The sequence below is a fragment of the Symphalangus syndactylus genome, chromosome 2, assembly GCF_028878055.3.
Source record: "Symphalangus syndactylus isolate Jambi chromosome 2, NHGRI_mSymSyn1-v2.1_pri, whole genome shotgun sequence".
Classification (NCBI taxonomy): Eukaryota; Metazoa; Chordata; class Mammalia; order Primates; family Hylobatidae; genus Symphalangus; species Symphalangus syndactylus.
Window position 1 is genome coordinate 4,764,285 of NC_072424.2, and position 72,089 is coordinate 4,836,373.

Genomic DNA, 72,089 nt, shown 5'->3' on the forward strand with positions numbered 1-72,089 from the left:
AAGTTTAAAATTTTGATATAATCTCCTCCTCCTCAAGTAGCTTAGCTGGTTAATTCAGAAGGACTAAATGCATCTATTTCTATTTTTCTCCCCGTTTGAAAATAGACAACTCACCTGTACTAATTTTCTATGATAAGACGTGGAGACTAGGTTATGTATCTTTGCAGAGAAGCACGCTCAGAACTGAAAGAACAAAGTTGAAAGTATGTTGTTTCAGTAGGGAACAGTGTGAAATAATTAATAACCCACATTAGTTCTGTGTGTTGGAATGTTGTTGTGGGGGTAGGAAAATTACTTATTTTGCGGTTAAATTATACAAGTCTACTTCCTAATGCTTCTGCTACAGTAACTTCTTTTTGTCTTACCACCTCGAATCCATGTGTTTTGTGATGTGCCATTATCTTGCTTTAAGCTCTTCAGTTTCTTCCAGTGGCTGGTAGAAAACAGTGAAAATTCCTTAGTGTGACATTTATGAGCCTTGCCTGGTTCCAGCTGTCACTCATCATGCCCCACCTCACGGCCTGTGCCCCAGCCAATCAAACTGCCTGTAATTTTCTCAGATGACAGTCTGGGTCAGACCTGCAAGGCTGCTCGTTCAGTGCTCTCTGTTGTAGCTTCCTTTGGTCCCTGACTTCTTTTACTCTCCCACCTCCCAGAAAACTGGGTCCAAGAACTCTGCTTCTCTCTTTAATCTTAGCTCAATACTGAATCTTATGTGAATCTTCTTTATAATCGCCTCCTCTTATGTAGAAGTGACTGTTTTATCCCATGTGTGCTAATTTCTAGACCTTCATAAGTTCTATCTTTGAAGCTATAGTATACTCCTGCATTTAATTACTTACTTATCTTTTTCTATGGCTGGACTACATGTAAATATATCTTTTTTTTTTTTTTCTAAATCCTCTCTTCCTAGGACAATGTCTGGCACATGTTTGGTGTTTAAGAAATGAGGCTTGCTGAATTAATGCACATATGCCAAAATCCATTTTGATAGGGAGTCTTCCTAGTAAGTGTTCTAGACATGTTCTAAGACAGATGCATAAGTATTATCTCAGCATGGATTATCCCTATATGATTCAGAACAGATTACTCATATATGATTCTCTTTTTTGTTTTGTTTTTAATTGAGACTGGAAGCATGATGAGAAGCTGAATGTGATCAGTCTGAGGATGTGCTCGGCTAGATTTCTCCAGGGTAGATTTTCTCCTCTATGCCATAAAATAACCAGAAGACTGTTTAAGAGCCACCAGGAACTCCAGTTTTTCTTTCAGAAGTCTGTTAAGACATAATGTTTGATGTGCTTGCTTTCCAAGGCATACATTAGTTGAGTGCAATTATATAAAGGAATGTTGAATCCACAAGCCATATTGCACCGAGTATGTTTTGCAGAAATGTACCTTGATATGCCACATAATTCCCATACACATTTGCGGGCCTGCACTCATTATCGATTGAAAACAATCTGATCAAAAAGTGACAGTCTCGATTGCGATTTTCACTTGTTCTTACAAATTATTTCCAAGGGCCACGGTGTTGGCTCATTTTAAACTCCTGTGTCTCCTTCATCCTCTACAACAGACTTAGCCCCACCTTTTCATGGAAAAGCACAAGACTCTCAAATCATTGTATTGTCCTAACAGTTTTCAAAGAATTACTTCCTTCGAAGTTATTTTCCTCTTTTTTTAACTTACGTTTCTAAAGCTAGAGTCAGGATAGTTGATTCTGGTGCTGAAAAAAAATCAGTTAATAACCATTTTTATAAACTTCTACACATTTCTTTGGTGTAGGGTTGTTGTCGTGGAATATTGTGCATTTGGAGGTTAGAAAGAAACTGGTTCACTTTTATTTATTTATTTATTTTTGAGGCAGGATTTCACTCTGTCGCCCAGGCTGGAGTGCACTGGTGCGATCCCGGCTCACTGCAAACACCGCCTCCCGGGTTCAAGTGATTCTCCTGCCTCAGCCTCCCAAGTAGCTGGGATTACAGGCACGTGCCACCACGCCCAGTTAATTTTTGTATTTTTAGTAGAAATGGGGTTTCACCATGTTGGCCAGGCTGGTCTCAAACTCCTGACCTCAGGTGATCTGCCTGCCTCGGCCTCCCAAAGTGCTGGTATTACAGGTGTGAGCCAACACGCCTGGCTGGTTCACATTTTAAATATGCTACTTTTTAACCAAATGATTTGGGGCAAGTTTCTCCTGTTTTTCTTTTTTTTTTTTGAAATAGAGTTTCATTCTTGTTGCCCAGGCTGGAGTTCCATGGCGTGATTTCAGCTCACCACAACCTCTGCCTCCCAGGTTCAAGCGATTCCCCTCCCTCAGCTTCCCTAGTAGCTGGGATTACATTCATGTGCCACCATGCCCATCTAATTTCATGTTTTTAGTAGAGACGGGGTTTCTCCATGTTGGTCAGGCTGGTCTCAAACTCCTGACGTCAGGTGATCCACCCGCCTCGGCCTCCCAAAGTGCTGGGATTACAGGCATGAGCCACCGTGCCCGGCCATTTCTCCCCTTTTTCACATGTTTTCTCAGCTATAAAATATTATTTATCCCTGTAGATCTCTATTCACCTCGAAAGTCAAGATAAAACTTTCCATTTGCTTCCCAGTATATATTTGGACTTTTTGCCATAGTTAACTTACCCATGCCTGTTTTTCAGTGTGTTCATTTGTATTACTTTGGAAAAGCAATTATCTTGCCATCCTCTTTGTTGCCTTCAGATTTCTACTCCGTATTTTTCATTGAGATTTTCTTCTGCCCTCAGGTAGTACATGCTCATCCATCTCCATTGTATATCAATAGGCCTTTGAAAATAATCCCAGCTGTAAATCCTGACGATTAAATAATTCAGAATTATTTGCTCATCTGCATCATCCTGATATATATTCCTATGTTTCCCACACTGTGTTCAGTGGTAGAAACACATGCTAAATTATGCATGTACATTTTCTTTTTTCTTTTTTTTTTTTGAGACAGAGTATCACTCTGTTGCCCAGGCTGGAGTGCACTGGCACGATCTTGGCTCACTGCAACCTCTGCCTCCTGGCTTCAAGCGATTCTGCTGCCTCAGCCTCCCAAGTAGCTGGGATTACAGGTGTCCACCATCATGCCTGGCCAATTTTGTATTTTTACTAGAGACGGGGTTTCACCTGTGGGCTGGGCTGGTCTCGAACTCCTGACCTCGTGATCTGCCCTCCTCGGACTCCCAAAGTGCTGGGATTCGCATGTTCATTTTCCAATCACTATTTATGCATTCTTCAATCATACTGCTTTTCTCAGCATATACATACATAAAATGTTTTCTGTGCATCAAGCCTTATTCTAGGCACTGGGGATAGACTAAAAACAAACAAAAAGGATAATCTGTTCCCCTGCCCCCTTTGAGACTCACGGTCAAACAGAAGAAAAATATATGAAACAAAAGAATAAAGTAAATAATTTTGTCATTGAATAAACACAAAGATAGGGTGATATTATAGAACAAAATCCTTAACTACTTTTGGACAACGAGTAAGAGTTTTTAAAGAAATGCCATTTAAACAGATACTTTAAAAATAAAGAAAGATTCACCGAATGACAGGGATCAAGGAGGAAGTACGAATAAGTAAAATTAACCTAGAGAGGAACTTAAGGAAGAAACGTAGATCAGAATGTGCAGAGCTTTGAAAGAGTCATTTTAAGAATGTTCTTACCTTATCTGAAGGGTACTGGGAACATACTGAAAAGTTTCAGCAGATTGGTAACTTGACCTCATTTGTATTTTTAAAGAAATCATTCTAGTTTCTGTTTGTGGAGCAAGAAGAAAGAAAGATTGTTTGGGAAAGAACAGGAAGTGGGGGAAGATCATGAGTAGAATTCTACAAGTAGGTTTTGCAAATATATGTCTAGAGCTAGAAGAAATATCTGGTACAGATATAAATTTGGGTCCCTTCAGTCTATCATTATTAAAGGAAAGAATGGGAGTAGGTGAGATTGCATTGAGTGTATATTGCATGAAGAGTGGGGAAAAGAAATTATGAGGAACTTCAACACTTTAAAATTAAGTAGAAAATTAGGACCTGGTAATGAACAATCAAGATGCAAGAATTATAGAGGTGTAAGGAACATCCTCAGAATGAGGTTACATTGTATGATGGGTGCTGTGATCACAGCCCTCTTTAAGGGTGGCCTCAACTGCCTGCAACCAGTGACTGATCAACAGACGGATATGAAGGCACAGTCTACCCGTTCCAACTAGAACTTGGCCTTTATACAACTCTGAAGTGTTATTTTACCAGTGTCCCCATAGGCTGAAGCTGCATCCAGCCCACTTTCTCTCCTTGTCCTACCATGCTTCTCTCTACTTTCCTAGGTATTGATCCCAAGAGAATTCCATAAAAGACATCCTTCTTGTTAGTATCCATCTGACATTCTCCTTCCCTGGGAACACAACTGGTAGCACATGGAAAACTGCGTGTATGTGTGTGTGTGTATGTGTGTGTGTATGTATGTGTGTGTATGTGTATGTGTGTGTGTATGTATGTGTCTATGTGTGTGTGTATGTGTGTATGTGTATGTGTGTACGTGTGTGTATGTGTGTTTATGTATGTGTGTGTATGTGTGTGTATGTATGTGTGTGTGTATGTGTGTGTATGTGTGTGTATGTGTGTGTGTATGTGTGTGTTTAAAGAGTGTGCCAGATTGTGTCTAGTAATCTTGCACAGTCAATAAACAATGTCTGCAATAGGAACAAAGTAAGTAGTGATTCGCCCTTTTGTTTCAGTAGTGAATGTAGCTAAATTGGTCAAGTCATGCCAGCAGCAATGGAATTGGACCGTGTAGAGGAATAAGAGAGGGAGACTGAGGATGGGTAATGTTGACAATTTAACTGAAGAGCTTAGGAGCAAACACAAAATCAGGACAGTGGTAGCACATGTAAAATTTGTTTGAGGTGGAAGAAATGACATTGACTTTGGAATGTTCCTCCACAGGTGGGGGAGGGGCCATAGGAAAGACTGGCGTTAGGTTGACTAGAGGAGGACGCAGCACAGTTTCCTGTCTTGGCTTTTGTTTGTTTCAGGAAAGAAAGAGACAAAGATTAAGGACAGCAGAGGGAAATACAGAGTTGTGTTTGTGGTGAAAGATTAAAATAGTCATTCTGAAGGGTGATGGGTTGAATTGAGAAAATATACGTGGTCTCTTTTATTTTAGGCAGCGTCAGGAGTTCAGTTGAGAGTAATGACAATGAATTTATACGGCACAAATGTAGGCAATCACATATTCTACTTGTTTTCTTGTTTAATATAAATGGCCATGCATTTTGGGTTGGTTGGTAAATGGTGTTTGTGATGAAAACATCTGTTTCCCTTTTTTTTACTCTCTTAAGAAAAAAACCGTTTAAAGAAAATTTAAATTACCTTGCATTTGAAAAGAACACATGAATAAGCTTACATAAACATTTTCTCTGTTGGGGAATACTTCCTAATGAATCACATCCTTTGACTATAGGGTAAAAGGAAAGAACATTATCTGACTAATAAGAAGGAGCTCTTTGTGAATCTATAATAATAAGCATAGATATTTGTCAGTCTAAACTTACCTTGTTGAGCCTCTATAATTAGAATATGACTGATGAAGAGAAGAAATAGTTGTATATAATGTAATGAAAGGCTTTGTAAAGTTTATTTGCATAGGGGATATAGGTGGAAGGCTGGCTCAACTTAATCACTATTATCTGCGGAACTGATGGCATTCCACTTCGGAGAATAAACGACATGACATCCTGTGGTTCCTTTGAATTCTGGACATTACAAGAAAGGGGACATATTATTGCTGTGTTAAATAATATCTGACTTGTAATTAAAAATGAACGTAGGGTTTAATGACTTTTGTCTTTTTTGTGCAGAGAAAACTTCTAAAGCTCATTTTTAACATTTGCTATTCAATTTATAGATTTATAAGCCTAGTTCTTCTCTAGGTCTCTTTCATTACTGAGATTATTTTATTTTTAAAATGGGAAATTGTGGCAATTATTTTAAGGGCTTATGAATTTTTTTAATCTTGTTTACAAATGTAAAACATTTTCAAATATTTTTAAATTTATAAACCTTTATAACTTTTTTTGAGTGCTTCAAATTTATGACAGTAAATTTTTTCTGCATATCTAAATAACTTTTATAAATCTAATTAATAAAAATAATGACCCTAAAATGCATGTAGTTGCTCCAAAATAATATATAAATACTAAAATATCAATTTAAAATACCATGTCAAAATCAAGCACATAATTACATATTTTAAATTTGAAATTATGAAACTATCATTCCAATTTACTAGGAATTCCAAATGTAATATATTTTATTTCACTTAAGTTCTTTAGTGTCTGCATCTACAAACAAAATTTCCCTGATAATTTTATTTTTGTAAGAACAATCAATATGGTGAATCCAAATGCTTTGCCAAATGTTCCAATACTGTTTATATCAGTAAGAAATTTAAAATCAAATATCTGTTTCAAGTACTCAACTGCACATTAGATATTGTACCTTTAAAACTCACTCTCTGCTGGGCATGGGGGCTCATGGCTGTAATCCCAGCACTTTGGAAGGCCAAGGAGGGCAGATCACCTGAGGTCAGGAGTTCAAGCCCAGCCTGGCCAACATGGAGAAACCTTGTCTCTACTAAAAATACAAAAATTAGCCGGGCGTGGTGGGGTGCATCTGTAGTGACAGTTACTCAGGAGGCTGAGGCAGGAGAATTGCTTGAACTGGGAGGGGAGGTTGCAGTGAGCTGAGATCCCACCACTGCCCTCCAGCCTGGGCGACAGAGTGAGACTGTCTCTCAAAAAACAAAACGAAGCTTTCTCTCATAAGCGAAGTTCTCTTAAACATTACACGTATGTAGATTTCCAACACAGATTGGATCCTTTCCAATGCCAAACTATCTTTACTAGGATTTCAAATTTTTAAAGTATTTCTATGCTTAATTGGAAACCCTGCTGAGGCTAAGGAGACGTGTACACATCATGAGAGCAATGACTATCTGGTAACTGAAGATACTCACAATACCAAACACTTAATTCTAAATCTTATGCTGTGGGAGATCATGTCATCCTGCGCGACTATGATTTATTATGACCGGAAATCTTTGCCAGGATTTTGACAGATATTTTTAGATTCTGTTTTTTTTTTCTGAGCTACTAATAAAAACTTATGTAGAGCTTTTATGTTGGTGACCCTCAGACCTCAAGGAGGAAGTTATACCACCCATTCCCTGGAGTTCCTTGGAACAGATTTTCTAATTCTCCTGTCTAATCACAGAACTCTGCCCTCCCACCTACATTGGTCCTTTGTCTGTATGTCGAATGCATTATTTTAGCTCTTAAGAAACATATGTGTATTTTCCAACTAAACCTTAAAACTTCGTGGGAATACCAATGAATGCCTCTTCCATCTAACTTTAAAGAACTTTGAACTTCATAGAATTTTCTATTTTTTCATGTTCTTAATACCACAAAACACAGGTATTAATATCATACGTTATATGGCATTTGCATATCTCTTATAGCTTTATCTGACATGGGTTTGAAAATTATAAGGTCATTCTATTGGCATTTATTTAATTATTGCTTATGACATTTTATGTTGATTGAGCCCTACTTTTTTGGCTTTTGGAAATAAAGACTGCTGTGATTTTGTCTGTAATGGCGCAAACACGTTGTCATTCATTGACATATGAATGTACTTCAAGTTTAAAAGATGTCCTGTTTCTCTTGATCATCAGAAATCTCAGAGCTGACAGCACCAGGCATGTGTGTTTGTGTGTGTGTGACAGAGAGTGAGAGAAGGAGAGAGAGAGAGAGAGATTAAAAAAACACCCCAGAACATAGTAAAGTGACAGAAACAAATTAAAGATGAATTAAATTTCATCCAAACTTTAAATATGGTCATTTTGCATCTTTGAGAAAGTTGGGTAGCTTATTCCAGGACGATCATATTGGAGAAAGGATGGAATACCTGATTAGTATATTAACATAATTTTGAAGACATGAAATGAATAAAGTACTTGTTTCTAATGCGTGATATGCAGGTGTATGTAAGAACTTTGTTAATAGTTGTCTTTTTGAAACAGTAATAGGTGTTTCCAGGTGTGCACAGGTATGTGCGAATATCAGAGATTAAAATAGAAACGGAACCAAAAAGCTGTGCCATCATTGAAAATATATTTGTTTAAAGACTACGTGACACTTAGGAGGCATTTTAATGCAGTATTTTATGTATGCAATTATTTACATATGTTTAAGTGTTTTTTATTTGACTTCCATAAAGTTTAGATTTGTTGCAATCTTATTTTTACCCTTGAGGGAAGAGAGAGACCCTCTCATATTGTTTTATATTGTTTTATACTCAGTACTTGTTTTAAGAAAAAAACTAGGAAGTGAAATCAAAGACAGGCAGCTCAGCGCCAGACCCAAAACCAGGCCTGGGCCTGCCTGGCCTAAACCTAGTAGCTAAAAATCAACTCATGACTTAGAACCCGATGTTACCCATAGATTTCAGGCATTGTATGGAAGAACATTGTGAAACTCTCTGCCCTGTTCCGTTTCACTCTGACCACCGGTGCATGCAGCCCCTGCCACGTACCCCTTGCTTGCTCAAATCAATCACGACCCTTTCTTGTGAAATGCTTAGTGTTGTGAGCCCTTAAAAGGGACAGAAATTGTGCACTTGGGGAGCTCGGGTTTTGAGGCAGTAGCTTGTTGATGCTCCCCACTGAATAAAGCCCTTCCTTCTACAACTCGGCGTCTGAGGGGTTTTGTCTGCGGCTCATCCTGCTACACCCTTAGTAGTATCTGAATCTTGGAAAGGAAGGGGAGGGAATATCCAAATATCTTAAACGGGGTTCTCGGACTTCTAATAAACAGTTAAAATCTTACACACAAGGTATTTAAAGCATACAGATGATTCTACATTTGTTCTAACAGATCATAGTGCCATGAATATTTGTCCATTAACGAACATCCCTTACGTGTAAGAACATTTTGCCACTGCGCTTTTAGTTATCCCCTTTTCACCTACTGTCCCCTGGAATAGTCTCTCCCTTTCGTTTCTCAGGGGTCTTCTTGAGCCTGAAGCTTTTATTGGGCCTCACTTTTTGCTGCTTTGTTCCTTCGCCAGTTCTGGGCCTTTTTGCTGCATCGACTACGGGTTGAAAAAAGGAGAAAGCGCAACCCCAAGCTACTGACCTATGAGTAACAAGGTCACCGAATTCCCCTTAGTCCTGCTGGGGTCTGATCCTCTACTCTGTGAAGACCACGGCTGGGGAAGACCTAACCTTCACTCCAGCTCGCTTGGATTTGTCAGTCTTTGATGATGGAATCCTGAAATGCAGACCTTATACCCTAACCAATTCTTCCTCGACCAAAAAAAAAAACAACCAAAAACCAAACCAAACCAAACAAAAAACACGGCCACCTCTTTATGACCAACCATAGTTTTGGTTTAACCCTTCAAGACGCACTTATCTACTTAATCCACAATTATATTGTAGTATCACGCTAAGCATGGAGTTATTATCAAGGATCAAATGGCCTCTGGCCTTTTGGAATCCACATGATCTTGGAACTCTGTGAAGATTGTCTTCGGATCACTTTGCCCTGCTGTGGTTCACCTCACCCCATGTATTTTGACTTTTCTATCTCCTTCCCTATTGTTGTGTAAAGTTACATCACGATGTTGAGTGGTGTGTTTTACACCCCAATGTCCCATAAACAAATAGTTTTAATACCCTTTTGTTGGTCTAATTTGTAAGTGACCATTTTATACGCCACAGTAAGTACCTGTAAAGTTGGAGAAAAAGAAAAGAGAATTGTGTTGTTCTTGTGCTAAGAAAGGGCAGCATTAAACTCCTCTGTAACCTCTTTTCTGTATTTCCGTTTTAACAAGGGTAGAGTTATCACAAAGTGGGTGAATGTAAGCATTCTTCCCTCAAACATCTGTGTTCTTCAGCCTGTCCCACTTCACCCTTTCCAAAGAAGGGCAGGTTTTTAAATAGAAGAGAAGCAATGTTGAATAAAGAGTATATCAGAATGCTCCATAATTCATATAACCTCCAGACAAGTTCTCAAGTTTATTGGTCAGAAAACACATGGTGACATTCACTACTTTTTTGTTATTATTGTAAAGATTTCTGTGAGAGTGTGGGGCTCAGTCAAACTTTGTAGGGAGAAATAAGCCACAGTCACAGAGATTCATTCATTCATTCATTCATTCAACACGTAGCTTTGTTTCTATTATGCCCCACTGTCCTAGGCTCTGGGGATTAGACAGTGACCAAAACTGACAGGTATTTAGCCTCATGGAGCTTAAAGCATATTGAAGGGAACAGACAAAACTCACATAGGAATGTGCGATGTGCATAAATAAAATACTTTCGGTAAGTGCCATGACTAAAATACACCGAGGGCTGACATACAGTTGCATGTTGCGTAAGAGAGACTTGCGTTAGGTAAGGTGTCTAGGTTAGCTGTCTCTGAGGAAATTGCATTTCAGCTGAGACCTAAAAGATTACAATGAGGTCGGAGAGTGTCCTAGGCAGAGATAAATAGAATGTGTAAATGACTTTACGTTGAAAAATTCCTAAGCTGTTTGAAAAACTGATAGCGGCCAAGTTGCAGGTGAAATGGATGAGAGCAAGTCAAGCTATTACCATTTTATTACAAACCACACATAGGGTCTTTAAATGTTCCAGAATTTTGATTTTTTTTATTACCTGGGAGAGAATGTAATTTTATTTTCATCAAATCTTGTTCTTATAAACTCCTTTTACATTTTGCTTTCATCTGAGTAAGCTGACCATATAGTGCCCTCGTGTGGCGTAGTGCTGTATTACACGATTAATACTGTAGACTCTTTGAGGCATGATTTTAGCAAAATTCTTTTACACCTTTTTCAGTTAATCTAAGTCAATTCTAGCTGCTCTCACTCAGACTCAAACATAGAATCTTATTTATTTGTATTGTTGTGTTTTACTACGTTCTCACATTCCACTGTGGAATGGACACGCGCTGGGAGCACAGACTGCAGTGACCTCAGGATCCAGGCAGACTGAGAACAAAAATGAGGGAGGCCAGACTAGACCTGAAACAAAGACTCTGAGAGACTTGGAGACGCAGGTTATAGGAAAGACTTTCAATTTTATGTATTTACTTTATAAATAAGTAATGCCAAAATAAATAGCCTTGGGGACCATTGTATTTTTCAGTCTCTGTCCCCAGATTTCTACGTTTAGCAAATGTACATGGTTAATTTCTCAGTCAACACCACAAATGCTTTGTATCCTTTTGTGCATTTTGACTATTTTAGAACTGATTATTTTGTGCATCAAGTTGTCTATTTCTGTTTCCAAGTTCAGCATTTTGCCACACGTTTATTTTGGAAAGTATTTCAGGAATCTTTGTTGCTCAAAACCAAGCACTGTAGCTGGAGCTGGTTTCTTTCCTCCTCTCCCTTCCTCTCTCTTCCTTCTTCCTTCCTAAGGCTTGAGCCATTTTTCACTAGAAGAGTTTTATTTTTAATTTTATTTTTATGTATTTTTTTGACAAATGACTGCCAGTATGCTTTATGGAATGCAGCTGTTGAACTTTATTTCCTGCTTTTCTTTGCATTAAAGTAGTCCCAAAATTGTTTTCTGAGGAACTCTTCACTTTGACTGCCAGCGCTGCTTGTGTACCTTTCAAGTCAGAAATTGAGCGGTCTGTTCAGGCCCATCTTTATCCAGCTCCTGCTTTTCACATGAGGATGTTTGTGCTACATGCAATTTTGTTGACTTTTGGAGTGTAAAGCTTTGTTTGTAAATGAAAACATAGAATTACAGCTTTCCCGGTACTTGTCTGGGACTATAATCACGAATTCACTGCAGCTGGATACTTTTCAGACACGTGGATAAGATAAATAATATTTATGAAAGATGGCCTGGAGGAAACGAAGCCATCCATTCTGCCATGTTATCTAAAATCTGTTTCAAGATGAAGTGAGACCACCAAAAATGCCTAACTGGCTGGGCGCGGTGGCTCACGCCTGTAATCCCAGCACTTTGGGAGGCTGAGGCGGGCGGATCATGAGGTGAGGAGATCGAGACCATCCTGGCTAACACGGTGAAACCCCGTCTCTACTAAAAACACAAAAAATTAGCCAGGCGTGGTGGCGGCGCCTGTAGTCCCAGCTACTTGGGAGGCTGAGGCGGGAGAATGGTGTGAACCCGGGAGGCGGAGCTTGCAGTGAGCCGAGATTGCACCACTGCACTCCAGCCTGGGCGACAGAGTGAGACTCTGTCTCAAAAAAAAAAAAAAAAAAGAAAAGAAAAAAAAGCCTAACTGGACCACATCGTACTGGGCCCAACACAGTCGCTTCTTACTGAACTGCTTTAGCCATCATAAAACCTTCTCTTCATGAGGGGCCGTAGGAAATATTTTCTCTTATTTCATATTGGTGTTCTCCCAAATAACTAGAATATATCATGCACGGTCTTGTTACTGGTTATATTTTCTCCTTTCTGCATGTTAATTAGAAAACTCAAAGTCAAATTTGTGCTCTGCCCTGACTCAGTGCATGATTCGCCAGTGTCCATTTGTTCACTGACCACATTTCTGACACCATCTTGCTTCCCTATTTTTTGTATTTTCTAAAGGTTCTTTCTAAAGAGTTTAAGTATTTTATATTGCTATATTGTATGCATTTGCAAGAAACTTAAATGCATTTGGAACAGAAGTGATAGATAAGTAACAACCATGTGATCGCTATCGATTCTGTACCTAATTATAAGTACATAATTCCTGGCTTAACCGTCTGTAACCTAAATAAGTAAGAATTAATACACCCTATAATTCCTCGATAGCTGAAACCTCCCCCCAGATTAATTTTATAAGCCATGCTAATCCTATTTCTCAGTGCACAGAGGTTGAACTTGTGGACTAATAGTGCATTAATATTCCTCATGAAAAATATAGCTAAATAGGGAGAAAGGAGATGAAAAGAACCAAAAATATTCTTTTAAGGATAATATTTGATCCTCTGCATCCATTCATTAAAGCTAATATTCATTCTCCATTTCTCTCTGTCCATCTGGTTCTATGAAAAGACCTAGCCTGCTCTCAACATGTGTGTGACATTAATAGATGTTAGTGATACAGAGATTGCCGTCCGTGCAGATTGACAGCACTGTGTGGAGGTGAGAAGGAGTCTTGTTTACCACTTAGGATCTGGATCTCTGGTCTGCTTTGTCATGCAACACAATCCTTCTGGGATTTGTAAGTGACGACAAGCCTCAGCGATAATTATATTAAAATGCTTTTAACTTAGTGTAAACATAATTTAATAAGATGTAGATGTTCAAAAGGCTAGCCTTGAATTCAGTCTTGAGACCAGAGACAATATGCCTGTGTGCATGGTGTATGTCTGGAAAGCATGTACATTCTTTGACCCCAGTTAATTTCTACGAAGAAGTGTGTTAGTCTCTGATCTAATAATCTCATCTGCAGATTACTACATTTTTATTACGATAAAGAACACCTGGGCTTTTAAAATATAGTAAGGTTATCTTACCTGGAATATTAAATATTATTGAAGTTACAACTTTGGAGAAATTATATTTTTAATGAATATGGTTATATTATACCTGTTCGTTATTAGAGTAGCCCTCAAAGTTGGTGATTTATCAATGCGTTGCTGCTGAATAACAATAGCTTTATTGAATGTCTGCTTCATACTGAGCGTTGTATAAGAGGCTTTTCATATATTATCTCATTTAGTCATCATAAAACATTTTATGGAATGCATTGTCAACATTTTGTGAATGAAATGTGGAGTAAATTGTTTGCATTCCCATAGGTGGGCAGGTTTTTTATGCTAAAAAAAAAAGAGAATGGTTGCATTCACATCTCTTAACCTATATGCACACTTCCTTTGCACAGTGGGGTTTGGCAAAGCTCTATCTTCTGCTAGTGTTAGGGCAGTTCTGATTGAAATCATACCATTTTAGATAAAATTAAAATTAAACTTGTATTTGTATAACTTGAAAATTTTGAATTTTTCCTGCACTGACAGGGAGGCACACTTCATGATTGGCACTCAGGTTTATGTTTTAGAGTAGCAAACAGACAGTGATAAGCCAGAAAAATGAGTTTGTACATAAACTGCAAATATTTTTACTTAATATAGTAAGCAGTAAATAATTAGTCAATGTTTTTGATCATATGAATGACAATTTGAACGTGGGAATATTGCAGCCCTTATGCACTGCAGATGAGATTATGGATTGTCACACTGGTTGAAAAGACAATATGAAATTATACAATATGTTTTAAGATGCTCACAACCCCTAAAAAGCTAGCAAGGAATCTCAGACACATGTGCATAAGGACACACAAGAGCATCCATGGCAGCTCTGTCTACGGTAACGGGGCACTGAAGATTAGCAGGAGAGCAAGTTAACAAATCATAGCATGTTTACAAATGGAATACTACACAGCAGTGTGAATGAGGGACCGGAACTGTAAATGTTAACAAGATTAATCTCAGGAACACAATGTTGAATGAAAATAGCACACCACAGAAAGATACATATTTCTTGAGTATACTTGAATAAAGTTCAAAGCACGCAACACTAAACAACATATTAGAGGCACATATGAAGGTAAAACTATTAATAAAGATAAAGAGGAATTAAAAACCACACAAGATACAGGATAATGGTAATCTCTCTGGGGGAGAGAGTTGTCAGGATGAGGGACCCTCAGGGACCCTAAGGGTTTCGGCAACGTCTTTTATTTATTTTTTTCGAGACGGAGTCTCTCTGTCACCCAGGCTGGAGTGCAGTGGCGCGATCTCGGCTCACTGCAAGCTCTGCCTCCCGGGTTCCCGCCATTCTCCTGCCTCAGCCTCTCCGAGTAGCTGGGACTACAGGCGCCGCCACCACGCCCGGCTAATTTTTTGTATTTTTAGTAGAGACGGGGTTTCACTGTGTTAGCCAGGATGGTCTCGATCTCCTGACCCCGTGATCCGCCCGCCTCGGCCTCCCAAAGTGCTGGGATTACAAGCGTGAGCCACCGTGCCCAGCCTCAGCAACTTCTTATTTTGAGCTGGGTAGCTAGGCGGTGGGTGTAAGGAACCCCCTTTTCCATTTAATCTCAGTGTCTCACATTTATCACAAGCATTTTTTGTTTTTGCTTTTGTTTTTTTGAGACAGGGTTTTGCTGTGCTGCCCAGGTTGGAGGGCAATGATGTGACCACAGCTCACTGCTACAGCCACGACCTCTTGGGCTCAAGCAGTCCTGTCACCTCAGCCTCTGGAGTAGCTGAGACCACAGGCGCATGCCACCACCCCTGGCTAATTTAAGTGTATATATATATATTTTGTGTGTGTAGAGACAGAGTTTTCCATATTGCCCAGGCTGATCTCAAACTCCTGGACTCAAGTGATCCATCTCCCTCAGTCTCCCAAAGTGCTGGGATTACAGGCGAGAGCCACAGAGCCTGGCCACAAGCGTTCCTTTAGTGTCTATGTATTCAATATTCCAACAAGGACAAACAATGAGAAAATATTTAGACCTTAAATATTTTCTAAGTAAACTTATTTATATCGCACTCTTTAGAGAAGCACCTCCTCTTACTTTATTATTTACACATATTCTTCTCTGAATTTAATTCATAAAAGTTATTGTCCACTGTCCTCTAATTTGTGCCACTTTTTCATCAAATGAGGAAGATATGTGTGTGTCCTCGTACCCTGGGTGGCATGTTGCAAATTTTTCACTCCTGGTAGTGCATAGTCCCTCTCTGGAAATCAGGTCAATTGGTAGAGTCCTCTGTATTTCTGCCTCCTGCCCCAGTGTATTAAAAATGATAAAAAGATAGGCCTCTTCTTCTTCGTGCTGTAATACAACCCAAGCATAGCAAAGCTTTGATTAAATGAGTACAGAATAGTTGGTAGCTGATGCTTGCTATTCCCCAGTGTGATGGTTAATAACGAGTGTCAACTTGATTGGGTTGAAAGATGCAAATAACTGTTCCTGGGTGTGTCTTTGAGGGTATTGCCAAAGGACATTAGCATTTGAGTCAGTGGACTGAGAGACACAGACCCACCCTCAATCTGGGTGGGCGCTGTCTAAGCAGCTGCCATTGTGGCTAAGATAAAAGCAGGCAGGAGAACGCAGAAGGACCAGACTGGCTAAGTCCTCAGGTCTCCATCTTTCTCCCGTGCTGGGTGCTTTCTGCCCTCGAACATCGGACTCTGAGTTCTTCAGCTTTCAGACTCTTGGATTACACCAGTGATTTGCCAGGGGCTCTCGCGTCTTCGGCCACACACTGAAGGGGACACTGCTGGCTTCCCTACTTTTGCAGTTTGGGACTCAGACTGGCTTCCTGGGTCCTCAGCTTGCAGATGGCGTATTGGGGGCTTCACCTTAAGATCATGTGAGTCAATTCTCCTAATAAACTCCCTTTCATGCATACATCTATCCTATTAGTCCAGTCGCCCTAGAGAACCCTGACTAATACACCCAGCTAGGAGGTACAGTTAAGTTGTAAATACCACCCACAGGCTGGTTCTTGTGGCCACTGCCTCTTACAGTGTTTATTTCTCCATCGAGTTCGCAACGGCTGTGGCTTGCTGTGCTCTCCCTCTTCTCTCTCAGTACCTGATGGCCAGAGCTGTTTCCAGATCTTTGCCTTTATAAATGCCTTCTTCCCTCCTACAGCTGATTCCTTCCAACAGGGCTCAGCAGGTGAAAGGCAGTTCACACAAGTCTTCTCTAATGAATACTGCTGTGATGCTTTTTGAAATTACTAACATTCCTATCGCTTTCATTAAACAGTGAAGATAGAAGATTAAAGGCCACTATCCCTGAACAAGAGCTCCTCCTTGTGGCCTGCCGATGTTTTAAATGTGCAAACCTTGGTGATATATTGATATCCTGTGATGAGTTCATCCCACATCAACAATTGAGTTTTCTTCTGTTCTTTCGTATTTTATCACGTGTATAATTATTTTTCTCCAGATGAATCTTGTACTGTTTGTTATATTTACTTGTTCTTATATATATTGCCATATTGCCTAGGCTGGAAAAAAAATTGACTTACGCACTTATTTAGTGCCTCATTTGAAAAAAATGATGGTTTCAATTATTTGAAACTCTAAAGTACATTTTCTTCATGTCCGTTTTCTATATTTTAAAAATGAAGTACTTTCATATGTATTCATGTCACTACAGTCATAAGTTCCCGTCCAAAGTTCCACTGAAGAACCACCTTATCTTACACATCTCAAAGGAATTTAGCTGATGAAATAATTTGAACTAATCAAGGAAGGGATAACATCCTACTTTTTGCAGACTTTGCTTTCACATGTATATTACACATGGACTATATTATAACAGTGTTTGCAAAAATTACTTTTAAGTACATTAATCACTGTTTCTGACAGGTAAAATGCTGAAATAAGCTTCTTGTAATGGGTGTGAATATTTTTTTGGGGCTTGCAGAATATTGCAGATTAATATCACAGAAAGCATGTCTAGTTCATGCAACAATTATTTTCATGCAAATTTTGTGGGTCTTTACAAATAATACATATTTGTTACCACTCTTCTTGATAGCGAAGAAAATAAAAATAATAAATATTTGAGAAAAGATCAGGTTCACTTATACTACATATACCACATTATCTTTCATATCAATAGTCGCCTTGCACTTTAAACCTGTAACAAAACATGAGAAATTTTAGAAGGGAAAATATTGGAAGATAAATTAATACCTCTGAAGCCTGTATTCCTATAAATTTAGTTGATAAAGCTCAGTTTATTTAGAGTTTTGAAGAGATATTTTCTCTTCAATGAAGAAATCTCCATAATTGAATGATCTAAATTTCAATGATTAAAAGTACTAGTAAAAGAAAATATTTATAGAAAAGCATTCCTTTAACAATTTTTACGTCCAAAATATGATTTAATTTTTCATGAAATGGGAATATGAATGATCATACATTCTTTTACACACACTTCATAAGTTTAAAAGTTCTCAATCTATTTTAAAAACCCATATGTAAACAACAGTGTCATAAGATATGTTAAGAACTACAGCAGTCAGAAAAAGTTAACAACCCTTGAAATGGCACAGGAAAGGACAGGATGTCTTCCAGGAAGAGGTGCCAATTCTGTTTAAAATTAAGAGACAACGGAGTAATGCAAATACTAACTTTACCCTGCAAATTGCAACATTTATCATCTAGCATCAAATGTGTATGCTGGGACTGACGCATGCACGCACAGATGGTTTGTGTTCTATAATAAAGTTAATTGGTGAAATAAAATAATGGGTTTAATTTCTAGCAAAGAAATGCTTGGTTAATCTAAATTAGTAATATTTGCTTATGGAATTTCCTACCCCAATTATTTCAGATGCTGTCCCTGAGATTTTTTTTGTTAAACTGCATGATACACATTTTGGGTGAAGTATTTTTAAAACTTAGGGTATCTCCTTATTTTCTGATTAAAGTAAAATTTCTCAGTGTTTCTGTAAGGACTTTGGCAAATACTCTTTCTGCTTTCTAAAACAAAATATAAGAACCAGAAATCTTTGTAATCCTTCACTATGTTGATGTCTTTTACAGCAGATTTCTCAGGAAGTATTGTTTGTCGTTCCAAACTGAAATTTTCCCTTCATAATCTAACATTCATATCTTCAAATCTGACCAAACTCTGTGTAAGTGATATTTTGTAAAACTCATTCTGTGTTTAGGACAAGTGAACACAAAGTTGTCACCTTCAAAATAGCTAAGTGGTCATATCACATGTTAAATTGACTGGGGAAATTCTAAACATTGAAAGTGTTCAAATCTGGATTTTTCCTCAAGAAATATAACCTTTGGTTATTTATATTTGAAAGAAGCTAGTTTTATGAATTAAGCTTTAATTCTGAGATAATTACATGATCATAGGCAGTTATAAGAAATAATGCAGAGATATTTTATTGCCACTTGCCTAGCTTCCCCCAGTGGTAATGTAGGCCAAACTATAGGACAGTATCGTAACAAAGATGCTGACATCGATATAATCCACTGAACTTATTCAGGGTCAGTTTTACTTTTTACGTTAAAGTACATGATTCATTTAGTTTTTGTTTTTAAAATAAAATATCTGAGGGACAAGTCTGCTGACTTAGTTCTTTAAATTTTACAACTAATGCAAAGTTACTGAGACTTACAGAGCTTTGAGAAGTGCACTGTTATTTCCAGAGTTAAATTTAAATAAAACACTTAAACTCTGAGACTATTTTCTAGTTGTAAAAAGGTTAAAACTGCATTGTAGCTGTTCCTTTCCTTTCATTTCAAAACCTAAACAATGTTCTATTATTTAAAGGTAGTTCATTAATAAGCAAAGATTTGTTACAACCGTGATGACAATAACATGTATGTATATTTTAGCATTTGAATACATTCTACATGAAAACATTTCTTTATATTTAAACTATTATTTCATACAAATAGAAGTCAAAAGAAATGTTATCAGATGCTATAAAATAACTCTTCCATAATGTAGGATGCACTGGGAAAATAGTGAATAAAATATCATGTGCTGTTTTGGCATTAGATTTTCCATACATGAAGATAAATGGGTTCATTAACTTCTTCCACCCATCTTTTATATTTTGTAGATTGACTTCATATTACTGTGATAAGAGGCAGATTGAAATCCTGGCTTCCTGATGATATATCTTCTTGTATGAACTCTTGTTGATGTAGATTAAGTGGGCTAGCAGATACAGTAGTACTCATAAAATAGCTTTTCAGAGCTTTATATAGTTTAATAAACATTTGCCTATTTCCCAAAAATATCGTGCAAACATACTAAATATAAAGTCAACAATCTGTACTTTATATATCTATTACCATTGTATAACAATGTAATTTATCTATTTGAAACTAAATTGACCAAAGACATTAACAAACATATAGGGAAATTTAAGTTTTATGTCTTTATGGAAATATGTTTTAAGTCCTGCCTTTTTGTAATTGAGAGTTATATTTTTACTCGAATATTTAAATGTTATATGTAATTACAATCATAAGGCAACACCTATCATGAATGAATCCTGATTTGGTGAGGTGAAATGTCTTAGTTTATGTTTGTATAAATTGTATACAATATTGTGTAATTTGTATAAAATATTTTATCTGAATTTAGTTCTTTAGGTCAGATGGAAAAACCTCTCCTGCCTAGCCCTACCTCCAATAATTGGAAAATCTACTTACTGACATGTCAAGTCACTTCTCTTGAGGAATCAACTTCTAAAAGTAGTAGTCATAGAGTGAGTTTAGACGGAAATTCAGAAACGTCAACTAAAGTTAACTATACCCCTGTTGTTCACTGTTATCATGACTTTCATTTTTCTATCCGGCCAAAAATACTTCTAGTTTTATTCCCTCCAAGTTTAATGCCTTCTTGTTTACATGCCTATTGCATGTTGTCACTTATAAGTAGGAGCTGAAGAGTAAGGACACATGGACATAAACAGAGATAACAGACACTGAGAATTCCAACAGGATTTGGATTATGTATTATATTATTCACATTAAGTCCTATGAGCCTATCAGTGGAGATGCATAATAATTATTTCAAAAATAATTTTAAACATGGAAGTTTGAAACGCATTTTTGGCATTGTTTATCAGGGAAAGTTGGAGAGAAGAGCAGAGATTTTCTAGCTGTCCTCTTGGTATGCTTGCTTATGCATTAGCTTGAATAAACTGACACATCCCGTGTCAGCCCTGAAACCCTTAAGCTGAAGTTTGGGGAGGTGAGGAATCTCTGGACATATCCTTGAGTTGATTGATTATCAGTTTGAAAGGGCAGTGTACTAGTCTGTTCTCATGCTGCTAATAAAGACACACCCGAGACTGGGTCATTTATGAAGGAAAGAGGTTTAATGGACTCACAGTTCTACATTGCTGGAGAGGCTTCACAATCATGGCTGAAGGCGAATGAGGAGCAAAGTCACATCTTACATGGCAGCAGGGAAGAGGGCATGTGCTTTATAAAACCATCAGCTCTCATGAGACTTATTCAACATCACGAGAACAGCATGGAAAATAACCACCTCCATGATTCAGTATCTTGCACGGGGTCCCTCCCACAACCTGTGGGGATTCTGGGAGCTACAATTCAAGATGAGATTTGGGTGGGGACACAAAGCCAAACCATATCAGGCAGACCTTACTAATTGTCACCACCATCTTTTTATTGTATTTATCTTATGTTCTAATTTTAGACGCAGAGATTATTTGTTACATGGCTATTCCATGCGTGATGGTAGGGTATGTGCTTCTAGTACACCTGTCACCCAAATGGTGAACATTACACTCAATAGGCAGTTTATGAACCCTCACTCCCCAGTCGCCCTCCCTGCTTTTGGAGTTTTCAGTGTCTGTTATCTCCATCTTTATGTCCATGTGTCCCCATTATTTAGCTCCTACTTGTGAGAATGTGAAATGATTTGAGTTCCTGCTTCTGGGTTTGTTCACTTAGAATAATAGCCTCCAGCTCCATCCACATTGCTGCAAAGGGCATGATTTTATTATTTTTATGACTGTGTGGTATTCCATGGTGTATATATACATTTTTTAAATCTAATCAACTGTTGACCACCAGCTTTTATTTTATTTTATTTTATTTTTTTAAATTTTATTTTTTGAGACGGAGTCTCGCTCTGTTGCCAGGCTGGAGTGCAGTGGTGCCATCTCGGCTAGCTGCAACCTCCGCCTCCTGGGTTCAAGCCATTCTCCTGCTTCAGCCTCCCAAGTAGCTGGGACTACAGGCACCGCCACCACACCCGGCTGGACCACCAGCTTTTAAAAACAAACTTGATTGACTAATTTTACTAGTTTTTGTGACTCACGACTCATTCAACACTTTGGGGATTAAAAATACATCCTCTGGTTTTGCATCCATGGATTCAACCAAGTGCTAATTGAAAATATTTGAAAAAATGAAAAACAAAAAAATGATACAAATAACACAAATGATAAACAATACAGTATAACAACTACATAGCATTCACATTGTATTAAGTATTATAACAACTCTGTAGATAATTTAAAGTATACGGGAGGATGGGCATAGATTATATATACATATTACACCATTTTATGTAAAGGACTTGAGTATCTGCAGATTCTGAGGAGGGTCCGTTCTGGAAGCAGTGCCCCACAGGTACCAAGGGATGACTGTATTCAGACTGAAACAAAATATTCTTAAACAGAAATCATTGGCCCATATAATAAAGTTCTAATACTAACCCTGCTTTTAAAAACTTTAAATTACATGATATTTTCTTTATAAAATGGTGACTTTTTAAAAGGCATGATCATGTTGGTTGTATTTAATTTTAACTACGTGTTCTAAAAGGGTCTCTAAAATAAAATTGAAAAAAAAAAACCCATTCACTTTTAAAATACTGAGGTTTTGTTGCCTGTTTATAGAGGAGGTTACAAAAAAAAAGAAAAAGGATCTTACATGTATCACTACACTGAAGCAATTGCCTTCAGAATACTTAGCATAGACTTAAATTTCAGTCTTGTAACATTCTGAGGAACATTTATGATGGGAGGGTTGCAGATGTTTATGGCAATTTAAGGAGGTACAAATCTTAAACATACATCAGTAGATTATGAATTCAGAAGTGGTGATTGGTAGCACTTTATAATCTGCAAATTGATTTGCTAAAGTCTACCATATAATAGAGGAAAGTGTAATATCAGATGTAGCAAATTGCAATTTTGGGGCATATGTTAATAGTATGCAGTTTCAATCCCTCATTAAAACAAAACAAAACAGCTAAAATTATGATCTTTTTAAAAAAAATAATTGTGTATGCATGTGTATGTATTTAAACTATGTTATTTACCTAAATATTCTGTCTACTTAACTTTGGAGTTCCCCAAATTTTCTAAAGACCAGTTAGAAACAAAATGAGATCTTAAAATATTTTATCATGAGCATCTGGATTCCGTTCCTTTGTGTGTAATATTTTAAGTTACCATCATCTCTCACCGTCTAGGGCCTTTTATTTATACGTGCTTCAATCTGATACTAGGCGTATTCAGGCTTATTCAAATGTGTGCCCCTCACAGCCTGCAGTGCCTACGACATTGCAGGAGTTTCTTAAAGTCATTTAGACTCTCCATCCTTGGGTTTATACGACACATTTTTTACTTCAGTAATTCAGTAAGAATAGTCCTCAGTACCTCAGGAGGAGCAAAGTTTCTTATGCTTAGAGATGTTAATATTTAGAAGCTTTGGAAGGTTAGAAATACTTTAAAGGAGACAAGCATTCTCCTTAAAAAGCTAGAATATTTCCATATTTACTTTATAAACATGTTCATGGTTGATAGATAAGTCAGTTTTGGGTCACAAAAAGGGGTTGTGCTGCACACTTCTGCATTTGGAATTATCCTCAACATAGTAAGCTTTCAGGGTGACACGTAGATGGAACTTTTTTAGAGATACATCACTTTCTCGGGAAAGTATTGTGGAGTAGAAAAGATTTATAGAGCTGGAACCGTATTATACGGAGCTGTAGATCACTGCTGCTGACCAATGCGACCAGCTTTTTTTTTCCCTTTTTGCAAATATTCACCAAATGTCCTTTGTCTTGTCTTTCCTTTTTGAAGTAACAATTCAATTAGTTTTTTTGGTCTGAAAAATCAGATCATTCCCTGTTCTACATCATTTTTCTTGATTTTTGTTCCTAATCTCATACCATAAACAAATGTTTTTGTTTAGCTGTGTTTGTCAGGAATGACACATTTAACAGCAAAGTATAAATGTAGATAGGTAGTTAAAAATCCAGTACAGTAAATCACTGCTTTTACCATGTGTTTGTGAAGGGTTATGATTAAAAATGGAACCTGAGTGAGGTAGATAAAAGAAATCCAATAATGTTATTTTAGGAGGATAGTGTTGTAACGTTCAGAATTGTAATCATTATAAAGAGCTTTTTTTTCTCTTTTTTTAAACTATCACTTCTGGGACACATGTGCGGAATGTGCACGTTTGTTACGTAGGTATAGACGTGCCATGGTGGATAGCTGCACCCATCAACCCATCACCTCCATTAGGTATTTCTCCTAATGCTCTCCCTCCCATAACCCCCACCCCTGACAGGCCCCAGTGTGTGATGTCCCCTCCCTGTGTCCACGTGTTCTAATTGTTCAACTCCCACTTAGGAGTGAGAACACGCGGTGTTTGGTTTTCTGTAAAGAACATTTTTAAAAGGAAAACGGATACTATAGTTATTACTACTGAATGTATTTAGAAGTTCTAATAAGTTCATATTATGAATGTAATACTGCCTTTTGCATGAAGCACCTAGTGGGTAATTATAAAACTCATTGCGACATAATTGATGAAATAGGTAGAGTGACAATTTCCACTTGTTGATGAACGTTACACATGAACTATCACATGTCGAAACAGCAGAAACTCTTTTTTTTTTCTTTTTTTGTTATTTGGTTGCAAGATGGTTTCTTTGCCTTTTTCTTTTAATTATTATTATACTTTAGGTTTTAGGGTCCATGTGCACAACGTGCAGGTTTGTTACATATGTATCCATGTGCCGTGTTGTTTTGCTGCACCCATTAACTGGTCATTTAACATTAGGTATATCTCCTAATGCTGTCCCTCCCCCCACCCCACAACAGTCCCCGGAGTGTGATGTTCCCCTTCCTGTGTCCATGTGTTCTCATTGTTCAATTCCCACCTATGAGTGAGAACATGGGGTGTTTGGTTTTTTGTCCTTGTGATAGTTTACTGAGAATGATGGTTTCCAGCTTCATCCATGTCCCTACAAAGGACATGATCTCATCCTTTTTTATGGCTGCATAGTATTCCATGGTGTATATGTGCCACATTTTCTTAATACAGTCTATCATTGTTGGACGTTTGGGTTGGTTCGAAGTCTTTGCTATTGTGAATAGTGCCTCAGTAAACATACGTGTGCATATGTCTTTCTAGCAGCATGATTTATAATCCTTTGGGTATATGCCCAGTAATGGGATGGCTGGGTCAAATGGTATTTCTAGTTCTAGATCCCTGAGAAATGGCCACACTGACTTCCACAATGGTTGAACTAGTTTACAGTCCCACCAACAGTGTAAAAGTCTTCCTATTTCTCCACATCCTCTCCAGCACCTGTTGTTTCCTGACTTTTTAATGATGGCCATTCTAACTGGTGTGAGATGGTATCTCACTGTGGTTTTGATTTGCATTTCTCTGATGGCCAGTGATGATGAGCATTTTTTCATGTGTTTTTTGGCTGCATATATGTCTTCTTTTGAGAAGTGTCTGTTCATGTCCTTCACCCACTTTTTGATGGGGTTGTTTTTTTCTTGTAAATTTGTTTGAGTTCATTGTAGATTCTGGATATTAGCCCTTTGTCAGATGAATAGGTTGTGAATATTTTCTCCCATTCTGTAGGTTGCCTGTTCACTCTGATGGTGGTTTCTTTTGCTGTGCAGAAGCTCTTGAGTTTAATTAGATCCCATTTGTCAATTTTGGCTTTTGTTGCCATTGCTTTTGGTGTTTTAGACATGAAGTCCTTGCCCATGCCTATGTGCTGAATGGTATTGCCTAGGTTTTCTTCTAGGGTTTTTATGGTTTTAGGTCTAACATGTAAGTCTTTAATCCATCTTGAATTAGTTTTTGTATAAGGTGTAAGGAAGGGATCCAGTTTCAGCTTTCTACATATGGCTAGCCAGTTTTCCCAGCACCATTTATTAAATAGGGAATCCTTTCCCCATTTCTTGTTTTTGTCAGGTTTGTCAAAGATCAGATGGTTGTAGATGTGTGGTGTTATTTCTGAGGGCTCTGTTCTGTTCCATTGGTCTATATCTCTGTTTTGGTACCAGAGAAATTCTTTTATATATTTTTAAGACATTATCACATCAAGGTATTTTGGTGTGATTTCCAACAGAATCGGCTAGAAAATATTTTTTTTTAAAAAAGACAATGTGATTTGAGTATTTGGTTATCATCACTGACCATAACTATAAATCATTTCCATTCTCTTATAAACCAAAAACTACCTGTGGGAAAATTATTAGCAATCACATCTATGCTGAATGTTCATTCTTATGTAAATTAAAAAGCATTTTCACACAGAGAACTGATTTTTTGTACATCAGATACAGAATAAAATCTAATATGGGTATTGTATTAATAATCCCATGTGGTGAAGGAACGATTAAGTATATCTGTAACCATAATCTTGAGAAATATTTTACCTTTTAGTAAATAATAAAACCCAACTGCTGTTGCAGCTCTCTGAGGTTTATAAAATTATGCTAGGGTTAGTTGTTTTAATCAGCACAGGACATTTTCGCCCCAGATCTGTTGTCTTCCGGGAAAACATTGGCTTCCACAGAAGGTGGTCGTTTTGAAGGCTGGCAGAGATTTCTGCTGGTGACTGTCACCGAGGATTTTCATCCCTAACAATGGGAAGTGTAAATATAATCTGATTGCTGTGGCTAATTTGGGTCCCTTTACAACTGTAAATAACTAGTCCAAGGTTTTTGCTTAAGGTGTCACACCAATGTTACAACTCTTTTGAATTTTTTCAAGTCAGGAATAGACATCTCCTTCTTACTGCTGTGTGAAAGATAATTAATAGATCTTGTCTGTGACTCTTAACTTGGAAAAATGATTTGTTATGGGCAGAGAAATAACAGAGAATAAGAAATCTCAAACTTCGCCATCTCATGATCATCCCTGTTCCCACCGTGGAATTTGATTTAATGTTCTTCCACCTTGGACAGCGGTCAGTGTTTCAATATTAGAAATTCTAGAAGCATGTTCTTGCTACAGTTTCACCCCAAGGACAAGATTATTGCAAAACTCCACTCGATTTGAGGATTTTATTTTCCCTGGTATGATTTGCAGCCACCTGGAAAATGCCATGTTTATTTATGTTATTCTTCTTTATAAAGATTGCGAAAAATCAATGTCAAGGTGAATTCACATGTGCAAATTCTCAGCAACAAGTTAATTTCATGTCAAAGTTTAAAAAAAAGTTATCATTCCTAAAACCAATTTTAGAAGCTGGAATTGTTTTACTGAGTAAATTCAGGTAAAGTGCATGCTTCCTTTGAACACCTGCATCCTGCATCTCATGGTCAGCAACCAAGTTAATAATTAGGAAACGCATCGCATTTCTGCTGAGTTGTTTGAAGTCTCTATGTTTAAGTATAGTGTCATTATTCAGATTGGGTTTTTCTTTTTTTTGGTAAGATGTATTTTTTACTTTTAAAGGAACCTTTAGTCATTGTTTACTCTGTAACTAAACGTGGATACAGATATAAAATATTGCTTGCCTGTATTTTCTGTATTTGACCAGGAGTTATTAACAGAGTTGTTTGATAGCAGAGACGTGTTCTGTTGAAATTTGTGAAAAAAACATATTTTATCTAGATGAACCTGTTTTCCAAATACTTTTTTGATATACAGCTGGAAGCACCAGAAATTTCCCTCCTGGAGAAAGTAAAGTCACACTTTTTAATTGTATTAGTTCTGTGCAGCTGCTGTAACAAATTACCTCTAATGGCTTGGTGGCTAAAACCCCAGAAATCCATTGTCTTATAATTATGTAGCTTAGAAATTCAACAAGGGTCTCAGTGGGCTGAAATCGAGGTATCAGCAGGACTGAGTTCCTTTCTGGAGGTTCTACAGGGTCCATTTCCTTTCTTTTTCTATCCGGCAGGGGCCACCCGCATTCCTGTGGTCCCACAGCATCCTCAAAGCCAGCAACACTGCTCTCTCTCTTTCTTCCTTCCATAGTCACATCTCCCTCTGACTCTCGCTCTTCAGCTTCTCTTTCCCATTTTAGAGACCATTCTGATGTCACTGGGCTTCCTGGGATGACTCTAAATAATCTACCTATTTTGAGGCCAACTGGCTAGCAACCTTAACTTTCCCTGTGGCATGTAACCTAACATATTCACAGGTGTACAGAGATTAGAATGCGGACGTTCTTGGGGGATATGGCCTAGTTCTGCCCACCACAAAGATGGAGCCAACTTTTAAAACAATCTTTGAAAGGCATAACTGACTTTTGGGTGCAACAGTAAAATTTAAATATTAATAAGATAATCAAAACAGCACGTCTAAAATAATTTGTTTTAAAAGTTAACTTACAAATTTCAATTGAAACATAATTTTTTATCAGAAATCCTAGCAGAGTTATATGCTGTCCGACTACTTCACTAATGTGATCCCCAAACAATTACAGGTGTACGAGTCACTGTAGTTTTACAACATTAGCAAAACATTGTACCAGGTTTTGTCAGTCACAAAACGCGAAATTTCAAATCCAAGTTTCTCCCTCCTTCATTGATATGAAGTGAAGTCAACACTCAATCTTACCTGGCATTCTTCTTACTTGGGATTAGCAACATATGCTTATATGAGGGTTATAGGCCTGTGTTCTAGATGCAAAGGAAATTGGGTTTGTGCTTTCATCTTAGAGACGAATTTATAAGGTGAAATTTTCCCAGACACAGGCATAGTATTCAAAGAAGTGCAGATCAAAAAGCATGAATAGTGTTAGCTATAGGGCTGTCAGAACGGAATCGTTGCTTGACCCTAGCAAATCATAGCTTTGTTCTGTTTTCCCCCAGATAATGGTGAGAAATCACAGAAAACATTGGGGGAGATTTCAAAATTGTTAAAATCATATATGTTGGAGTTAATATAGGAGAAAATAACGCCTACTGATACTAATATTTGTCTATGTCATTTTTAACAATCAGAGTTCATTTAAGTGATTTTCTATTCATAAGTTAGAAATCTATTACTGTAAGTTCTTGATTAAGCTTATTAGATGCATTCATTCTAAAAGCCTGGTTACATTTTGTCACATATCAGCTCATTTAAACAACTGGCACTCAAATACTTAACCTATGTTTATGCAAGGTAACACTAACTATAGTCTTTAAAGAGGGAATGAGTCACCATACTTGGCAGCTATGCAAAAGTTTTGCATTGTTAATCATGAGCGTAATGTAATGTGGCAGAGGGCATGGGGCCTTTTGAGTTACTGGGCGAAGTCTAAAAATAGCTGCCGTTCACTGAGTCCAGACCATAGACGTTGCTCTGAGAATTTTTTTATGCTGCCCTCCTCCCTTTTTTTTTTTTTTTTGAGACTGAGTCTCGCTCTGTAGCCCAGGCTGGAGTGCAGTGGCACAATCTTGGCTCACTGCAAACTCCACCTCCCGGGTTCCCGCCATTCTCCTGCCTCAGCCTGTGAGTAGCTGGGACTACAGGCGCCACCACCATGCCAAGCTAATTTTTTTGTATTTTTAGTAGAGATGGGGTTTCACCGTGGTCTCGATCTCCTCACCTCGTGATCCGCCCGCCTCGGCCTCCCAAAGTGCTGGGATTACAAGCGTGAGCCACCGCACCCAGCCAAATCTGTAGTCTTACACCGATTTATAACTTAGAATGGATAATGCAAATGAATACTCAAACTTATTTATTTGATAATATTTTATATAAGTTAACTTCTTTAGTTGTACAAAATATTAAATTACGAAACCAAATATTTTTTATAATGAACCATTTTCTTAAGAATAATACAATAGACATAAGACTAATAAGACTTGGATGTTTATTGAACATTTTTCAAATTAGCAAGAATAAATTTAAGAGAAAACTTTATTTTAAGGATATTAGAATCCACAGAGAAGAAAGGAATAGAGAAATATGATTTAGTCTGCCAATTTTATATGTGAAAAAACAGGCTCACCTATGTTAAGGAATGCAGTCAGTTAGACTGACAAAGAAATGAAATTAGAAATTAGGTTTTCAGACATTTATCTTAGTGGTACTTTATAATAAGTTCTTTTCTGTTCTCTTTAAAATTTCATGTTTATTGTTTTAAGAATTTCAGAAATAATATATAAATATTAAAAGATAATTAAGCTGATAGATATAATCAATCAAGTTAGCTTAGAATGCATCAGAATCTTTTGGAATCCGGGTGTTATCTTCTTGGCTGCGTGTTTGAAGCCAGCAATTTCTTTTCAATTGTCTTTTTGCCTTAATGTGAATTCTTTATTAGCTCTTTCGAAACAAAGACACTTTCCGTGGACAAATACGAGTCTCCAGCTCGATGACTGTAGGGTTCCTGAGGTTGTGTGGCTGACACAGGAAGCCCGAGGCAATAGCTGAGCAAAGTGGTTCAGGTTGTGAATTCTGGAGTCGGCTTTTTTGGTTTGAATCCCAGATTTGACACAAATCAGGAATGTGATCACAGGCCAGTTATCTGATTTTTCTAAGCCCCAGTTCCCTTCAGTTAAAAATGGGGATAATAAAGAATACAACACAGCTCACTCTGTTGTATGATTAATTATTGTATATCAAGATCAAAGGAGGACAATATCTGCATAATAATCAACAAATAACAGCTATTGTGTATACTAGTAACAGGGACTAAGAGGAATCTTTCTGAACAAATGTTTGGAAAACATGGTAGAGATTGGCAGCCAAATTTAGTCAAATAGTTTACAGAATTCCTGCGATTCACTGCTTTTCTTTACAATAGATACCAGAGCCTTGGAAATGTTTAAAAAAAAAAAACTATTGTTTACCTGAAGATCAATAAATATATCAGGCTCCGCACAATTAAGTAGAAAAAGAATCTTTTTTATATTATTATTATCCTGTAGCATTTATCTGTACTTGGTGTCATATCAAAAACGTTTCCGAGAGGGCCTGGTTTCTGCCAATTACGAAGTAGGAACTGTATTTATTTTGTAAACTTTCACCAATGCTCTAGTTACCAATGTTTATTTTTGCCTTCTAGTCTTGTCATATGAGAAATCTCACTGAAAACTACAATACCCTCTAGTGTACATGATTGCATATAGTTTAAACATTAATGTTGTTTTAGGATTTTTATGCAAAGCAGTAAAAGTTTGAGGTTAAGCCCTAAAATATCATTTTATTCATTTATCTGGCAAACTTACTGAACATGTAATATGTGATAGATAGTAATTTAGCTGCTGGATATATAGCAGTGAACGACGGGTAAAAATTTGTGTTCTCTTAAAATCTAAAGGGGTAAGACAATTATCAAAGAAAATATTTAAATCTCATAATATGTCGTGTATTGGTGAGTGCTAAGGAGAAGAAGTACACATGGAGGGTGGAGGGTTACAAGGTCAGGAAAGACTTCATTAAGCAGGTGAAATGTGAGCAAAGACACAAATGAAAAGAGAAGGCAAGCCATGCAGAATGGCCTAGTTGTTAAGAGCACAGACTTTGCAGGTAGAGAGGCGTGCAGGTGTCTGGTGTGTTTGAGGGAGGGTAAGGAGTTCTGTCTGACTGGGCTGTAGTCAGCTAAAGGACAGTGAGAGCAGAAGGAGACAGCGGGGTAATGGAGCCAAATTACATAGTTCCTTGTAGGCCTCCGTAACACCTCAGGCTTTTACTTTGAATGAGATGGAAAGCCACTGAGGAGTTTGTAACCAGCCATACCTTATGGTCTGGTTTAATACGAGAAACTGTCACTGTGGGTGCCATGGAGAAGGTGCCCTAAGGGTTCACAGTGTGTTCATTGGAAATGCTAAGCCTTCTACCTGTGTGCCAGACACTGTCACCTCTCACCTAATGCAGGAACATCATTCCCCCAACTTTTCCCTTTCTTCTGCATCATCAATTCTCCTCCTGCTAATTAATAATATTCTTCATATGCAAACATGCTACAATTATTCTTATTTTAAAATACCTTTCCATATTCTACAAATCTCTCAAGATACTGCCTCCTTTCTCTGACCCTCAGAGCAAAACTCCATGCACCCATTATACCCAAATCCTTTCATCTTGGTTTTTAAAGCTCCCACCCCAATCTGCCTTCTCCTTTTCTACTGTCCAAAATTTGTTGTTGCCAAGGATAACATTGATCTCCATATTCTTCAACTTTTAGTCCTTTTCACAAAATTTGACACAGGTAATCTTTGACTTCTCCTTGAAACATGTTTGTCACCTGGGTTCCAGGTCACAGTATTGTCAGTTCTATTCACCATGTTATAGCTGCTGCTTCCTGCGTTCCTTCGTTCACCACCATCTTCCTGATTTCTCAGTTACAGCACAGAAGGGATGATTCTGGCATTTATTTACTTTATTTAAATGCATTTTCTTTTTTACCTCAGATGGTGTCATGCTTTAACTCCTATGCATATACTGCCGATTTTCAAGTTTATAATCCCCAGCCTTCATTGTGCTGTAGAACTGTGGAATTGTACATTGAGCCACCTAGTTGATATTACTTCTTGAAATCTAATAAGTAACTCAAGGTTATTATTTGCAAAATTGACCCTCTGATTTTCTCCCTAAACCTGGTTCTGCCGCAACTTGGCCAGCTCAATAAATGACAGTTTTATTCTTCGATAATTTAAACCAAACTCTATGAAGTTATCCTTACCTGCTATTTCTATTTTTCCCAGATTCAATCCATCAGGAAATCCTGCAAGTCTACTTTTAAACTGAATGCCTGTTGAGGTAATTTGCACAGACACTACTTGGTATAAACCACCATCAGCTCTCAATGGAATATTGCCTTAGTTTCCTGTTTGCGTCTAGAGCTGATGAAGCCGGACAGCAGGCTGATGGCTAGTTTTTTTTTTTTTTTCCTGAAAGAAATAAATTATTGTAATTTGGTGGGTCTTAAATAACTGACTTTGAAATTATGTAATCTCATTAAAAATACATACACTATTTTTTAATGAAAATTAGAAACATCCTAAACTTTATTTAGTAAAGTCTTGACAAGTTCTTTCTGTGTGAGTTTTAATGGTGAAATCTTGTTCAAGAACAAAGAACACGTTCGAACGTGTTAGGTAAGGGAAGGTCTAAGATAAACTCAGAGAGAAGAGGCCTATTGCTTTATTAGAATTTGTGATTCTTTGAGAGTCTTAATGTCACAAAAACAAGTATAAAAAGAAACCATAGAAATACCTCATTAGCCATCTAGTTTTTAATATGCTGTCTAACCAAGGGTTGCATTTCTTGAGTCAAAGGTAGCATTTTATGATTCATAATTTCTACCATTGCTAAAATTTTAAATTTGGTCTTAACATTTGATTGGTTCTCTTTCATAATTGCAATTTCAAGGCCTATAGTTTGTCTGGGTTGATAATTATTCAGATGAATGATTTATCCATTTAGATAAATATCAACTGGTTCTAATAATTTGCAGTTACTCTTTATGTCAGGTTGCTTAATCATAAATGCTTTCTTAAGACCTCCTCTTTGTCAAAACTGTTCTTTAGATTCCCATAAAACACTTCTGGAGTTAGAATTTTCCCCATCATTTCTAAAGATAAATGGAAGAACTCAGAAATTAATTTGACCTCTTTGCTGCCTTGCCATCCTACTTAATTACTACAGAGTTAACTATAAAAGCTATTATTTCATCAGTAACTATCTAATTTATAATATCCTATACTGAGTATAAAATGTATGAACTGGTTGGGTTATCTGGCTTTATGTTACATAATTGCCCGTTCAAATTTTTATTTCAACCTGGTTTATGTGCTTTGCGACATTTTGGATATATTCGTATTTTTAGGTATTTCTCGTTTTAGTAGAAACTGATGTTCTTAAATACAAGCTTTTACTTTGATTTCTATCAGCATTGTGAGAATTTGCTCATTTTCTAATCGGACCTTTTCAGGTCATAGAAAAATTAAGGAATGATATTGTCATTTAAATTCACTAAGAGAGTTGGAAAACACCAGCAGTGATTTACAAGTTAAGGAAAGTAAACAGATGCTTTAAAAATATATATTTTTTAATGATGATAATATTATTATTAATTGAAAGCTGATTTTCAGGAATGGAAACAAATGTTGATTTGTGGGTTCTTAATGTCAAGCTAACACCTGTTTCTGGTAGTTTAATTTACTTTGGTCCACTCTCTTCTTTATGTAAGAGTAAAGTGTTTTGTGGAACACACTTCAGTACCAAGAAAAGCTTGTTAATAGCTGTTCTACAGTATATATTCTCAAATCCATGTCATGCCACATCTTTTCATACATTGTAAGTCAGTGGTTTAGGACATAAAAAAATGATGTTTCTCAAAACACTTGTTATTTACTCACACATACTGTGTTGGCTTTTAAATCTATTCTCTGAGGCTGGATAGTAGACTTTCTTTCCCCCGCAAAAAAAATTTCGTTGGATTTTTTTTCCTTGAGGCATATCAAATTCTTATTTCCTTTAGGTTATAAAGAAATAGAGATTCAAAACATTGTGTTGAAACTTTTTCATATTTTACCCCCTATTTTGTGGAGAAATGTTTCAAAAAGTAGCCAATGCTATATTTCTTAGTTGTATTTTATTTTTACTTCATATTATGTTGAATATAAAATAAAACTTGAGAGATGCATTTACCAGTTTATTCAATAAGGCCTTTTCTTTATATATACTCCTAGATAAATTTTAGCAGGAAGGTCAGAAACTTGTACTAAATTAAACTCCTCTTGTATCAGCACACTTCATATTATGGCTTAAGCTGTTATCAGAAATACTATTTCTTAATATCATATATTATTCTTTAAAGCGCAACAATTTAATACAACTATAAGACCCTCACAGATCAAGAGCTGAGGGTGTTTATAAATGAAACATAAAAGATGACAGACATAGGGCCAGTGGTCTCGAGTAATGTCCATGAAACCCCAGTGCAGGAATGCAGGCAGGCCTCAGAGGTAGTAAAGTTATACTAAGAAGTAGAAAGTTGACAATTGTTTCTCTACCTATTCAGACCTCTGTTTCCTCATTTGTCAAATGAAATCAATAATAGAAAGTACCTCCCAGGACAAACGATGGGATGGATATAAAGCACTCTCACACTTTGGCACATAATAATTTTTCAGTGTTCCACAAGAAACCTTTATTTTGTTTTATCTTATTTTGTCCCTATTCTTTCCCCAGTCACTTGAAATGTTGGAAGGAAGGTGAGGGGACTGATCTGCTTACTGCTCTTGTGTTGTGGCTGAAATTTGTAGGGGAGGCTGCTCTCCATAATTAAGTCTAGTATCATTGTTTCATACGTGTGCCTTTAATATTTTTAAAACATTTATTTAAAAACTTAAGCCTAACTGATTTGTGAACTTCTCAGAATGAGTATTCTTCTTAAAATATTAAATTAATAAGAAAATTAAGCACAATATAAGGAAGACAGTTATATAAAAACTGAACAATAAGTTAAATTGGAGTGTAGTCCAAGGCACTTGGGATGCTAGAGCTGTTATAAGTGAGCTTTCAATTTATATCAAGAGTCCTGGTAGATAGAAGATTAAGAGTCTTTGTATCTTACCATCTTATAAAGTAAGTTATACGGGTTCAACTAGAGAGATAAGCAGTGTCCTGACAAACGTGAATACGGGTTCCCTTTTAAAAACGTTTCTAATAAAGGCATTGCGTTGAGCTTGCCTCCAATGTGGCATCTCGGTGGAGACATGAAGCTGAGGCTCCAGGTCCGTGGAGGTCATTTCTCACTCTTCAGTTCCATCAGATGATACGCCAGGGGTTAGGAGAAGCTACACCCCGTCTCACATTTCAACTCTGCTGCAATGAGAAGGAAATAAGTCAAGGAAAATGCCTCACTTCGTTAAGGCAGGGGCAAGAGAGAAGAAGAGCACCATGGTTTGTTCATGATTTAAAAATATTCAGCCAGATGGCCCACAAGTAAATGTGGCCCAATTAATTGGTAATGTGTAATCAGATTAGCATTTCTTGCCTTCTTAGAGGAGTATGAAATGGGCAAAGAGATGGACAGAGGTGCCAAACATATCTTCTTCCTTAATTTCTCATGAGGAAAAAGATGATGAGTAAAAAGGAAGGAATTAAATGAAGTTAAACTAATATTAAGTGAGATGTATCAATGTGTTAGGTTAAATACTTGTCATTAATCTGGAGGAATTAGTATAAAGTAAAATATAAGACTGTTCATAGTAAAATAGTCAATAAAATGAATATAAACGCAGATAGCCCACATATGCTAGTTTTTTAATGAAAAAGTTCTCTTTCAGATATGGCCCTTCACAATATATGTAAAGAAGACACAAAATAAATTGATCAAAAAATGGTAAAGTAACGTGTCAGATTATTTTTGAAAGATGTTCCTTTAAGCAAAAGTTAATGAAATGATGGTAGTTGCATATAAAGAAAGAAATCTGTGACAATAGGGTCTTTCATATTCACTAGAAACATACTTGGGGATGAGACTTAACCCATTAGGCATGAATACGAACAGAAATGGAAGACATTCAGACACAAGTGATCATTTGTGAGACATGAGCTTGGTCGTATTTATCCTGCTGAGTTCTTTGTTGAAACGACATTGCTTCCCCACATGATCTTTCCCACAGCCCGTCTGAATTGTGCTGTGTGGAGCCGTGTCACCCAGGCTTTCTGTGCCAGGGCCACCTTGTGATGGCTCATCCAGTATCTACTATCCACTAGCCAGTAACTTCCAAGGCTGAGAGTGGCCAGGGGAGGAAGAAAGATTATGTCCTTATTACCAGGAAAGCAAGGTACACTGGTGATATCTACAGCCTGAATGTGACCAAATGCAGAGTGGAGAATCTCTGACATCATTCCACATCTAGGAGTTCCTATACGCTGTTCCTCTGTCTTTGCCTCCCGTCTGGAGTTAAATGAGGGATATTTTAAAAAATGTTCCCCTGAAGACTTTTCCTATTTTTTTTTTTTTTTGCTAGTGTTCCTGTTTTCCATATAACAAGTATCAAAAAGCATAGATGTGCTATTTGCAAAACTAACTGAAAATTTCTTAGATTGAATTAAATGTAACATTTTACACCGTGTAGTGCCTTTTTAAACCAGGTATCGCATTCAAATCAGCGATTCGCTAAAGTATCCCAGTAACGTAGACAAACAAACGAGCATCTAAAATCTGATCACATCTCTTCCTTAACGGCTCCCATGAGTCAATAGAAACAGCAAAACAGAAGGAAAAGGAACATCTATAAAGGCCGCCTTAGTGCTAAGAAATTTTTATCCATCATTATATTCAAGCATGGCAATAACACTGTGAGGCAATTGTCTTGTACTTACTTACAGAGCAGATAATAAAACAGGATCAGGAAGATACAGTAACTTTTCCTGGCTCTAAGTAACTAATTGATGAAAAAGTTTGGGTTCAAATTCAGAGCTGTCCAATTCCATATTCTGTACTAATTCCAAATTCTTTATTACTTAAAATATTATTTTAGCAAATAGCTCAACGAAAACTTTTCACAGAGCAAAAAGGTTATTGCATTAATGCTCGCATGTACATTTGACCGATAATCTGTTGTCCTTTTATGTGACTGTAATTTTACCCACATTGAAATGTTTTTCCAATGTTGGTTATAGATGGGGTTTGAATGTCCTTTACTCTGCTGCGCCTCCCTTTGAGATCAACTGCATCCATTTGCTGGATGGTTAACTTAGGTTACGTAAATCTATAACTATGTATCAGAGTTTTTTTGGTCTGAATTGCTATCTCTAAATAAGTAACCCAGAAGAAAATTGCACTGGCCTTTCACCAGCACAACTGTTTTAGTCTTAAGACACCAGCAAATATATCCTCTGTTTCAGTGACCAATGAAAGGCCATATTAACTCACAGTTGGCTATGGCTGGCATTTTAGCATGATATAAAAAATGGAAATCATAAAGAATCCTATGGACATTTTGTACTATAGATATTATTTTTATAGAGGGTGGAGGTGCTTCATTTATGCATTCTAAGGAACAAAATTTAGCTAGTAATTAACAGTATTTAACCTGTGTAAAGTCTTTTATGCAAGCTGTAAAATTAATTTTGTTACAGAAATTGCATTACACTTAACAGCTGATGACCTATCTTACCACAGTAATGTATTTTTCATTAAAATGAAACATTGTGTTTCAGAAGCAGGAGCCAGGAATCAGGGGTTGAACTGGAAACGGCCACATGTGTTATATAGAATTTCTGTCTTCCAAAAGAGCATATAACCTGGCATTTCTCAGTTTATTACTGCATCAAGATGAGCAGATTTAAACTCTAATTAAAGAGATGCCATACATTGTCTTTTTACAACTTCGGTGACGTTAACTGTTGTCCTGTCGAACTATCCCTGGTAAATTATAACTGTTGTTTTGGTCTTTTATGTAAGCTCAGACGTCTAGGTTGGATTTATCGTGAAGTTGGAGTATTGCCTAGTATTTTCCTGTTTAATTCGGGCTCTACTTCCCTACTGTAATATTTTACTCCCTGGTAGTGCAAAGTGAATTTTGTTTGTTTTTATTTTAGTTGTTGTCGATTATCCCCTAAAACATAATTTTCAGTAGTACACAATAAATGCAGTGTGGATGGCAACTTCGGTAATTAATTGAGTCCATGAATGGAGTGATTATATTTTAAACGTTTCCCATAATGTGTAGAAAAGAAAAACAACATGAAACTAGGGATTGGGGAATTTGGAAATCTTATATAAATTTGATAATGTTTTAAAATCTTAATGAGGCCGGGTGAGGTGGCTTATGCCTGTAATCTCAGCACTTTGGGAGGCCGAGTGGGAGGATCATTTGAGGTCAGGAGTTCGAGACCAGCCTGGCCAACATGGCGAAACCCTGTCTCTACCAAAGATACAAAAATTAGCCATAAGTGGTGGTGGGCACCTGTAGTCCCAGGTACCCGGGAGGCTGAGGCAGGAGAATTGCTTGAACTCCAGAGATGGAGGTTGCAGTGAAGTGAGATCGTGCCACTGCACTCCAGCCTGGGTGACAAAGTGAGACTCCGTCTCAAAATAATAATAATAACAACAATAATAAATAAAATCGTAATGAATTTTCATTATAACGATTCTTCTTGAACAATATTTTTCCTATTATTATTTAAAAAAAGAAGTAATATACAAATGGGTAAGGAGGAAACACATGTGGGTATGACAAATTAAAATTTTAAGAAACGTTAGATGTAAAGACAAAAATGGATAATTAAACATTAAAATACCTTAGATTCTGAGTTGCAGTGGAAAAGTAGGAACAAAGTGGAGATAATCAGCAAGGTGAGTTGGAAGATCAAAGAACTGATTAAAGGAGTCTATTCCAATTCTAAGACAAACACTAGTTGCCAACTTCCATTGATAACCATTCCCCCTTTGCCACCAAAATCAAACAGAAGAGCGTAATTGCCTCATTTCTTAGAATGAACCTGCAATATAAATTTACTGCTAACAACCTGCTTTCCACCCCCTCTCTTCTTCCCAGAGAACTGCTTAATTTTTCAAAATTTCACAATACTGGAATATAATCTTCCTTTAGTGGCAATTAGAAGAGTGGAAAATCAATGCAACATTCGTATGACAGAGTTTGGTAGCGAGAGGATCGTAACAACCTGTGTTTTCGTTATTGGTTGTGAGGTAGGCCAGATTTTTTGTTAATGTTTCTGAGTTGAAATTCTTAAGTTGTTCTATTACTTAACCTATAACATTGTTTCATAGAAACAGATTTGGATGTATTTGGAGAATCTGAATCTGAGTCAACTTTTGCACAACTCAGTCCTAGTGTTGGATTTAGCAGTAAGCGATGTATTTATTTATGTATTTATTTACTTATTTATTTTTAATGACAGGGTCTTGTCCTGTCATCCCCAGGCTGGAGTGCAATAGCATGATCATAGTTCACCGCAGCCTTGACCTCCTAGGCTCAAGCAATCCTCCTGCTCAGCTTCCCAAGTAGCTGGGACTACAGACGCACACCACCTTGCCCAGCTAATTCTCATTCTTTTGTAGAGACAGAGTCTCCCTATGTTGCCCAGGCTGGTCTCAAACTCCTGAACGCAAGAGATCCTCCTTCCTTGGCCTCCTAAAGTGCTGGGATTATAGGTGTGAGCCACCATGCCTGGCCTCAGTAATAAGCTTTTAAAGAACAAAATCAAATTGTTCAATATCTTAACTAATGTAACATAATACTTTAAAAATTAGAAAAACAAAAAGCTTGCTATATGTAATTGGAGTAGATGATACATAATAAAATAACTTCAATGTTGAGTTTTTTGAGGGACCTCCATGGTTTTACTGGTTTACATCTCTACTAACAGTGTGCAAGTGCCCCTTTCTCCTCATTCTCATCAAAATTCATTGTTGCCTGTGTTTTATTTTTGATAAAACCATTTTAATTGGGGTGAGATAACAAGATAACAGCTCATCGTAGTTTTGATTTGTATTTCTCTGATGACTAGTGCTGCTGAGCACATGGACGGAACTGGAAGACGCCACGTTAAGTGAAATGAGCTACGCACAGAAAGACCAGTATCTCCTGTTTTCACTCATATGTGGGAGCTAAAAAAACTGATCTTACAGAGATAGGAGAACAATGATTATAATAAACTGGGAAGGGTAGTGAAGAAACAAGTATTAAGAGGGGTTGGTTAATGAGTACAAATACGATTAGATGAAAGTAATAAAATCTAGTGTTCATTATCACAATAAGGTAACCACAGGTAACAATAATTTATTGCGTATTTCAAAGTAACTAGAAGAGTGAAGTTGGAGTGTTCCTAACACAATGAAACAATAAATGCTTGAGGTGATGAATATCCCAATAACCCTCTTGTGATCATTAAACATTGTATGTGTGTATCAAAATATCACATGTACTCCCATAAATATGTGCAATTATGATGTATCATTAAACATTGAAAATTTATTTAGTATTATTAGTTTTTTTTGTTTTTTTGTTTTTTTTTTGTAGAGACAGAGTCTTGCTCTGTCACCCAAGCTGGAGTGCAGTGGCACAATCTGGGCTCACTGCAACCTCCGCCTCCCAGGTTCAAGCAGTTCTTCCATCTCAGCCTCCCAAGTAGCTGGGATTACAGGTGCATGCCGCCACGCCCGGCTAATTTCTTTTGTATTTTAGTGAAGACGGGACTTCACCGTGTTGCCCAGGCTGGTCTCGAAGTCCTGAGCTCAGGCAATCCGCCCGCCTTGGCCTCCCAGAGTGCCAGGTAAAATTTAGGATTTTAAATGAAGTAAAGTGTGACTAAGTAGGCAGAAATTACAAACAAGGGATGAACAACAACAAAAATGAAAGAAAGAAAGAAAGAAATTTCTACAAAATCCTGAAAGATTGGCTTTACTAAAAATCTTGTAATTTGGAAAATGAGAGAAGAAAAATAGAACCAATGATATGCCTGATTGTTGCCCTCAAATATTTTATAGCAGGAATGCATAAGAATGAGATAACATAATTGGCCTTCACATAGATACAATATTTAAATGCTTTTCCCTTTTGTGTAGAAACATGACACACTGATTTCTCATGTTGAAGGCGAAATTAAATCTAGCCAAGTAGTGACCCGGCTCTCCGCCTGCCGTGGTTTAGTGAAGACCAACAATTCTAGTCCGAGCTTAGAAGCCTCGGAGAGGATGCTGACGAAAGCTCCGCTGCCTAACACTCTGACCCAGGCTCAGTGCATACTGACCACCAGAAAAATCGGCTCTATTTGTGGCTTCAGCGCTTATTATTCCTGGTTGCTTTCAAATATCCTAACATAGTGAGACCATGAAGACATTTATAATTCAGTCCTAAAGTAAAATTCAACCATGTTTTTTTCTACTGTTCCCAAAGACCAACTTGTGCAGGACTTCAGGTGGAAGAACTGGTGCCTGGATTATGTTGTAAAAAACAGTATTTTAGCCTGATGGTAGGAGGATAACACATTCTTTTTCGTTTCTGCAAAAGATGCTAATTTCTGCCATTGTTAAGTTTCAGATTCACTCTGTTTAATCAAAGAACCCCTAAATGGATCTGAGGAGTTGCTTACAAAGAATTTTTTGATCATGTATGTCTGCTCACTGTCTACTCAGTTGTCACATTTATAAATGAAAGCATTTTAAAATTAGATGTCAGTCTTTATTTTCATCATTTTCACTTATTTCAGGAGCAAATTATCTGTTAAAATTTCTTTTTCAACCATCTACAACAGATCTAAATAGGCCAAGGATATGTAGTAAGATATATGACTCTTTATGCAAACAAAGAAGAGAAAATAGATCATCTTTTTCTTTGCGGCACTGGAATTACCATATTTAAAGCATTCTTCAAACTATTTTTAATCCTTGATTTTGCCAGTATGACATGCAATCTTACAATTGTTTGTCCTATTAGTATTCCTTTATAAAAATATTCTCTCATGCTAAAGAGACTGGCTTGTTAATGGAAAAAAATTCAACCAAGTGAAATTTATAGCTCCTCTTTTAAAAACACAGCTCTTTAAGGGCTTTGTGGCAAGAAATCAGGGGCATTAGCAACCACTTTCAAGTTACTTTAAGGGAAAATTCATGAGAATCATTGAAAATTAGTTTTATAATTTTTTTACAAAATTTTATATATATACACATATATACACATACATATATGTGTATATATATATTCTATTCCATGTACAAACTACATTTTTAAGCAGGCATTACTTAGATGCTTACTAGATGGAAATTAACAATCTATGGTTCTAAAACGTAGATTTATGTAGACTGATGTAGATACTTGAAATTTGCCCCAGCTCTACTTCCTAATAGATGTATGAATAGTCATGTAACTGAACCTATCTGAACCGATTTTCTCTGTAAATGGTGAAAATTATGCCTCAACAAAGGGATAGTGAAATGGGTAATATTTGATAATATGAATTTAGCTCAGCCTCACATAGTTAAGCAATCAATAAACAATAATAAAAATAATAAATAACTTGTTTTAATACTTCCCTATCTTTCAATACCTGGCATAGAATTGGATGAGAATGAAAAATTCACCTATGTCACCAAAGCAGACGTGAATTGAACACTTAGATATGTTTCACTTCACTCAGCTCCTGCAGAGAAATTTGCCATCAGAAAACAACCCATGTCTGAGGCTGCTGGATAAGAGCTTAAGGTCCCCTTTTCATAGATGTTCTCATTTCTCTCGAGCTGGATACCACACCTGTCCTTTAAAGGCCTGTAAGTAGCTAAACTATCATGGTTTTAAGTCTGTACAATTTCCCTTTGTCCTGTATATAGAATACAAAATGGCACATGAAAATACACACACACATACACACACACACACCAGAAAAACTGAAAGAAAAGATAAAGGAAAGCCTCAAGAGCAAAATACTCAGATGCAGAAGTGTAGACATGCATTTAAAATCTAACTTTCTTTTGCTAATGAAAATAGAATCAAGCCACAGATTTTTGTGACTGGCAAAGGTAATTGAGCCCCCAACTGTTAATCTCCTTTCTTCACTCCAAGCTACTTGATTCATTCAACAAACATATTTACTATCTACAAGCTTCAGTCACTGAGCCATATGCCCAAATAAATGTCAATCAACGCCCTAAAGATAGACTGATGTAAAAGGTAAGAAATTTCAATCCACTGTGTTGCATACCATGACAAAGTAGGTATAAGAGATGATGTGACTACTCTTACTACCAGAAATTAGGGAAGACTCACCAGAGAAAGTCACATTTAAGATGAGTCCTTAAGGGTTTAGCAGAAATTTAATGGATTGAGAAGAGGAAAGTTCCTTTTCGATTTTTTTACAACTAAGTGTGTAAAGGCATAAAAAGTTATGCTATGTGCAGAGATCAATGGGAAGGGTAGATGAGGAGAGTATAGGATGCCGAGTGGGAAATGAGAAGCAGGAACAAGAGGGTAAACAACTGGCAGTTTCTTAAATAGAAGAGCTACATAATTGACTCTTATCTGTATACAAAATAACTCCTGTGTTCCCTGGAAAAGATTGTTTAGGAGAGAGTGACAAGTTAGCAGAGGCCAGTAAGAGTGGAGGGAGTGACAAGCCTTTTGTCTTTACCTCCTTCAAGTCTCTGCTCAAATATTGCCACTTTACAGAGATTGATTTGAATGACCTTTAAATAACAGTCGCTGCTACTCTCTTTCCTTATTTCCTATTTTATTTTTCTTTGAAAAAATCATTACAGGATTAGTTATGATTTTCCCATTAGTATGTCATTTTTTATATCTTTTGAGATAATTGCCATAGCCTCAGTGACCAGAATGTTGCCTGGGACGTAGTAGCTACTCAGTAAATATTTTGTGAATAAATCAATGATTTTTTTCAAAATGTGAGCTCATGAAGACCCGGCCCAAGGCGATCACCACGGGCATAGAGTAGAGAGTACAGACTTAAGAAGCTTTTCCAAATTAAATCAACCAAACGTATTTGGTGATGGAATATATGTAATGAGGGAGGAAAGATCAAAAAAGGAGGTGCTTCCTTCACAGTGTGGGAGATTGGATGAATTATGATGACATTCACCGAAATGAAATGTAATATGAACACCTTTGGGAAGGAGATCATAAATTCAGTATCAGGGGTGTTAAACATCAGTTCTCTGTCAGTCAAAAGGGAATGGAATTGCAGGCCTGGGGCCCAGGAGAAAGCTCTGAGATTAAGGTAGGGATGTATAAATCATTAAAAATTGATAGCAGTAGAAGACACAAGTATAAAAGTCATATGAATAGTGAGCATAAGAATATAAATACTGTAAAGTTTAGAGCATTTGGAAAAATACTAAGGTCAGGAAATAAAACGATAATATTTTTAAAATGAGAGTTAAGGATGACAAAAATTCTATGATTCCGAAGTTGCACTGGGAGTCTTTGAGATTGGCCACTGTTCATCAGGAGAACTAGATAAGTTTTTGTTTTTGTTTTGTTTTTTAGCAACAGCATGGGAAGGAAAAAAATACACTTTTTGCTAGACTAGTTTGTGATTTTTGCACTTTAAAGTGTAGAAACTTACTAAGCTTTTAGATTTCAGAAATATGTAGGTCAATATCTGAGTTTAGATTCATAGAGCACTTTTTGTCTTTCACCAGTTTCCTGATAGAACCAGCATCTGAAATGTTCCCTCCTGTCCCAAAAGTCTACACTTCCTATGGCTTCTTCTATGTACTTATTTCCCGTTTGAATGTCTTTCCTTTAATTCTATATGTTACAAAGCAGAAATAATTGAATAGCTTGTAGACTTTCTCAGGTGCACACCCTTTTCTCTCTCCTCTAAATTGGTCACCAAAATTCCATCATGGCAATGTCAACAATGATGGCAACATGACGGTTACCACAACTGCATGCTCATCAGGGAGGCATTGGAAAGCCACCCATCCATTGGTGAGCTTCTTCCAACTGACACCTGGGAAACGGCCACTTACCCGCTCTCAGTCTATTGTTTTTAATGGAACTGGGACTGCTGGATATTGTGTTGGGGAAAAAAATCCATGCAGAACCAATGATATGTAAGAATTAATGGAATTCCTAGAAAAAAGCAGACACTTTTGTGCTCTTTCGTGAGGGAATATGAGAAACAGCTGCTGCCATGTTGTAATCATAAAAGCAAACCTTAAGTATGAAGCCAAATATGTAGAAGAATGCAGATCTGAGAAACAAAGAAACAAAAAGAAAATAGTTATGTAAGCTCTTCATATGACTCATGTAGACTTTTTAGTCATATGAAGTAAGAAGTGGCTGTTCCTTAAGGTGGAGTTGCTTAGTCTTCTCCACAGCCACCAGAGTCCTAATTAGTCATTTATCATGTGCCATTAATTGTGCTACATATTTTATGAACATGATGTCATTATATTATATCATTTAATTTTCAGCACAATTCTATGAGGCAGTTATTACTACTGTTTTACAGATAAGAAAGCTGAGGAACAGAAAGGATGAGGAATTTACTCAAAATTACACAGTTAATTGAGGCACAGATGCAGGAATTAAACCCTAACCTATTCTAAATCCCTCAATATTATTCCACCTGTCCTGACCCGAATTTCGCTACATATTAGGGTTTCCATTATAATATCTGGCGTGCGGTTTCCTCTAAAGTCTGTCCATACTAGTGCCCTGTCTCCATCTTCTCATGTCTGTAAATGGATTTTTAAATTATGGGGTTTACATTTCTTTTCTATCTACGTACACTGACAGAAGAATTACCACCTTACAGAATGAAATCACATTAATATGTCCTTGCTGCTCAAGAGGCAATTAGGGTATTCTCTGTGGACTCATCCAATCCTTGGACCACATCTTATTTTGTGAAACATATAGAAACCGAGCTTAATTAAATTAATAAAATAAAATGAAATACATAAATGTTCAGAATGTGTCTGAATTAGTACCCAACTACATTACTTAGGTAATATTTAGGCTTTTAAAAAAAAATTTATGAAAACTCATGTAACACCTGTGTGCTTGGAAATGCTGACTATTCTTGTGCTTAAAGCTTATCCATGATCTGCTTCAGAGTTTGTGTAACACAAACCCCCAGTTTACATACACACACACACACACACACACACATATACCTATATGATATGTATGCATGGAAAATTGAGTATATGCATATAGAAACATATCATTAAGTGGATTTCTAAAGTTCTTAAGAATCATTGACAAACCAATTCATTCTCAAAGACACCTTTAACAAATGTTTGATTCTTATCTTACCTTAGTTAAGTATTATAGGAATGCTATGGAAGTTTGACCTGATTTACAAAAGCTAATTTATCAGATATCAAGGAATCCCAGATTTTGTTTCTACTTTTAAAAAGGTAAACAAAAAATCACAAGCACTGCATATCTTTATCTTTTAAATGGAAGTAAATCTAGCAGGTATTTTTTAAAATAAAAAATATACATGAGACTTGCAGTTTTCATTACAGCATGTAAAGAGCTTAGCAGTCACCACTTCATTCTAACAACAAGTTAAAAGCTTATCAAATGAAAAACTAACAGTTCTTTTCAGATCCATCTAGACGTCAGATCACAGAGCAAACTGTTGCCCCTGAAATCGGAGAGACACACAGGCAGATACAGAGATTCAAAACCTACTTGCACAGAAACCCGTCAGCAGTAACACCTGTGGGAACCAGTGCCAGAGTAGGGAAACCTGAACCATAATTGAGGAATTGCTGGAGGCCCACTGTGGACAACTCTGAGAATTAAAAGCTCCAAGGGAGCACGTCACAAAGGGCCCCCACACTTTTGTGAATTTGAGCTCTAAGAACTCTACCGGGTCCTCACAGTGAATATTGGATAAAAGTCTCTCAAGCTTCTGCAAGGGAGAGGGAGAAATGAACCGATTTGAAATACAAAAGGGCAACCGTTCTTAAAGACTTGTCTTCCAGAGAAACTATTTTATCAGGGACTGACCGTCTGGGGTATTGTCAAAGCCTAACTGACGTGAAGGAAGGAAAATATCCTGTGTATTAGTCTGTCCTCACGCAGCAAAAGGATATACTTGAGACTGAGTAATTTCTGAAGGAAAGGTGTTTACTTGACTCACAGTACAGCCTGGCTTCAGAAGCCTCAGGAAACTTACAATCATGGTGGAATCGGAGCAAACACATCCTTCTTCACGTGGTGGCAGCAAGAAGTGAGAGCGAAGGGGAGGAAAAGCCGCTTATAAAACCACCAGATGTCAGGAGAATTCACCCACCACCATGAGAACAGCACGGAGGTAACGGCCCCCAGGATTCCATCACCTCCCGCTAAGTCCCTCCTATGACCCGTGTGGACTATGGGAACTACAGTTCAGTATGAGATTTGGGTGGGGACACAGCCAAACCATATCACCCAATTTCAGCCACTGCTTGTCATCCTATGTCACCCAATGGGCAGAGGTTGTGGATGGGGCTGAGAAGCAGGTGAAGTTCATAGTCCGAAGTCACAGGCTCAACAAAATACTAATAACTTCCTCTACTGCAACACCTTAGCAATCTACTAAAGGCCTGTTTGCTGCAGTTCTATTTACCCAGTACATCATGTCTTCCTTTCAACACAATATTACGAGGCATACTAAAATGTAATAAGCACAATTTGAAAACAAAGAACAATCATCAAAATCAGAGTCAGATAAGGCAAGAAAGTTGGAAGTATTAGACAAGAAATTTTTTATTTAGTAACTATGATCAATATGCTATGAGATTTAATAGAAAAAGTAAATAACTTGGAAGAACACATAGACAATGTGAACAGATGAAAATTATAAAAAAGAGTCAAAAAGAAGTGTTAGAGTTTAAAAACACTAACAGCAATGGCGAGTGCCTTTGATGCGTCATTAACAGACTAGACGTGTATGAGAAAAGCCTCTCTGAGCTGGAGAATATGACTACAGAAACATCCACAATAGAAAAGAGAAGAGACAAATGATGAAATAAATCAGAATATAATATCCAAGAAATGGGAAACAACTAAAAACTATGCATAAAGGGAATACAAGAAGAAGAAAGAAAGAAGCAGGATTTGAAGCAATAATAACAGAGTTTCTCCCAAATTAATGACAGACACCAAACCACAGATCCAGAAAGCTCAGAGAACACCAAAGAGCATAAATGTCAGAAAACCTGCACGTAGGCATATTATACTCAAACTTCAGAAAAGGAAAGGCAAAGAAAAAGCCTAAAAAGATGCCAGATTTTTAAAATACCTATTTATAAAAGATCAAAGAAAAATATTATATCTGACTTCTTTTCAGAAGCAGTGTAAGCAAGAACAGAATGGGTTTAAATATTTAATGTCTTGGTAGAAATAAAACACTCTCCAAGCTAGAATTCTGTACCCTGCAAAATTATCCTCCAAAAGTGGAAGAGAAAGAAAGACACCCTCAAACATAAATTGAGAGAATGTTTGGTCAGTAGACCTGCCTTGCAAGAAATGTTAAAAAAAAAAGTTATGTAGAAAGAAGGAAAAGTATACAGGTTACAAAGTCATATCTACATAAAGAAGTGAATAGAATCAGAAAAGGAATAAGTGAAGATAAACCTTTTATTTTTGTTATTTTATCTAATAGTTGCTTCAAAATAATAATAGCAATAATGAATTAGATTGTTTACACTTCTGTTCATATATATGGCTATGTGTAAATAAAATGAGTGACACTAATGATACAAGAGACAGGAGTGAGTAATTAGGATTATTGTGTTATAAAGTTCACACACTACCCATGAGGCAGTAAAGCATTGTTTCAAAGTGCATTTGGATTAGATGTAAAGGTATATTGCAACCTGTAGGGCAAGTAATTTTAATTGTAAGTAATATGGATGATATTAACACACTATAGACAAAGACTGTAAGAATGGATCAAGAAACTATAAGCAATCATATGTTATTTATAAAAAGTCTTATATCTAAAGACTCATAGATGAAAAGTAAAAAATAGGATGGTGAGAGATACACTATGCTAACACTAATCAAAAGAAAGCAGGAGTAGCTATATCAATTTCAGACAGAACAGACTTCAGAGCAAAGGAAGTTATCAGGGATAAAGAAAAATATTACATAATGATAAAGGGTCAATACTCCAAGAGCACATAAAAATCCTTAATGTGTATGCACCTAACATCAGAGTGTTATAACATGTGAGGCAAAAACTGATAGGACTGCAAGGAAAAATGCATAAATCCACTCATAATTAGAGACCTTAATACCCTGCCACCATAAGTGGACAAATCCAACAGGCAGAAAATTGGTAAGGACATGGATGTACAGCATTACCAAATCATTTGGATGTAACTGACATATAGACTACTTTATCTGACAATAGCGTATTACACAGTCTTTCAAGCTCACATAGAACATTCACCAAGATAGATTACATCTGAACAATAAAATCACACCTTAACAAATTAAAAAAGATAGAAACCATGCATTGTCTGCTATCAGACTACACTGGAATTACACTAGGTCGATCACAGAAAGACAGCTGGAAAAATCTCAAAATCTTGGAGGTTAAATAACACATTTCTAAATAACCCATGGGTCAAATAAAATATCTCAAGAGAAAGTAAAAATATATTTTGAACTGAATTTAAAAGAAAATACAGTTTATCAAAATTTTTGGGAGGCAACAAAAGCAATGCATGAGGGAAATTTATAGCATCGAATGCACATGTTAGGAAAGATGAAAGAACAAGCAACAATATAACCTTCCACATTAAGAAACTAGAAAAACAACAAATTAAATCCAAAGTAGGCAGAGAAAAGAAATAATAAAAATTAGTGGAGGAATCAATGAAACTAAAGACGGATTCAAATAATCAGTGAAACAAAAAACTGGTTATTTGAAAAGATCGGAGTGGAAGAGAGAGAGAATGAGAGAGACCACGCGAATTACCAATATCGGAAATGAAAAAGAGGACATCACTATAGATTTATGGGCATTAAAAGGGTAGTAAAAGAATATTACGAACAAATCTGTGCTTCCAAATTGGGTAATCCAAATAAAATTGACCAATTCCTTAAAAGACACCATCTGTCAAATCTTCCACTGAAAGAAACAGAGTTATAATAGGCTTATATCCATTAAGGAAATTGACTTAATCAGTTACCAGAATAGAAACACCAGACCCAGATGAGTTCAGGGAGGAATTTTAGCACATATTTATAAAATAAATTATGCCAATTCTCCACAGTCTCTTTTGGAAGGCAAAAACAAAGGAGATACTTTCAAACTCATTATTTGAGGCCAGCTTTACCCTAATAGAAAAACCAAAGATATTATAAGAAAAGCAAACTACAAAACAATGTCTGTCAGGAAAATAGCTGCAGTAATACTCAAGAAAATATTAGCAAATTAAATTGAGCATGTATAAAAAGAATTATACACCACAACCAAATTAGATTTATCTAGGCATGCAAGTCTGGTTAAATATTTAAAAATGAATTAATGTAACCCATCACATCAACAGACTGAAGAAGAAAAATTACATGATAATACTAATATATGAAGAAAAAACATTTGACAAAATCAAACACCCATTCACGATAAATTCTCAGTAAACTAGGAACAGAGAACTTCTTCAAGTTGATAAAGCATATCTGGAAAAAGCTCTAAATCTACAGCTAATATCATACGTAACAGTGAGAAACTCAAAGCTTCCACGTTAAGATCAGGAAAAATGCAAGGAGATTCAATTCACCACTCTTCTCAAGATTGTACTGGAAGTTCGAGCTAATCAAATAAGAAAACAAAATTTTAAAATATAGAGTGGAAAGGAATAAAAAGAACTTTCCTTGTTTGCAGATGACATGATTGTTGACATAAAAAATCCAAAAGAATTCTCAGAAAAATTCCTGGAATATTAGTGATTATAGAAAGGTATCAGAATATAAGGTTAATATACAAAACTCAGTTGCTTTTCTACATATTAGCAATGAACAAACACAATTTGAAATTACAAACACACTAATATTTACATTATTATCCCTCAAAATGATATACTTAGGTATAAATCTAACAAAATATGTACAAAATCTATGTAAGGAACACAGCAAAACTCTCATGAAAGATTTCAAAGAACTAGGCTGGGTGCGGTGGCTCATGCTTGTAATCCCAACACTTTGGGAGAGTGAGGCAGGCAGACCACCTGAGGTCAGGAGTTCGAGACCAGCCTGGCTGACATGGTGAAACTCCATCTCTACTAAGAATAGTGGCAGGCGCCTATAATCCCAGCTGCTCTGCAGGCTAAGGCAGGAAAATAGCTTGAATCTGAGAGATCATGCCACTGCACTCCAGCCTGGGTAACAGAGTGAGATCCTGTCAATAAATAAATAAATAAATAAATAAATAAATAAATAAAGGATATATTTCATGCTTTTGTATAAAAACCTCAAGGTAGTCAAGATATCAGTTCTCCCAAACTTGATCTATAGTTTCAACACAATCTGAAATAATCTTAGCAAGTTATTCTATAGATATCAACAAAGTGATTCTAACGTTTATACAGAGAAGCAAAAGAATCAGAATTGCCAATTTAATATTGAAGAAGAATAAAATTGGAGGAGTGATGCTATCAAACTTTGACTTACTATAAAGCTATTGTAATCAAATTAGTGTGGTGTTGGTGAAAGAATAGACAAATAGATAAATAGAACAGAATAGAGAGCCCAGAAATAGACCCACATAAATGGAGTTAACTGATCTTGACGAATGAGTGAAGGTAATACAGTGGAACAAATACAGTCTTCTCAGAAAATGGTGCAGTTTTCCATGTGCTAACAGTTGTGTTCCCAGGGAAGGAGAATGTCTGATGGGTACTAACAAGAAGGATGTCTTTTATGGAATTCTCTTGGGATCAATACCTAGGAAAGTAGAGAGAAGCATGGTAGGACAAGGAGAGAAAGTGGGCTGGATGCAGCTTCAGCCTATGGGGACACTGGTAAAATAACACTTCAGAGCTGTATAAAGGCCAAGTTCTAGTTGGAACGGGTAGACTGTGCCTTCATATCCGTCTATTGATCAGTCATTGGTTGCAGGCAGTTGAGGCCACCCTTAAAGAGGGCTGTGATCACAGCACCCATCATACAATGTAACCTCATTCTGAGGATGTTCCTCACACCTCTATCATTCTTGCATCTTGATTGTTCATTACCAGGTCCTACTTTTCTACTTAATTTTAAAGTGCTGAATTTCCTCATAATTTCTTTTCCCCACTCTTCATGCAATATACACTCAGTGCAATCTCACCTACTCCCATTCTTTCCTTTAATAATGATAGACTGAAGGGACCCAAATTTATATCTGTACCAGATATTTCCTCTAGCTCTAGACATATATTTGCAAAACCTACTTGTAGAATTCTACTCATGATCTTCCCCCACTTCCTGTTCTTTCCCAAACAATCTTTCTTTTTTCTTGCTCCACAAACAGAAACTAGAATGATTTCTTTAAAAATACAAATGAGGTCAAGTTACCCTTCTGCTGAAACTTTTCGGTATCTTCCCAGTAACCTTCAGATAAGGTAAGAACATTCTTAAAATGACTGTTTCAAAGCTCTTCACATTCTGATCTACGTTTCTTCCTTAAGTTATTCTCTAGGTTAATTTTACTTATTCATACTTCCTCCTTGATCCCTGTCATTTGGTGAATCTTTCTTTATTTTTAAAGTATCTGTTTAAATGGCATTTCTTTAAAAACTCTTATTCATTGTCTAAAAGTACTTAAGGATTTTGTTCTATAATATCACTCTATCTTTGTGTTTATTCAAATGACAAAATTATGTACTTTATTCTTTTGTTTCATATATTTTTCTTCTGTTTGCCCGTGAGTTTCAAGGGGGCAGGGGAACAGGTTATCCTATTTTTTTTTGTTTTTATTCTATCCCCAGTGCCTAGAATAAGGCTTCATGCACAGAAAACATTTTATGTATGTATATGCTGAGAAAAGCAGTATGATTGAAGAATGCATAAATAGTGACTGGAAAATGAACATGCGAATCCCAGCACTTTGGGAGTCCGAGGAGGGCAGATCATGAGGTCAAGAATTTGAGACCAGCCCAGCCCACAAGTGAAACCCCGTCTCTAGTAAAAATACAAAAATTGGCCAGGCATGGTGGTGGACACCTGTAATCCCAGCTACTTGGGAGGCTGAGGCAGCAGAATCACTTGAAGCCAGAAGGCAGAGGTTGCAGTGAGCCAAGATCGTGCCAGTGCACTCCAGCCTGGGCAACAGAGTGATACTCTGTCTAAAAAAAAAAAAGTAAAAAGGAAATGTACATGCATAATTTAGCATGTGTTTCTACCACTGAACACAGTGTGGGCAACATAGGAATATATATCAGGATGATGCAGATGAGTAAATAATTCTGAATTATTTAATAGTCAGGATTTATAGCTAGGATTATTTTCAAAGGCCTATTAATATAAAATGGAGATGGATGAGCATGTACTACCTGAGGGCAGAAGAAAATCTCAATGAAAAATATGGAGTAGAAATCAGAAGGCAACAAAGAGGATGGCAAGATAATTGCTTTTCCAAAGTAATGCAAATGAACACACTGAAAAACAGGCATGGGTAAGTTCACTATGGCAAAATGTCCAAATATATACTGGCAAGCAAATGGAAAGTTTTATCTTGACTTTCGAGGTGAATAGAGATCTACAGGGATAAATAATATTTTATAGCTGAGAAAACACATGTGAAAAAGGGGAGAAATGGCCGGGCGCAGTGGCTCACGCCTGTAATCCCAGCACTTTGGGAGGCCGAGGCGGGTGGATGACCTGACGTCGGGAGTGTGAGACCAGCCTGACCAACATGGAGAAACCCCGTCTCTACAAAAAACACAAAATTAGCTGGGCATGGTGGTGCATGCCTGTAATCCCAGCTACTAGGGAAGCTGAGGCAGGGGAATCGCTTGAACCTGGGAGGCAGAGGTTGTGGTGAGCCGTGATCGCGTCACTGAACTCCAGCCTGGGCAACAAGAGTGAAACTCCATTTCAAAAAAAAAGAAAAACGGGAGAAACTTGCCCCAAATCATTTGGTTAAAAAGTTGCATATTTAAAATGTGAACCAGCTGGGCATGTTGGCTCATACCTGTAATACCAGCCCTTTGGGAGGCCGAGGCAGGCAGATCACCTGAGGTCAGGAGTTTGAGACCAGCCTGGCAAACATGGTGAAACCCCGTCTCTACTAAAAATACAAAAATTAACTGGGCGTGGTGGCACGTGCCTGTAATCCCAGCTACTTGGGAGGCTGAGGCAGGAGAATCACTTGAACCCGGGAGGCGGTGGTTGCAGTGAGCCGGGATCGCACCACTGCACTCCAGCCTGGGCGACAGAGTGAAATCCTGCCTCAAAAATAAATAAATAAATAAAAGTAAACCAGTTTCTTTCTAACCTCCAAATGCACAATATTCCACGACACCAACCCTACACCAAAGAAATGTGTAGAAGTTTATAAAAATGGTTATTAACTGATTTTTTTTCAGCACCAGAATCAACTATCCTGACTCTAGCTTTAGAAACGTAAGTTAAAAAAAGAGGAAAATAACTTCGAAGGAAGTAATTCTTTGAAAGCCGTTAGGACAACACAATGATTTGAGTGTCTTGTGCTTTTCCATGAAAAGGTGGGGCTAAGTCTGTTGTAGAGGGTGAAGGAGACACAGGAGTTAAAAATGTGCCAACACCGTGGCCCTTGGAAATAACTTGTAAGATCAAATGAAAATCGCAATCAAGACTGTCAATTTTTGATCAGATTGTTTTCAATCGATAATGAGTGCAGGCCTGCAAATGTGTATGGGAATTATGTGGCATATCAAGGTACATTTCTGCAAAGCATACTGGGTGCAATATGGCTTGTGGATTCAACATTCCTTTATATAATTGCACTCAACTAATGTATGCCTTGGAAAGCAAGCACATCAAACATTATGTCTTAACAGATTTCTGAAAGAAAAACTGGAGTTCCTGGAGGCTCTTAAACAGTCTGCTGGTTATTTTATGGCATAGAGGAGAAAATTTACCCTGGAGAAATCTAGCCGAGCACATCCTCAGACTGATCACATTCACCTTCTCATCATGCTTCCAGTCTCAATTAAAAACAAAACAAAAAACAGAGAATCATATATGAGTAATCTGTCCTGAATCATACAGGGAAAATCCATGATGAGATAATACTTATGCATCTGTCTTAGAACATGTCTAGAATACTTACTAGGAAGACTCACTATCAAAAGGGATTTTGGCATATGTGCATTAATTCAGCAAGCCTCATTTCTTAAATACCAAACATGTGCCAGACATTGTCCTAGGAAGAGAGGATTTAGAAAAAAAAAAAAAAGATATATTTACATGTAGTCCAGCCATAGAAAAAGATAAGTAAGTAATTAAATGCAGGAGTATACTATAGCTTCAAAAATAAAACTTATGAAGGTGCGGAAATTAGCACACATAGGATAGAAAGGTCACTTCTACATAAGAGGAGGCGATTATCAAGAAGATTCACATAAGATTCAGTATTGACCTAAGGTTAAAGAGAGAAGCAGTGTTCTTGGACCAAGTTTTCTGGGAGGTGGGAGAGTAAAAGAAGTCCGGGACCAAAGGAAGCTACAACAGAGAGCACTGAACGAGCAGCCTTGCAGGTCTGACCCAGACTGTCATCTGAGAAAATTACAGGCAGTTTGATTGGTTGGGGCACAGGCCGTGAGGTGGGGCATGATGAGTGATAGCTGGAACCAGGCAAGGCTCATAAATGTCACACTAAGGAATTCTCACTGTTTTCTACCAGCCACTGGAAGAAACTGAAGAGCTTAAAGCAAGATAATGGCACATCACAAAACACATGGATTCGAGGTGGTAAGACAAAAAGAAGTTACTGTAGCAGAAGCATTAGGAAGTAGACTTGTATAATTTAACCGCAAAATAAGTACTTTTCCTACCCCACAAAAACATTCCAACATACAGAACTAATGTGGGTTATTAATTATTTCACATTGTTCCCTACTGAAACAACATACTTTCAACTTTGTTCTTTCAGTTCTGAGCGTGCTTATCTGCAAAGATACATAACCTAGTCTCCACGTCTTATCATAGAAAATTAGTACAGGTGACTTGTCTATTTTCAAACGGGGAGAAAAATATAATAGAAATAGATGCATTTAGTCCTTCTGAATTAACCAGCTAAGCTACTTGAGGAGGAGGAGATTATATCAAAATTTTAAACTTTTAAAACTAATTTAACATTATAACCACAAACGAACAGATATATATATATATTTTTTCATTCAGGAACTACTTTAGAGAAAAATTAAAATCCATGCTCCTGCCTTATTCAAAGCAAAATGATATTGGGTACAGCTGTTCATTTCAAAGGCCACTGCACATCTCCCATAAAAGCAGTGTGCTAGAGTGATAAAAACTGCCCACCAATGGTCATGCCTATGCCCGTTTTCTAAGGTGTTTGCCACACTCCTGTCAAGAGGTGAAGTCTGTTTCTTTAACTCCTCAATCTGGGTTGCCCACGTGGCTTGCTTTGATCAATGAAATGTCACAGAAATTATGTTCTAGGACTTTTGAGCTCAGGTCTTCAGTTTCTACTTTCCCTTTCGGAACTCAGCTCCGCATAAAGAATTCCAGAATCTCCTGTTAAGGAGGGTAACCACACAGAGAGACGGGAGGGTGACAGGCCACAGGCAGAAACACAATCTACATGGAAGAGACCCATGGCATTCCAGCCAACAGCAAGTACCAGCCCCCACGTGCGAATGAGGTCAATGGGTTCCACTAGCTCCAGCTGAGCTGTCCCAGCCAAAACCATGTCAATCATGGACGAGTTCTCTCTTCTTCATCCTGCCCATACTGCTGTCTCATGGCATCATACCCAATAAAATGGCTGTGATTTGAAGTCATTAAGCTTTGGGGTGCTTTATTACATAGCAACATATAAATAATAATGAGTAGCAAAATGCTTATTGCTAACTTTTCAGTGTAAAATTCCAGTGGCAGACCATGATGCCATGTAGAAAATATCTGGCTCAATTCGTACAAAAATGGCACAGCGTGTGGGACTCAGAGGAGACACCACAGTAGCAGGCCCTATATGCACAGCGGGACACACAGGAAGCCAGTGTCCAAAGAGCTGAAGGTGACCCTGTGGCCTTTCAATATTCACACTAAGAAGCAAAAGCAATAGCACAGCATATCCTGGTCGGTGATGTGTGTGTGTGTATGTGTCACAGCTGCATTAGACCAGACCACGTGGTAATATTGTCTAAAGAAAGAAATAGAAAATATATAGAAAGATCTAAACTTGTTTTTCTTTAGAAGTTATGTCCCAACCATGATAAAAGTGCTATTTTTTCCCCCTTGAGGAAACAAAGAAAAAACAACGATAACATTTCTACGCATTTTTTTTTTTTTTTTTTTTTTGCTGTTATATCCATTTTATGATGCTTTGGAAGTACTACTTATTCTTACTTTTAAAGCCAGTCAGAATGTGTGTGGGTGTCTCTTATTTCTGTCTTTTTAAAGCTTCAACATAAAAGTTCTTTAGTACATCACACATTGCAATATTAAAAGAAAACACTATCTTGCCTAAATAAGCAGTATCCTATAATAGCCAGTCGAAACTAACTTCAATGTGTGTGATATGAATATTGCTTTCTGAAAACTTTACGGTCTGTTTGGACCACTCAATATGTAATTTTTAAACTAGGATGCCATAGTGTTTAAACAGTTTTCACATCGGAAATGTAAGAAATGCTTCTCCTCAGCAAATGTAAAAGAACACAAATCACAACAAACTATCTCTCAGACCACAGTGCAATCAAATTAGAACTCAGGATTAAGAAACTCACTCAAAACTGCACAACTACATGGAAACTGAACAACCTGCTCCTGAATGACTACTGGAAAAATAACAAAATGAAGGCAGAAATAAAGATGTTCTTTGAAACCAATGAGAACAAAGACACAACATACCAGAATCTCTGGGACACATTCAAAGCAGTGTGTAGAGGGAAATTTATAGCACTAAATGCCCACAAGAGAAAGCAGGAAAGATCCAAAATTGACACCCTAACATCAAAATTAAAAGAACAAGAGAAGCAAGAGCAAACACATCCCAAAGCTAGCAGAAGTCAGGAAATAACTAAGATCAGAGTAGAACTGAAGGAAATAGAGACACAAAACACCATTCAAAAAAACCAATGAATCCAGGAGCTGGTTTCTTTTAAAAGATCAACAAAATTGATAGACCGCTAGCAAGACCAATAAAGAAGAAAAGAGAGAAGAATCAAATAGACGCAATAAAAAGTGATAAAGGGGATATCACCACTGATCCCACAGAAATACAAACTACCATCAGAGAATACTATAAGTGTCTCTATGCAAATAAATTAGAAAATCTAGAAGAAATGGATAAATTCCTGGACACATACACCCTCCCAAGACTAAACCAGAAAGATGCTGAATCCCTGAATAGACCAACAACGGACTCTGAAATTGAGGCAATAATTAATAGCCTACCAACCAAAAAAAGGCCAGGATTCACAGCTGAATTCTACTAGAGGTACAAAGAGGAAGTGGTACCATTCCTTCTGAAACTATTCCAAACAATAGGAAAAGAGGGAATCCTCCCTAACTCATTTTATGAGGCCAGCTTCATCCTGATACCAAAGCCTGTCAGAGACACAACAAAAAAAGAGAATTTTAGACCAATATCCCTGATGAACATCGATGCGAAAATCCTCAATAAAATACTGGCAAACCGAATCCAGCAGCACATCAAAAAGCTTATCCACCAAGATCAAGTTGGCTTCATCCCTGAGATGCAATGCTGGTTTAACATACGCAAATCAATAAATATAGTCCATCACATAAACAGAACCAAAGACAAAAACCACATGATTATCTCAATAGATTTAGAAAAGGCCATTGACAAAATTCAACAGCGCTTCGTGCTAAAAACTCTCAATAAATTTGGTATTGATGGGACGTATTTCAAAATAGTAAGAGCTATTTATGACAAACGCACAGCCAATATCTTACTGAATGTGCAAAAACTGGAAGCATTCCCTTTGAAAACTGGCACAAGACAGGGATGCCCTCTCTCACCACTCCTATTCAACATAGTGCTGGAAGTTCTGGCCAGGGCAATCAGGCAAGAGAAAGAAATAAAGAAATAAAGAGAAATAAATATTCAATTAGGAAAAGAGAAAGTCAAATTGTCCCTGTTTGCAGATGACATGATTTATATTTAGAAAACCCCATCACTCAGCCCAAAATCTCCTTAAGCTGATAAATTCAGCAAAGTCTAAGGATACAAAATCAATGTGCAAAAATCACAAGCATTCCTATACACCAGTAACAGACAGAGAGCTAAATCACGAGTGAACTCCCATTCACAATTGCTACAAAGAGAATAAAATACCTAAGAATCCAATTCACAAGGGATGTGAAGGACCTCTTCAAGGAGAACTACAAACCACTGCTCAATGAAATAAAAGAGGATACGAACAAATGGAAGAACATTCCATGCTCATGGATAGGAAGAATCACTATTGTGAAAATGGCCATACTCCCCAAGGTAATTTATAGATTCAATGCCATCCCCATCAAGCTACCAATGACTTTCTTCACAGAATTGGAAACAAACTACTTTAAAGTTCATATGGAACCAAAAAAGAGCCTGTATTGCCAAGCCAATCCTAAGCAAAAACAACAAAGCTGGAGGAATCATGCTACCCGACTTCCAACTATACTACAAGGCTACAGTAACCAAAATAGCATGGTACTGGTACCAAAACAGATACATAGATGAATGTAACAGAACAGAGGCCTCAGAAATACCAACACACATCTAAAACCATCTGATCTTTGACAAACCTGACTAAAACAAGAAATGGGGAAATGATTTCCTATTTAATAAATGGTGCTGGGAAAACTGGCTAGCCATATATAGAAAGCTGAAACTGGATCCCTTCCTTACACCTTATACAAAAATTAATTCAAGATGGATTAAAGACTTAAATGTTATATGTAAAACCATAAAAACCCAGAAGAAAACCTAGGCAATACCACTCAGGACATAGGCATGGGCAAGGACTTCATGACTAAAACACCAAAAGCAGTGGCAACAAAAGCCAAGATAGACAAATGGGATCTAATTAAACTAAAGAGCTTCTGCACAGCAAAAGAAACTACCATCAGAGTGAACAGGCAACCTACAGAATGGGAGGAAATTTTTGCAATCTACCCATCTGACAAAGGGCTAATATCCAGAATCAACGAAGACTTTAACAAATTTACAAGAAAAAATCGAACAGCCCCATCAAAACGTGGGCAAAGGATATGAACAGACACTTTTCAAAAGAAGACCTTTATTCAGCCAACACACACATGAAAAAAGGCTCATCATCACTGGTCATCAGAGAAATGCAAATCAAAACCACAATGAGATACCATCTCACACCAGTTAGAATGGCCATCATTAAAAAGTCAGGAAACAACAGGTGCTGGAGAGGATGTGGAGAAATAGGAAGGCTTTTACACTGTTGGTGGGACTGTAAAGTAGTTCAACCATTGTGGAAGACAGTGTGGTGATTCCTCAAGGATCTCAAACTAGAAATACCATTTGACCCAGCAATTCCATTGCTGGGTATATACCCAAAGGATTATAAATCATGCTGCTATAAAGACATGCACACATATGTTATTGTGGCACTATTCACAATAGCAAAGACTTGCAACCAACCCAAGTGTCCATCAATGATAGATTAGATTAAGAAAATGTGGCATATATACACCATGGAATACTATGCAACTGTAAAAAAGGATGAGCTCATGTCCTTTGTAGGGACATGGATGAAGCTGGAAACCATCATTCTGAGCAAACTATCACAAGGGAAGAAAACCAAACACCGCATGTTCTCACTCACAGGTGGGAATTGAACAATGAAAGCATGTGAACACTGGGTTGGGAATATCACACACCAGAGCCTGTCATGGGGTGGGGGGTTGGGGGAGGGATAGCATTAGGAGAAATACCTAACGTAAATGAGGAGTTAATGGGTGCAGCACACCAACATGGCACATGTATACAAACCTGCACATTGTGCACATGTACCCTAGAACTTAAAGTATAATAATAATAATAAAGAAATGTAAGAAGTGCTAAATTACAGATTTTCAAATATTTAGGAGACATGAATATAATGCCATGTTTTTTCTGAACACTTATTAATCACAGTTAACAAAAACAAATAGAAATGATAAAGTTTTGTTAATATTTCATGTTAAGTCCCATTTTTATTTTAATTAATTTCTGGCTTGAAACCATTGGAAATTTTTTTTTTTTTTTTTTTTTACCCTCATTAAAATTTTATTTATTTTTATTTAAACAATTTTTTTTTTTTTTTTTTATACTTTAGGGTTTTAGGGTACATGTGCACAATGTGCAGGTTTGTTACATATGTATCCATGTGCCATGTTGATTTCCTGCACCCATTAATTCGTCATTTAGCCTTAGGTGTATCTCCTAATGCTGTCCCTCCCCCCTCCCCCCACCCCACAACAGTCCCCGGAGCGTGATGTTCCCCTTCCTGTGTCCATGAGTTCTCATTATTCAATTCCCACCTATGAGTGAGAACATGCGGTGTTTGGTTTTTTGTCCTTGTGATAGTTTACTGAGAATGATGTTTTCCAGTTTCAACCATGTCCCTACAAAGGACACGAACTCATCATTTTTTATGGCTGCATAGTATTCCATGGTGTATATGTGCCACATTTGCTTAATCCAGTCTATTGTTGTTGGACATTTGGGTTGGTTCCAACTCTTTGCTATTGTGAATAGTGCCGCAATAAACATACGTGTGCATGTGTCTTTATAGCAGCATGATTTATAGTCCTTTGGGTATATACCCAGTAATGGGATGGCTGGGTCAAATGGTATTTCTAGTTCTAGATCCTTGAGGAATCACCACACTGACTTCCACAATGGTTGAACTAGTTTACAGTCCCACCAACAGTGTAAAAGTGTTCCTATTTCTCCGCATCCTCTCCAGCACCTGTTGTTTCCTGATTTTTTAATGATGGCCATTCTAACTGGTGTGAGATGGTATCTCACTGTGGTTTTGATTTGCATTTCTCTGATGGCCAGTGATGAGGAGCATTTCTTCATGTGTTTTTTGGCTGCATAAATGTCTTCTTTTGAGAAGTGTCTGTTCATGTCCTCTGCCCACTTTTTGATGGGGTTGTTTGTTTTTTTCTTGTAAATTTGTTTGAGTTCATTGTAGATTCTGGATATTAGCCCTTTGTCAGATGAGTAGAAATTTGTTTTTAACGAACAGAATTAAATATATGAGGTCCTTGATAGAATTCTTTTCCTCCAAAGAATATCCCCATCCCCCACTTTTAGCTAACTGTCATAATATGCTCTTTTTTTTCCAGGTGCTTCTTGTTCCAGAACTGTAAACACAAGTTGGATGACTAAACTGATATTTGCATAACAAGAAAAGTGGTCTTTAGGCAATTTGGCAAATATGCTCATAGCATCATTGCCAGGAACTGGCCCCCAAAATAGGATCGCAGCAGAGTTGGAACGCCAGTGATAGGGCTTTAATTCCAAGCACACAACCAGAGTTAGAGAACACATTCAAATAACCCAGGCCTTTTTTTATGTAAAAATTTTTAATAATCATGGCATTTCCAATGCAAATTTAAAATCTAGTCAGTAGCTTATTTTATTAAGAGACTTCATGGTTTTGACAGGGAATGATCTTTGGTAGAAAGGTCCTCCTCCTCCTCCTCCTCTTCCTTCTCAGGTCTATTCTTGATTCTGAAATTCACACCACTGGAATTTTATACCACACCACTGTTAAACATTTTTTTCTGAATTTTACTATATTGCATTTTCCTGAAGATTTCTTTAATGCATGCCCTAGTTCTTTGGAGATTTTCAATGCCTGTTTAACAGCTTTCCTTATTCATTAGCAACTTCCTTTAGAATCTAACAAGTCTCTTATGATCCTGGAGTTCTGTCAATTATAGTATTTTTTTAATGTTTTTATCACACGGTTGGGAATATTTCTGTTACTTTTTACCCTCACTAAGAAGCTTAATATAACTACTAAAAATGTTATATAACTTTTATTAGTGTCTTCATCTTTTGTCATTCTGAGTGGCCTAGCCCCTCCATAGACACTTTGAGCCTATGATTTTTCATGGAAGAGGGCCTAGTTTAGCTTCATGTATTATTATCCTCTCTCATATTTGCTCTATCAGTATATATTTGAATATGGTTGAATTCTATAGCATGTATTTTATTGCTTTCACACGCTTTACTGTGTTTATGTTTGGATTTCTTCTCATCTGAGAAAGGATTGATTTTCTCATCTCAGTATATTCTTAATAAAATCATAACTAAGAACATTTCATACATCTAAAAGCTAACTTCCTTTCTTTTATTTTGTCTTGAAAAATACTACACCCACACTTTTTTGCCAATAGCCTAAGACATTTAGCCATACTAATCTATCCTATTGGCTCCTTGGCTTTGATTGATGGACTAACAAAAATAGGTTGCTTGATGTTTCCAGAAAAAGTATCTTACCCTCATCTGTCTAAAGCATTCCTAACATAGGATTGTCAGATTTAGCAAATAAAAATAGAGGATTTCTAGTTATATTTCAATTTCATGTAAAAAACAAATAACTTTTTAGTATAACAGTGAGATACCATCTCACACCAGTTAGAATGGCCATCATTAAAAAATCAGGAAACAACAGGTGCTGGAGAGGATGTGGAGAAATAGGAACACTTTTACACTGTTGGTGGGACTGTAAACTAGTTCAACCATTGTGGAAGTCAGTGTGGCGATTCCTCAGGGATCTCGAACTAGAAATACCATTTGACCCAGCCATCCCATTACTGGGTATATACCCAAAGGACTATAAATCATGCTGCTATAAAGACACATGCACACGTATGTTTATTGCGGCACTATTCACAATAGCAAAGAGTTGGAACCAACCCAAATGTCCAACAACGATAGACTGGATTAAGCAAATGTGGCACATATACACCATGGAATACTATGCAGCCATAAAAAATGATGAGTTCGTGTCCTTTGTAGGGACATGGATGAAACTGGAAACCATCATTCTCAGTAAACTATCGCAAGGACAAAAAACCAAACACCGCATGTTCTCACTCATAGGTGGGAATTGAACAATGAGAACTCATGGACACAGGAAGGGGAACTTCACGCTCCGGGGACTGTTGTGGGGTGGGGGGAGGGGGGAGGGACAGCATTAGGAGATACACCTAAGGCTAAATGACGAATTAATGGGTGCAGGAAATCAACATGGCACATGGATACATATGTAACAAACCTGCACATTGTGCACATGTACCCTAAAACCCTAAAGTATAATAAAAAAAAAAAAGAAAAAAAAAAAAAAGAACATCTTAAATACTTAGAGGCTTATCTGAAGTTCACATTTAAATAGGTGCCCTGTAAGTTACCAGGCAATCCTGTCCTAAAGGAATAATATTCAAATCTCTCTTTAGCTTTTCCTCCAAATGTTGCTTAAAAATTTTCTGGGAAAATCATTAGTTTTATCTCCAGAAGCAAGACACTGTTGTCAGAAAAGGATGGGTTTCATTTTCTATTATTTTCATGTACTTGATTATTTATGATATTAGAACTGGGATCTCAGGAGTGGCCTTGTGTAGCAATCAATGGTGGCTGACCATTGGTTGCTCTTTAGGAAAAAGGGTCATAAGCCCCCTTTTGCTCACTTCCCTGCCCCTTGAAATTAACTTATTGATTTAAATTAAAAGCATTGCATGCCTACTCTACGATGAATATTGTGATGTCAAGAATCCCAAACAAGCAGCAAGATTCTGTCCACCAGAAATGTTAAGCATATGTAAACCGGAGGCGGGCGACTGGGAGGTACCAGAATATGCTCTTTGTATTGATTTTAGTACCTGAACTTATGTGCTTTAATTGAGTTATACTTACCTATAAATTGATGCTCCCATCATTGAAAACAGCTTATGCTGTTACAGAATACATTGCGTAAGTGTATGGATTCCTTTACAGTCAACCAAAGGGTAAAGGTGACATGAAGAAGAAAAAATACGCTAACTAAATGAAAATTGGGAGTCATAAAAACATTTTTATAGAACTATAGAAATGATCTAAATCTCTTTTGGTGGGCTTTCTTTGCATCAGTACTACAAATGTTGGATTGTCCCAGCTCTGTCCTCAGACATCTCTGTAATCAGTATCTTGTCAGAGATCCCTGAAGAGGGGTTCTGGAGAGCCCTGGAAGGTTCTTGAGACCTCTCGAGGCAATCCAAAATGTCTTCCCGAAATGCCTTGGCCCATCATTTCACTCAGATATCTATATAAAGTCTCCCCTTAGACAGATCTTCTCTGACAACCCATTAGAAAATAGCAGCCTCTGTTACTTCATCACCTTCCCTACTTCACATTTTGTATAGTTCTGTTGCAACCTGAAATAAAATAATTTAAACCGAAATATAAATAGCACATTTGTTTATATTGGGTTTCCCACACAAGCTCAAAGAATGTAAGGACATGTACTTTTGTTTATTACTTTATCCCCAACACATTCAATAGTACATACCATATTGCATGTCTACAGAAATCGTTTGTAATTTTTTTGTACAATGAATGTATTTTATCTGATAGTTTTTCTTGGCAGTGAAAATATGCTTTTCCCTTACAGCTGCTCTTATTGAAAGACATTACTCTTAAGTGAATTTCCTCACTCCAGTAATTCAAGAAGAAAAAGTGTATATAGAGAAAAAGCATTAATAGTGTTTTATAACTTATTCCTAAAAATGGGTTGATTAAATGTTTATCATTAGTGCAGCAATGAAGTTTCTTTTAAACTCTGAAAATGAGGGCACATTCAGTGCCTTATATTTTCAATGCCTTGTGTAGACCAAAAATAGATAAAAACAAGAATCAGTAGGAAAGTAATATTGTATAAGCCAATCTCTAACAGAGTCACAATAAAACAAATTAAGGTTTGAAATTATCACCATTAGGTCAAATCTGTGTCTTGAGCTTCAAAATACTTCATTCATTCAATGATTAATCTGTCACTGACTACTGTAGGCTGGGTACTGGGGAGCCAAAAGAGAAATTAATCACGGTCATCAATTAAAAAACCAGAAACTCTGTCAGCCAAGTGTATGCAACAGTTTTGCAGAATAAACACAGTGAGTTTGGTTTAAGACAAAGAGAAATTTAAGTTTCCAGAATATTGGGGAGAAAGTGTCTAATAGGATGGTGGAGTTCATGTAGAGATTCTGGACTGGAAAAATGATTTGGCCACCATTAGCATAGGACTAGATGCCACTGAAGTGGCAGAGATCACTTAGAATAAATGGCAAACAAAAAAGAGGCCTTACTTCCTTGAGATTCTTGTGACTAGGAGCCAGACACTACAGAGCATGGAAAATATTTTGTAAGGTAGAGTTACGGAAGACGGCCTTTTTCTCCGAGATATGCTGACATGCTTAATGTGGGCTTTCTTTACAACAATGTGATCATTCCAACAACTACTAGTTCCACGATGTTTTTAGAGTTTACAAATGTATTACTATAGTGAGTTTTATTGTATCTGAGCCTCATGAGAGATTTACGATTATTCCTATTTTATGCAAAACTTCAGAAAGTTTAAATTAAAGGTCATAAATAGATGATTGATACCTAATCCACAGCTCTTGGATGATCCATAGCGTCAATGTTTTCAATGAAGAGAAGGTGATTTTCACCCCGTCCTTCACTTCTAATTTTTCCTAATTGTTCTACATGACTTTATTGAAAGCTTTACTTCAAAATCAATCTCTCCCCTTCTCAAGCTATCTTTCTTAATAAGGATAATTGTTAGGAAGTTCCCACAGCTACCTAACACCCTCTAATTCCCAAGACCTTGTGAATGCTTCTGACTATTAATTTTGAAGGCATCCCAGAAATAGAGTTTCAGTTTGATTATAAAGAAAATAATATCTCGGATATTATTGTATTTAAATATTTAGAATTATTTAAAATTAATTTTCTGCCAAAAAGTCTTGGAGGGAAATGAGAACAAGAGTTTATTTAAGAAGTAGTATTTTATTTTTTTTTCTAGAGATCGACTTACTAACACTATGGTTCTCCATAGAAATAAATAAAATTGACATACATAAAAAACGGTAGAGAATACTAAATATGCCAAATAACGAATTCCTTTAAGCATACATATATATATATATATACACATATATACACACATATATACATATATATACACACACACAAATATATACATATATATACACACACACATACATATATATACTTTTATACCTGCCCACAAAGGTAAGTTTGTCACTGCTTAGAGATTGCTGAAAGCAAAATGAAAGAGTTCCATCAAGTGGTCATATCAAGACATAGCAGTTAGTATTTCACCAATACAAAGAGGAAAACAATTTCTCTGAAATCTAGTTCAGACATACATTTCAAACCGAGTTATCAAAATTTTATGCCATGCAACATTAAAAAACACAATTAAATGCATTTTAAACATTATTACTAATTCATTTTCCAAATCATTTTTAAACTGCAAAGAAAATAGAAACAATATAATTTTCATTTTTTGTCTTTTTCATATCGAATACTCTTTCCATATAGTTTGCAGTTGAAAATGCGTGGTTATAAACTTAATTTGCATGTTATAGTCACCTTTTTAAATTAGCAGGTAAACCACAGGTAATACTAAACTAAGTATTTGGATTGCACCGAAAATTCAGAAACGAACTACTTGCAAATGACCTATACATCTTAAAATAGTACAAAATAAATACAAAGAAAACTCAACTCAAGGTTGTCTTAAAAAATAAGTTATAAAACATAAACATGAGTTAACTTGCTTCTTTTAACAACCTCAAGTTTTTGCCTTGCCAAATTTCACCTCCTTCATGAAGGTAGACAAAACAGGCATCTTTCTTTTTAAAGTATAATTGATTTAAGGGGTCATTTTCTCATTATTTTGGAAAAATCGTCATGGATTATTTTAATGTTATAAATGCTACTTCTAAAGATATATTACAGATAAAGATTTGTTTCTTGCTTAACAAAGCAGTAGTTCATTTAAGCAACCATTGTTTAATTAAACTTTCTGAACATAATATATATATTAGTAATGAGATGATGTTAAACAATAGATTTTTATATAAAACCTATGAAATATATATTATCTAGACATAAAATTGGAAGCAATGTATTTAATGATTAAGATCATGGATTTTGGCGTCAGAGAGATTTGATTTGAATCTAATCTCTTCCACTTTTTTTCTCTGTAACCTGAAGCAATGGCAAGCGTACTTTGTTTTGTTGCACTTTTCTTGTAGATGTTGTGTTTTTTACAAATTGAAGGTTAGTGGCCAGCCTGCCTTGAGCAATTCTATCCACACCATTTTTTCCAACAGCATTTGCTCACTTTTAGTTTCTGTGTCATATTCCAGTAATTCTCACAATATTTCAGATTTTTTCATTGTCATTATATTACTTATGGGTATCTGTGATCAATGATCTTTTATGTCACTATTGTAATTGTGGGACACCATACACTCTGCACATATAAGATAGTGAACTTAATTAATATGTGTGTTCTCACTTCTTCAGCAACTAGCTGTTCTTCCATCTCTCTTCTTCTCCTCAAGCCTCACTATTCCCTGAGACACAACAATATTAAAATTAGACCAAGTAATAACTCTACAATGGCCTGTAAGTGTTCAAGTGAGAAGAAAAGCATCATACATCTCTCACTTTAAGTCAAAAGCTGGAAATGATTAAACTTAATGAAGAAGGCATGTTGAAAGCTGAGAGAGGCTAAAAGCTAGGTCTCTTATAACAAACAGCCAACTTAGGAACACAAAGGGAAAGTTCTGGAAGGTAATTGAAAGTGCTACTACAGTGAACAAATGAACGATAAAGAATGTAAAACAGACTTGTTGATGATATGAAGAACGTTTTATTAGTCTGGATAGAAAAGCAAACCAACTACAACAAGGCCCAAATTATCTTCAATTCTCTTCAGGCTGAGAGAAATGAAGAAGAAAAGTGAGAAGCTAGAAGAAGTTGGCTGATAATTTTTAAGGAAAGAAGCCATCCCAAAATAAAAGAAAAAGTGCAAGGTGAAGTACTAGCATGTGCTGATGTAGAAGCTTTAGCATATAACCTGGAAAATGTAGCTAAGATAATAGATGAAAGTTGTTACACTAAACAAGAGATTTTCAGTGTAGATGAAACAGACTTATATTGAAAGAAGATGGGGTCTAGGACGTTCATGGCTAGAAAATAAGTCAATGCCTGGCTTTAAAGCTTCAATGCACAGGGTGACACTCTTGGTAGGGGCTATTGCAGCTGGTAAATTGAAGTTGAGGCCAATACTGATTTACGATTCTGAAAATAGTAAAAATTATGCTAAATCTACTGTGCCTGTACTCTATAAATGGAGCAAAGTCTGAATGACAGCATATCTTTTAACACTATGGTCTACTGGATATTTTTATCCTGCTCTTGAGACCTACTGCTCAGAAAAAAAAGAGTCCTTTCAAAATATTGCTGTTCATTGACAATGTACCTGAACACCCAAGAGTTCTGATGGAGATGAACAAGGATATTCGTGTTTTTAAGCTGGTTAGCACAACATCCATTCTGTAACCTCTGAATCAAGGAGTAATTTCAACTTTCAAGTTTTATTACATAAGAACTAAACATGGTAAGGTTATTGCTGCCATAATGACTCCTCTGATGAATCTGGGTAAAATAAATTGAAAATCTCCTGGAAAGGATTCACCACTCTAGATAACACTAAGGACATTTGTGATTACTGGGAGGAGTCCAAAATATCAACAATAACAGGAGTTTAGAATAAGTTGAGTCCAATGCTCACAGATGACTTTGAGGGGTTTAGCTCTTCAGTGGAAGTAAATGAGGATGTGGTGGAAACAGCAAGACAACTAGAATTAGAAGTGCAGCCTGAAAATGTGACTGAGTTGCTGCAGTTTCAAGATACAATTTTAATGCATTAGGATTTGTTTCTTACAGATGAGCAAAGAAAGACGTTCCTTGAGATAGAATCTACTCCTGGTAATGATGCTGTGAACATTCTTGAAATAACAACAAAGAATTTAGAATATTACAGAAACTTAGTTGATAAAGCAGTGGTAGAATTTGTGTTTGAAAGAAGTCCTACTGTGGGGAAAAAGCTATCAAACAGCATCACATGCTACAAAAAAAAAAATCTTTCACGAAAGGAAAAGTCAACCAATGTGGCAAACTTCATTGCTGCCTTGTTAGAAGAAATTGCCACAGCCACACTAACCTTAGGAAACCACCACCCTGATTGGTCAGCTGCCACCAACACTGGGACCAAACCCTTTACCTGTGAAAAATCACAACTTGATGAAAGAACAGATAATCATTAGCATTTTAGCAATAAACTATTTTAAAATTAAAGTATGTGCATTGTTTTTTAGACATACTTCTATTGCACACTCAGCTGCTTATATTGTAAGTAAACATGACTTTTTTATGCATTGGAAAACCAACAAATTTGTATGACTCACTTTATTGCAATGTTTGCTTTACTGCAGTGGTCTGGAACTGAATCTGCAATATCTCCAAGGTATGCCTGTATATCTTCACGTATAATAGGGAAGTAATTCTACTGATACAGGTATGGTAGAGCTTAGATAATGTCTCTTATATCAAGCATCTAGATTAGTAGCTGACTATCATCAAAATGAAAACACGTTTGGGAAATAATATTTCCATTGTTCTATCTTGTTATTGGTAGGTGAGAGTGGTGGTGAACTTTCACCTGAAATTGTTTGATTTAAATAGTTGAAAAAATATAAACAAGTAAGGAGACAAAAGACAAATGTATTGCTTCTATGATGGCAATACGATTATATTTCTTCTGAGTGCTCTATGACCTTCCTCCAATCTAAGCAATATTTCCATTTCTACTAGAAGCCATAGAGAGATTCACACTGTTACCCTTCTTTCTGTCTTTTGGAAATTTGCAGTGATAATAAGCTGATTTAAAATCCTTACTTAATATCAAGAACAACTCTTCCTGTCAACATGGTAATAAAATGAACACTGAGGATGAAGAAAGAGAGAGAATGATAAAGTGCATTCAGTAAAACATAAACAAGTAAAGGATGTGGGAGCAAGGTATATAGGAATTATTAATATTTGTACTCCTCTCACATATTTTGTCATGTTTGAAATAATTCAAAAGTAAGATGTAAGTAAACCTAAAAGAAAAACTAAAACTCCCTTTAGGAAACCTAAAAGTGAATAGATTCACACTTCAACAAACTTTTGACGATGTCAGCAAGATGGAAAATAACCACAAAAGGAAAGCTGGAGATACAAGAAGAAACGTTGAGTGAAAAACGTGGAAAGCATGTAGATAAACCAGAGTCTGTGTGAAATAACAAAAATATTAAATTTGGGAATAAAGAAAGGATATAATTAAAATATGGGACAATAAGTAAGACTAAATAGCAGATGATTTGATTTCTATAATTCGAAGGTCCCTATGTTATATAAAGAAGGAATAGAGAAAATGATTAATGTAGACCTTAAGTAAAAAAATATGTTAAAATTTCATGGTAACTATTAAAAGAATAAAGAGGGA